At 43.9% G+C, this 71,941-nt stretch overlaps 6 protein-coding genes across 6 annotated transcripts; 2 read left to right on the top strand and 4 right to left on the bottom strand.

The window, feature by feature from the left end:
- Positions 1-22,577: 22,577 nt before the first annotated feature.
- LOC117549079 (trace amine-associated receptor 3-like) lies at positions 22,578-23,654 on the top strand. Its single transcript, XM_034220671.1, has one exon. The coding sequence runs from the start codon at positions 22,578-22,580 to the stop codon at positions 23,652-23,654; it is 1,077 nt and encodes a 358-aa protein (XP_034076562.1).
- Positions 23,655-26,810: 3,156 nt separating this feature from the next.
- On the bottom strand, positions 26,811-27,764 carry LOC117549078 (putative gustatory receptor clone PTE03). The gene has a single exon (XM_034220670.1). The coding sequence runs from the start codon at positions 27,762-27,764 to the stop codon at positions 26,811-26,813; it is 954 nt and encodes a 317-aa protein (XP_034076561.1).
- Positions 27,765-36,592: 8,828 nt separating this feature from the next.
- Positions 36,593-37,528, bottom strand: LOC117549086 (putative gustatory receptor clone PTE03). The gene has a single exon (XM_034220679.1). It carries the CDS (start codon positions 37,526-37,528, stop codon positions 36,593-36,595), a length of 936 nt encoding a protein of 311 aa, XP_034076570.1.
- Positions 37,529-47,692: 10,164 nt separating this feature from the next.
- LOC117549077 (olfactory receptor 5B17-like) lies at positions 47,693-48,643 on the bottom strand. The gene has a single exon (XM_034220669.1). It carries the CDS (start codon positions 48,641-48,643, stop codon positions 47,693-47,695), a length of 951 nt encoding a protein of 316 aa, XP_034076560.1.
- A 6,793-nt stretch (positions 48,644-55,436) lies between these two features.
- LOC117549076 (olfactory receptor 5B17-like) lies at positions 55,437-56,387 on the bottom strand. The gene has a single exon (XM_034220668.1). The coding sequence runs from the start codon at positions 56,385-56,387 to the stop codon at positions 55,437-55,439; it is 951 nt and encodes a 316-aa protein (XP_034076559.1).
- A 12,176-nt stretch (positions 56,388-68,563) lies between these two features.
- LOC117549075 lies at positions 68,564-70,861 on the top strand. The gene is made up of 5 exons (XM_034220667.1): positions 68,564-68,757; positions 69,126-69,430; positions 69,513-69,687; positions 69,787-70,252; positions 70,352-70,861. The coding sequence occupies exons 1-5, from the start codon at positions 68,564-68,566 to the stop codon at positions 70,859-70,861; spliced, it is 1,650 nt and encodes a 549-aa protein (XP_034076558.1).
- Positions 70,862-71,941: the final 1,080 nt, after the last annotated feature.

The following is a 71,941-nucleotide window of genomic DNA, read 5'->3' as shown; positions in this document are numbered from 1 at the left end:
TTTTGGCGTCCGTCAGGAACTGAATTTCAAAATAAAAATAACCGGAAACAGACGTAGCATCATTGCGATACACAGCCACTGAACTGTTTTATGAACCCCACAGCTTCCGGTGTTCCAAGACCCGAACGGACAAAAATACGTGCTGCAGGCACGAAACATACTACCAATAGAAATACATTGCTTTGTGACACGAAAAAAAAGGGGGAAATCGTGTTGGTGAACACGAATCAATAGATTAAATGTTGTGACTATAACACGAAATGCTGTGAGACTGGGTGCATCTAATCAGGGGCGCCGTTTACCGACAGGCAAGTGCTTGGACCAGAAGGGGGCCCCAAATAAGGTAGATTAATCCAATCCAATCCAACTTTATTTATATAGCACTTTAAAACCTCCAGACCAAAGTGCTGTACAGAGAGATACATACAATATAAAATCACACAGCTCAGCTCACAAAACATACAATAAATAAATGCATTTAAAATAAAAGATACAAACACAAAACAAACCAGAATAAACGTAACAATTTCAAAATAAAAATAAAAAAACGTAAAAAAAGATTAAGAAGGTCCACAGCAACGACAACATGAAACACCCTTTAATTTACTGCAACGACATGACAGGAAACCCCCTCAAGGGGGCCCCATGCATAGCGCGCCGAAACTGCTTCTTAATTTCAGTTTCGTTGCTCCGCTCCGGGGGGTGGGGGGGGGGGGGTGGGGGGGGGGGGGGGACTTTACTGGCATTGATCCAGACCATTGATCTTGTATAAAATTCACAAGTGGACCTTCAACAAACAAGTTTGAGTACCCCTGATGTACAGTATGCCAAAACCTATGTATCTTCAGTCAGGGCCAAAATTGTGGACTTAATGGCAATGCCTTACCTAGAACTAGAACTACATTAAAAAACGTGATTCCACAAATAAGAAAAACATCTAGGGTTTGCCCTGCTTACTCTGGAGAACATAAATGGTATGTTTTAGAATAGTACATTGTGTGAACTCAGACTGAGTTACAATTATAATAATAATCTTTATTTGTACAGCACCTTTCATACAACACGTGCAGTCCATAGTGCTTCACATAGACATTTCACAGAAAATCACACAGAACACAGTTAACAGTCAAATGCATAAAAACAAACAATGGCATAGAGTAGATTTCAAAGTTATACGGTTAATGGTCCGTCCTTACTCAACATGTCACAATATTTGTCAGTCGTTTGAATTGGCAGGGGACTGTTTTTGTGTTACTGTGACTAGTGTTGCATGCGCCCACTTCCCAGCCCTGCCACCCCCTGGTCTCTTTGTAAAAGGTGCAGTATGATTCAGACATGAAGACAGACTATCATCTCTCCTTTTTACAGGTGAGTGTCATTGTTTAAAATGTTCTAGTAATGCCGGTTTTTGTTGTTAAACGAATATTCAAGTCCTTGTTTGAAATGCTTACATCTATAAATGAGCTAATCTGTAGTCACTGTGCTGCTCTTCATAGAATCAGATGGAAAGATGAATAATCCTGTTAATGTGTGATATTTAATATGTGGCATTTCCAAGGTTATGATAACTTTATTTTTTAAATTAGACGTTTTTTGTAACTTCTTTCTTTGAATATCTTATAATAGATCCTAATCTGTATAACAACATCATTCTAATATTATATATTCACAAGATGTAGGCATCAAGAATGCATTTGAATCATAACCACACTGTTAAATGGCTGTTAACTCTGTACAACATTTATCAGGGTATTTATAATAACACCTAGCATACGGGCAACATCATCACACTGAATGTATTGTTTTTTATAAGCTTGATTGCAAAATGTAAATGTACAGAAAGAGACGTACTAATCAATATCTACTCTCTTTTTTTGGATGATAGCAGAGGCATTACACAAAAAGAAAACAGACTTATATAACTATGATTCTTGCAGACGTGATGTTTCTCGATTAGGTAAAATGATAAGAAGGACAAAGGGAAAATGGCGTGTGGGGGCTGGGGGCTGTGAAGATGACTGCCAAAGTGTCCTTCGCCTCACTGAGGGGGGATTTGCAGAGTATTTTGCACTTTTTACCCACCAACAGCCTTTATGACAAGAAGATATAGTAAAGTTGTACTAAAAGTAAGATTTACAAACCTGAACCTAGACATGGGTATCATTTCATGTTTATTTGTTTACTAAATTGTATACATAGTACACGCCAAACTAAAATCAAACTGTTCATTAGGCATCATTTTCCTAACACAGTCCCTGTGGTGTTCATTCAAATCTATTACAAGTTAGCTTGGACATCTGCTCCCTGCTCACTTTGCTTGCACTGAGAATTACATGCAATTCTGCTCATTACAGTCATATGCCTTCTGCTGTGTGATAATCTGTAATGAGCAATGCATGAATCCAGACGAGTACAACTTAATTGCCAGAAGAGTGAAACTTATTTGCAGGTATGAGCTGAAATGAAACTTTTATAAATATAACACATGCAGGTTTCATTGTCCTCTCTGAGAAAGTGTGACTGTGGTTCCAATTCAACAGACCTGATAGCTAATGAGGATAATTCCATGCACGTTAAGCTAATCAATAACTTCCCTCTGTCAGAGCATTTCTTGGTTATGTAGACAAAGGCAAAAAGGGGAATACATATCGTTCTCCTCATTATATCAACATCTGGGAAGAAAATAACATCTGTCTTTTCTTTTTTTCTCTTTTTTTAAATGTTGTTTTTATTGATTCAGGCACAATGAGTTTACATGTATACAGTCAATATGTTTCCCTTTCCCCCCCCCCCCCCCCCCTCCCGGTCCTAGCTAGTAAAGTAAATACATAGATACATATATAGTTACAAATAAAGTAACGTAAAAGATAATGTAAAACAAATGAATAGATAAGGAAATAAAGAATAATAACAATAATACATGTACACATATACACATACAAATACATACATACATGTATATAAAGACAGAAAGAAAAATAATACATTCATAGTCCCCCCCTTTCTTCTTAATTTAGCGTCTTAAGTTCAGCTATGTAGGCTAACACAGAGCCCCAGACAGATTCAAATAGTTTTGAGGAGCCCCTCAGGTTATTTGTGACCCACTCTATCGAAATCAGTCGGAAGTCGCAACGGCTCATTTCAAAATAAACGTGGATTTGCGTAAAAAACAATTTTTTCGGGGTTCGGGTGTTTTGTTTGATTTTAAAGAAACAAAGTCTTGGCTTTCAGAATATGAAACTTTTATTTCCAAAATCACACGATAAATACATTTCTGAAGCTTGTGAAGGGAAGAAGACAGCTCTCCCTCACTCTGCTCTTCCGTAGGGCCGCCCCCCCTCCCTCCGGCTGAAATTATGAATGTAAGGCGTATAGTAATCATAGATAACACGGCAGGGTCCGTTACAGTTTGTTTTCATCTGATTTCAAATAAACAAAGTCTTGGCTTTCAGAATATGAAACTTCTTTCGGCAAATTCAGGTGATAAATACAACTTTGAAGCTTCGGCATAATTCCAACGGAGAACGGAGTAACTTGACGTCACAGCAGGCACAACAACAGCTGGTGTTTCTCGTGAGGGGTTTCCCCGGGAAACAAACACAATACACACAAACACAAAATTACACACACGTATACACACACACACGTATACACACATACTCGCGAGCTTCCCCCCAGACCAGTAATCCAAACGAAAATATCTTCCCTCTGTAGTATTTTGATCATTTGCTAATAACCAATCAGATCGATGGATTCCAGAGAAGAGAAAACTTTGAAGGCTTTTTTCTCAACATGACGACTCGTGACAGTCATTATATAATGTGACATATTTTGCTTAATATTTGGAGAACAACAACAATCCTGATATCATCAGGAAGCTAGGAATCTCCTCTTTCCAGCAGTGTATACAACTCAAAATGTGTCTTCGGGTCAATTCGACTGATTCCGATAGAGCAGGTCACATATGTAATCTTCTCCAAGTTCAGGTACATCATTAGATCTTTGAGCCATAGAGATGCTTTAGGTGGTATTGAAGATGTCCATTCTAGGAGTATTCTTCTACGTTCTAAAATAGATGCAAAGGCTATACTGTCCTCAGTTTTCCTCCTCATCATTCGGTGGCCATGTAGTACTCCAAAAATGGCAGTTTCTGCACATGGTCTCAATACCACGTCCAAGGCCTGGTGTTTGAAAATGCTTGTCCAGTATCCTTGTAGGCAAGGACAATACCACTGTCCGGCAGTGGCTCAGTCAGTAGGGGCTTGGCATGTGAGAGGACGTGCGTGACTTTGGTCTCAGGAGGAAAGAAGTGAATTGTTTGTTTTGTGGATCTCTTTTGTTTCGTCAAACTTATAGTTGGGGTTTTTTTTGTTCTGAGTCCCCCCCAAACAGCCTTGCTGGCTGGGGGTTTCCCCCGACCTGTGTGTTTTTTCGATCGGATGGATAAACTGGTAAAGAAAACGGGAATGGAATTATCAACTGCGTCACGGATCACGGACATTGACACATTACAGCAGAGTGCGGAGAAGGACGGGACAACTGTGAATGGAAAAGGAAAGGACAATGACAACGAAAATGCGAATGGACAAAATGGAAAAACAGGAGTAGGAAAACAAAAGTAGGTGAGAGAGGAGTTTGAGTTGATTGTGGAGGAGGAGAAATATAAAAAGGAGCTGCCAGTGGTGGTGGCGGTGGAGAGTGGGAAAGCAGTGGTAACTGTTATGGATCTGCTAAAAGGAGTTAAGAAAGAATGTGGGATTGTGATGGGATGTCGGGTTAAAGGAGATGGGCTATATGAAGTGACAATGGCTGAAGAAAAAGGAAAAATAAACTGTTGGATGGAATAAGAATCAATGGGGCTTTGTTGCGGGGCAGAGACTGCATGGCAAAATAACTCACGGTGTCATTCCTAAATATACCTTCGTATATATTGGACACTACAATTAAAGGCAGATTGGCAATGTGGGGGGTTCTGCCTGTCTCGGCAATAAAGAGAAGAATGTGGCCCGGCACTGATGTGGTTGATGGGACGAGGTTTCTGAGAGTGGAATTCAATAAGGAAGTGCGGTCACTTCCGTACTCCACAAGGTTCGAGACTCTAGAGGGGCCGGAATACTTCAGGGTGATTCACGACAAGCAGGTACCGGTCTGCAGGATGTGCATAAGGCCAGGGCATTTATACAAAGAATGCCCTGAGTTTAGATGCCATAAATGTGCCAAGCAGGGACACTATGCCCGGGACTGTGTGACTCGGGAGGAGGGGGCGAGCGGAGCCAGGGGGAGAGAAAGTGCCCAGGCGGAAAACACAGCGGAGAATGGAATGGAGGAAGAGGAGGGTGGAAGTCAGGAAGAGAGTGAAGAAGAGGATATACATGATAAGGCTGGGAGCAGGATAAACGAGGAAGCTGTGGCTGCTGTCGTGGCGGTGTTTGTGGCGGCTGCTGCAAAGAGAGAAGCTGACGCGGCTGCCATGGATGGTGGAGGAGACGGAGGGAGGAAGAAGGGGAAAGCAGACGAAGGAAAGATGTGTAGTAGCAGAGCCAATACTGCTGCTGTTCTGGCTGCTGCGGATGATGGACAGACTGCGAGGAGTGGTGAAGGTTTGGCTGAGACTGAAGTAGAGGCTGTGGTGGATGTTATTCTGGGGGCAGAAACTGATACCGAGGCTGAAGCGGACGTTGAAGTTGAACCTGATCCTGAGGCTGGAGGAGGAGCTGTCGGTGGGAGGAGAAGGAGAAGGAGGCGGAGGACAGATGGCTGAGGGAATGGAGGTCAGCTCGGTTGTGTCGGACACGGAGGAGGGAGGGGACGACGAGGAGAACGAGTATGAGGACGAGGAGGTGGAGATGAAAGGACCCATAGAGGAGAAGATCTTTGGCGAGGCGAATGCTGGGTTAAAGAGCAGAGGAATGAGGAGAGAATCCAGCAGGCTGAATGCAAAGAGGAAAGCCGATAAGGAGAAAGCGGTGGAGAGAAGACGGGTGAAAGCGACAGGAGGAGTTGCAAAGTGTCCGGACAAAAAATAAATAGAATGAAAACAATAATAACCTTAATAACACTTGTAATGGTGACAATTTCCTCTTTCAATGGAAATGGGCTGAGGTCCAAGGACAGGAGAGAGCAGGCCTTAATGATATGTGACTCAGACATTATTTGCTTGCAAGAGACACATTGGGATGAAAGGTGTGTGGACGATGTAAGGAAAGAATGGATGGGAGAAATGTATGTAAATAATGGGAGTGTGGGTGCTAGAGGGGTGGCAATATTAATTAAAAAAGGGGTGGTAACGAATATAAGGAAAGACAGAGTTAATTGGTAGATGTTGGAATGAATGGTATGTGAGAGAAATGGAATGGAAGGAGATGTGGCTGTTTGGTGTGATTGAGAAGAAGGATGAATGCAATGTGAATCTTTTAAATTATGTTCTGAGCCATGCAAGGCGTGCGGTCCAAATAAGGAGGAACATTGCCCATTTCGAGGGTAAAATGTCAGAGGTGTGGCATATAATGAAGAGGACAGTAAAAAGGGACATTAACCTTGTGCTAATACATGTGGAAAAGGACACATCTTGCGAGGATTTTGTGGATGGCAGCAGGCTAGTTGAGCTGGATGAGGAGGGAGCATTGTGCTTCAACTTTGAACAGAAAACTTAAGGCACACTACCTTTAAGCTAGTGGTATGAAATATTGAATGTGTGTATTATGAGCAATGCTTTATGTAGTTGTGATGAGATGTTAAATGTCTATTTTTGATAATAAAAGATAAAAAAAAAAAAAAAGTAGGGGATTGGACTGTGAGCCGTAGGGTTGCCGGTTCAAGTCCCCGACCAGACCTAAAAATGGAGTGTGGACTATTTGGATATGTCCCAGTTCACTTCCTGCCCTGCCGTGGTGCCCTTGAGCAAGGCACCGGACAACCCCTTCCCCCCTCACCCCCATTGCTCCCCGGGCGCTGTGCAATAGCTGCCCACTGCTCCTAGTGCTAGACTCCTGGTACTAGGATGGGTTAAAAGCAGCGAACAAATGTCCCTGTGTGTGTGCTGTGTGCTCTGCATGTGTGACCATTAAAGAGGGTTTCATCCCTCCCAATATAAACAAAACCATATGAGTTATGATTGCTGGTGACGTGTGACATCTGTTAGAGGTATCCGTGACATTAGGGTATATTTTGGAGGGTTTAGAGTTGGTGTAATAGATACGGTGGATAACTTTTAGTTAAGATTGAGCCTGGAACAGGACCTATTGTTCACCATCGCTAATGCGCCATCCCAGACCTCATCATCTATTGCTTGGACTAGTTCCTCTTCACAATCTTGTTTGATTTTACCAAGCGATGTTTCTGTGAGACGGGAGACGGAATTGTAAATTCTTGAAATCGAACCTTTTTCGGTTGTTAGAGTGTCCAGAATTGAGTCAATTATTGAATCCGAAGGGATATTGGGGAAGGAAGGGTTATTTAGTTTAACCCAGTTACGGACCTAGAAGTAGCGAAATAGATGAGAGCCTGGGAGGCTACATTTGTCAGAGAGTTGGCTAAAGCTACCAAAAACAACAATGTTTTCGGTATTGTTGTCTGATAAGACCTAATCTCTGCCACCTAGAGAAGGCCCCATCAGTGTAAGGGGGGAGAAAGAGATGGCTGTTGAGAATGGGACTACGAATAGAGGATCCATGAAGTCCATGAGCCTTTCTAAATTGGGACCATATTCTTAGGGTGGAAACAACAATCGGGTTATTCGAATATTGAGTTGGCCGGCTGGGTAATGTAGATCTAAGCAAAGCCAAGAGTGAGGTATTAGGACAGGATTTGGCTTCAAGCTCACACCAACTCAATGTTGGTTCCTTAGTCCATACAATTACTTTGTGGATATTGGCTGCCCAATAGTATTGTCTTATGTTTGGAGGCGCTAATCCTCCTGTAGATCTGTGCCTGGCAGACATTGAAAGAGGTACAGGAAGCAAGGGAGCACGTTCATTTTGATACAGTTTACCCTCCCAGTGATAGTTAAATGTAAATTATTCCTCCTTTCCAAATCAAATTTGAGCTTGTCAATTAGTGGCGGGACGTTGTTTTTGTAAAGGTCTGAGAGTTTTCCACTTATATTCACACCTAAGTACTTAAAATTACTCCTAGACATCTTAAAGGTGATGAGTCTATCGGGGATCTGAAGGGCTAGGTCATTTACAGGGAAGCACTCACTCTTGGAAAAGTTTAGCTTGTACCCTGAAAAGGTTCCGAATCGAGTTAACAGATCTATTATCTGAGGAATGGTAGATATAGGGTTAGAAATTAACAATAGTAAATCGTGAGCGTATAACGAGAGTATGTGTTCTGAACGGAGGAGGATTTTACCACGGCTGGGGCCTGCTTTCCACCTGTCCTGGTTCTGCTGTCACAGAGGCCTGCTTTTACCCCGGGGATACCACGCTGCTGCTTTCGCCTGTCCTTTGCTGCTGTGCTGATTTTGCTCCAGGAACATCGCGGATACTGTGTGCTGGTCTGGGAAAATGGCCCATATCGGGATTCTGCTGTGCCTGTTAACTGTTTTGGACTATGAGAAGATCTCTAGTCATTCTGAGGAGTCTACTGGATTCAGGTCTGTTCTGCCATCCGCAGTGGGCATCCCCTGCAAAGGTTCGGATGTGTTGCACAAACAATTACCGGTTGCCTTGTCACAGTCAATCTGCTCGACAAAATATGTTTGTCTTTTTTGTTTTCCTGCGATGATGGTTCTTCAGGACTGCTTCTTAAGCTCTAATCACACTCTCGCAGACTTTTCCGGTGATTCTAAATTAGATGACAATGTATGTGTGTCGCTTAAGAGGAAAAGATGCCTGTTTTTGTTGTTGTTATTACTGTCAGGAAATGTACAACCTAACCCTGGTCCGCCCAGTAGTAGTAGTCAGATCGCTACTCCTGCTGATTTTAAAGCTAGGTCTGGGTTGGGTTTCATCCACTTGAATGTGCGCAGTCTGTTAGGTAAACTAGATTTTGTCCGTATCTGGGCTCAACTGACGCTGACGTCATTGTTTTATCAGAAACATGGCTAAACAAATCTATTTTGGCCTCTGACATTGCCTTAAATGGTTTTAATGTGTATCGTACCGACCGGCCTAATAAAGGTGGTGGCGTTGCCATTTATGTTAAGAATAAGTTCAGTGTAACCACATTAGTTTCCAAATCTATCAGTAAGCAATTTGAATTTTTAGCCTTAAATATAGAAGTGGCAAAGGGTCAACAGGCCATGGTGGTGGGCTGCTACAGACCCCCCTCAGCTGTCAAAGACTCCTTGTCTTCACTAGCAAATCTTTTATCGCAACTAGACTACAAGGAAATAGTGCTACTTGGAGATTTTAACTGGGACTGGTTAACTGCAGTGTCAGAGGATTTTAAAAACCTTTGTATCTCTTTAAATGTTACTCAGATTGTTGACAGTCCTACTCGCCCTAACATTAAGTCCCCAAATAAATCCTCCCTAATTGATCTCATTTGAACTAATGTTCCCTATAAATACTCATCTGTGGGAGTATTTGCGAATGATCTGAATGACCACTGTGTTGTAGCCACAATTAGGGACACTAAGGTCCAAAAGGTTAAACCTCGTATTATCATCAAGAGAGACATAAAACATTTTGTGGAGCAGGGTTTTGTACATGATCTGTTTGGGTTTGATTGGGGAAAAATCGATTTGTGTGCTGATGTTGAGACTGCATGGTCTTATTTTTATCTTGGTTTTATGGAAATTATAGATAGACATGCACCCCTGCGTACATTTAGAGTGAAGGGACGAGACAATCCTTGGTTTTCTGCTGAATTATCTATTCTCCTACATGAGAGAAACAAGGCCTGGGCAAAGGCTAGGCAATCAGGCTCAGAGGTAGAATGGCTGCGTTTAGGCAGCTAAGAAATAGCTTCACTTCAAATGTCAAAAAGTGCTAAATCTAAGTATTATCTGTCAGTTACCACAAAGAACCTAAACAACCCTAGACAATTCTGGAAAGCCATAAAATCGATATCCACCGGTGATATCCGTAATGAGCTACCTCCGTGCCTTACCACAGTATCTGGCACTATATCGGACAGGGCCACCATGTTAAATTGTTTTAATGAGCATTTTGTGTCCTGTGGCTCTCTGTTTCATTCTGTTTCTAATTCTGCTTCTGTGAACACCACAGTCGGTGACTCAGAACAATGTGGTCTGGAAAACCCTTTCAGTTTTACTCCTTTTACTGTTGATGTTGTTCGTGAAGTCTTAACCAAGCTAGATCCTAAAAAGCCGGCTGGTCCGGACAACGTAGAACCTTTCTTTTTAAAGATAGCTGCAGATTTTATTGCTCCACCTCTTACTACTCTTTTTAACCTCTCTCTCAGCACGAACAAAATCCCAAAAGTATGGAAGTCAGCGTATGTCCTGTCACTACTAAAAGGAGGGGAGGCCACCTTATTAAACAATTATAGACCCATCTCTAAATTGTCAGTTCTGGCTAAGGTTCTTGAACGCCTAGTGAGTGAACAGGTAAAGGACTTTTTATGTAACAATGACATCCTGTCTAAACATCAGTCAGGCTTCAGAAAGCAACACAGCACCATCACTGCCACAATGAAAGTGGTAAATGATAAATGAGTATTTTAGATAATAAGCAGAGTTGTGCAGCTCTATTTGTTGACCTATCCAAAGCTTTTGATACTGTCGATCATTGCATTTTGAAGCAAAGGCTGGTCAGTATAGGCATGTCCAGCCATGCAGTAGGGTGGTTTGTAAACTACCTCTCTGAAAGGTCCCAATGTGTTCAGTTTGATGGGCTGTCTTCTGAGTGGTTAAACATCACTAATGGTGTACCACAAGGTTCAGTTTTAGGTCCGCTATTATTCTCTATCTATATTAATAGTTTAGGTGAAAATGTCGAAGGAGCAACCTTACATTTTTATGCGGACAATACCGCTATGTACTGTGCAGGTCCCTCGATTAACGAGGCTGTTGTAAAATGTTTTTAACATTATTCAGGCTCAGCTCTCTGAGCTTAAGCTTCTTTTAAATGTGGATAAAACCAAGGTAATGCTCTTTTCTAAAGCTAAAGCTAAAAATATACCAGAGACTGCTTTGGATATTGTAACTACGCAAGGAATAAAACTTGAAATGGTTACCTGTTACAAATACCTGGGTATCTGGCTTGATGACTGTCTCACTTTTAAACTTCATATCAATAACCTGCTTAAAAAGCTGAGGGTTAGGCTAGGTTTCTTTTACAGAAATAAGTCCTGTTTCTCGCTTGAGGCCAGGAAAAGGCTAGTCACTGTGACCTTTTTACCTGTGCTGGACTATGGTGATTTGTTATATATGAGCACCTGCCAATTACCTGAGTAAGTTAGATGCTGCGTATCACAGTGCACTGAGATTTTTGACAAATTGTAAAGCACTTACGCATCACTGTACCCTGTATACCAAGGCGGTTATGCCATCACTTACTGTACGGAGGCTCAGTCACTGGTACTTTTTCATTTACAAAGCCATGTTGGATAAACTACCATCTTATATCTGCTCCCTGATCTCTCTGCGAATTGAAAGTACTTATTGCCTGAGATCGCATGCTGTGGTTTTATTAAATGTGCCAAGTGCTAGGACTGTCTTAGGGAAGAAAGCTTTTAGATGTGCAGCTCCACTAACATGGAACAGTCTGCAAAAAGAATGGAAAATTACCAAGCTAGTGCCACTACATGTTTTTAAAGCTCGGTTGGATGCTACAAAATCAGATGCTGTTGGTACCTGTACTTGTGGTTAAATATGTAAATTGTAATCCCTGTACATTTTGCTGTAAGATGTCCTTTTGTTGTTCTGTTGTTTATGTTTTTATGTCTTCTTGTGGAACCTACTGCTGCAGGTCTCCCTTGAAAAAGAGATCATTGATCTCAATGGGATTTTACCTGGATAAATAAAGGTTTTGAATTGAATTGAATTGAACCATATCTGGTAATTCCTTGTGTAAAGCTGGCAGATTTAAGCGCAATTGATAGGGGTTCGATCGCCATGACGAATAGTAACAGGCTTAGAGGGCAACCTTGGCGAGTACCTCTACCTAGTGTAAAATATTGAGAATTCATCCCGTTAGTACTCACTGAAGCCTTGGGTGAAGAGTATAACAATGCTATCCAGGACACAAATTTGGATCCGAGGCTGAACCTCTTAAGGACCTCAAATAGAAAGCCCCACTCCACCCTGTCGAACGCTTTCTCCGCATTCAATGAGACCACCACCTCTGGTGTCTCCTTGGACAACACGTTCTCACTCCCAACCCATCACATGTTGATGGACGGTCAGGGCCCCTCCCCGTCACTCTATTACGGACAGGGTACCCCTTGAGAGTCAGTTTTCAATGGGCAGGGTGTCCCATAGACCTTCATAGACCTCATAGCGTTGATAATAGACGCCATGAGAACGCTCCCCGACGGTCGGTTGTTATTGTCAATATTAATATAATAATTATTTATTTTTTAATAGTCACACTCGATTTCGCCGATTTTCTTGTTGCCCCAGCTGGTCGACACCTCTTTTAGCAGAAACAAACGGCTACATTAATGTATTACATGTTTATACTAATAAAGGACTGGCTTACCTAAAGCCAGTTGAGTAGCACTTGAAATGTTTGGCTCTATGAAACCTGATGTACTTATATGATTCTGTTTTCTTCAAGGTTGTGTCTTCCTGGTCGAATGCACTTATTGTAAGTCGCTTTGGATAAAAGCGTCAGCTAAATGCAATGTAATGTAAAAAATCGATGTTAATCCATGTGTGTGGTTGTGGAATGTGGTGATTACATTATTCACCCACGGATCTATGGGTTGGGGTATTGTTCCGCACGGACATTTTAGTTAACCGGACTTCCTGTTGATGTGAAATCAGAAATAAATAAATAAATAAAAATAATACTTTATTCCGAGTTTGCTTGCTTTTCTCTTTGGAGGTCATCACATAACAGCATTGCAATACACGGTTCGACTGCATTAAATATTACATATCTGCCGTGATTCTCTATTTATAGAGCCCTGATGAGAAGACTTCTAGACAAACAGGAGAACTGCCGCCAAAACTGAAAACGTGACGTGGATCATAAATATATCAACAATTAAACAACATCTTACATTTATTTTCACACAATACGTCTCCTTGCAGTATCAACACTAATTCGGCTGACTTTTATATTTGATCCAATCGGTATATTGGTATATTTACACCATAACGGTGCACAGCTGATAGAAAGGGACACCTGGTGGTTAAAGCACGTTATTGAAATGTATTATTTGTATTATTAGATATTAATAGGAGACACAGACAGACAAACTAATAATGCTTTATTTAAACATTAAAGAATACTTTAGGTTAAGGTCTTATTTTGAATAAGAAAAAAGCTTTGGGGGTATACATATTAAGCCTGACAAAGTACTAATATATTGCTTTCCTGCAATGTTAACTACTGTATGTTTAAGCACTTATTTAACTGATATTATACGTATTATACTCTTATAAGATGTATGTAGATAGTATAAGAAATGTGCAGAATACAACAGTTTAATGGTGGAGGTATACACACATATTGATAGATGTCTTGTAATGCACTGTTGAGGAACCTGCGACCCAAGTTCTTCATCTCTGACCTTGTCAGTTATTGAATATTCAATAAATAAAGAACACAGAATTATTAAATATAAAACACAGAATTTGTGTGATTATACTAAATGATTTACAAATAAACACCACTGCATATTTACAACTGTTACACATGCTGATGTAACGCAAATGTTTCCAACTTGGGATCAATATCTTATCTTAAGATGATCGATGGCTACTGCCATATTTGCAAAATGTGCCTCTGAACCTTGACAAGTGCATGTTTCAGGCTCATCAATTAACAACAGGAGGGGTCACAGACATAAGACCAGCTGTTAAATAAAGCTCTTCTGACCTTAGCTGTCATGTGGGTATATATTAATGCAGCCCATTATGGGCACAAGCAATTTTCATCCATTTATTAATTATATGTTTTAAATTTGAGTGTTTCCTATCCCCTAAACCTCCAGGGATGTACACAGTTTAATACTGGCAACTTCTTATTATGGGAAATACGAAAACGTCTTTTAAAACTACAACTCCCAGTAGAGACGTGCCATATATAGAGAACATGTTGCGAAACACAATAGCCAGCATGTGTAGTTCTGGGGACGGGGTGGGGGAGGGGGGGACAGGGTGGACCCGTTCAAATCCAGTTTTGGACAGTCTGCCGTGGTTCCATCCCATTTCAACTGCTGTTCGACGCTCGGCGTAACCCTCGGAGCACACTCAAACATCCAATCACAGAGCTTGAGGACTCTCACGGGATTTGTCAAGCGAAGCGGAGAGAATACTTACTTCCGGGTGTATTATTCTCTAAAGCAAATGAGCTGCTCCGACCCTCGGTCCTGACGGACTCCAACTTGTGTTTATTAATCAAACAAATAAATAAACACAAGGACAATTGTGTGTTATTGTTGAGTAAATAACAGTGTGTGGTTTAGAAAATAATAAAAAATAAAAAAACTATGAAACAATACAGATTTCAGTATTCTGAGCCCCTACTCTCCCCATAACTGACGGCAACAAAAGTCCTACATTATTCAATTAAAATAAATAAGTAAAAACAATAAGTGTGGCTTGATATTGAGTAAGAAAAAGCTTGATAAACACTGTGAGAATGGATCTGCGGAGAGCATTACGCCGCGATCTCAAGTCATTGACTCTACAACATACGTTTAGGGAGCTATATAGAAGCCTATGGGACGCCCTGCCCGTTGAAAACGGACTCTCAAGGGGTACCCTGTCCGTAATTCCGTGACGGGGAGGGGCCCTGACCATCCGTCAATATGTGACGGGTTGGGAGTGAGAACGTGTTGCCTTGGATGCAGGAGAGAGGAGAGCCTGATAGGTTAGGAGGTCGTCACGGTGTTTGGATTTCCACCGTTTCCGCAGCAGAGCGGAAACGGTGGAAATCCAAACACCGTGACGACCTCCTAACCTATCAGGCTCTCCTCTCCTCTTTCTCTGCTTCGATCTCTCAGGCAAAAAGCACTTTCTTTCAAGATAAAATCCAATCTTCCTATTCCAATCCCAAAAAACTATTTTCCATCTTCTCCACCCTCTTGGACCCTCCAAAAGCCCCTCCCCCTCCTCACTTCTGTCAAGCGACTTTGTTACCCACTTTGAAAAAAAAGGTTGATGATATTCGCTCTTTTTTTTTCTGACTCACCTTTACTCACTGCTGGGTCACCAGACCCTCCTTCCACCCACACACTTACCTCCTTTTCCCCTCTCTCTCCAAGTGAGGTTCTTACCCTCATTACCTCTGCCCGCCCTACCACCTGTCCTCTGGACCCCATCCCTTCAAACCTCCTTCAGACTATCGCTCCTGATATTCTACCGTTTCTCACCCATTTCATCAACACTTCTCTAACTTCTGGTCACTTTCCAAACAGTCTCAAGGAGGCAAGAGTAAACCCTCTCCTAAAGAAACCCACTCTCAACCCGTCAGATGTTATAAACTACAGGCCTGTCTCTCTCCTCCCGTTCCTGTCTAAATCACTTGAACGCGCTGTCTTTAAACAACTCTCCTGTTATCTCAATCAGAACAACCTTCTGGATCCGCACCAGTCTGGTTTCAAGGCAGGTCACTCCACAGAAACTGCTCTCATTGCTGTCACGGAGGAACTGCACACTGCCAAAACTGCATCCCTCTCCTCTGTCATCATCCTGTTGGACCTGTCTGCTGCATTCGACACGGTGAATCATCAGATCCTCCTTCGCACGCTCCAAAAACTTGGAGTTTCAGGCTCTGCTCTTTCCCTCCTCACCTCATACCTGAAAGACCGTACCTACAGGGTGACTTGGAGAGGGTCTGAGTCCGACCCTTGTCAATTAACTACAGGGGTCCCTCAGGGCTCTGTTCTTGGTCCCCTCCTCTTCTCCTTGTACACAAACTCGCTCGGATCAGTCATTAGCCCGCATGGTTTTTCTTACCACTGCTACGCTGACGACACCCAATTAATTCTGTCCTTTCCCCGCTCAGAGACCCAGGTCGTCGCACGCATCTCTGCTTGTCTAGCGGACATCTCTCAGTGGATGTCTGATCATCACCTAAAGCTCAATCTTCACAAGACTGAGCTGCTTTTCCTTCCGGGAAAAGATTGTCCCACTCTTGACCTAACAATCAACATCGGCACCTCAGTTGTTTCCCCGACTCAGACTGCAAGGAATCTGGGTGTGACCCTAGATAACAACCTGTCCTTCACTGCAAACATCACTGCTACAACCCGTTGCTGCAGATACACGCTTTACAACATCAGGAAGATACGTCCCCAGCTGACCCAGAAAGCGACTCAGGTTCTGGTCCAGGCTCTCGTCATCTCACGCCTAGACTACTGCAACTCCCTCCTGGCTGGTCTACCTGCATGTACCATCCGACCTCTGCAGCTCACCCAGAATGCAGCGGCTCGTCTGGTCTTCAACCTTCCTACATTTTCCCACACCACTCCGCTCCTCCGCTCCCTTCACTGGCTTCCGGTAACTGCTAGAATCCACTTCAAGACACTGGTATTTGCTTACCATGCTGCGAATGGATCTGGCCCCTCGTACATCCAGGACATGGTTAAACCGTACACCCCAGCGCGTGCACTACGCTCTGCATCAGCCAAACGACTCGCTGCGCCCTCGCTGCGAGGGGGACCCAAGTTCCCATCAGCAAAAACACGTGGGTTTGCTATCCTGGCTCCAAGATGGTGGAATGAGCTCCCCATTGACATCAGGACGGCAGATAGCTTGCACATCTTCCGGCGCAAACTGAAAACTCATCTCTTTCGACTCCACTTCAAGCGATAGAACTATTAACAAAGCACTTATATACTAATAAAGGACTGGCTTATCTAAAGCCAGTTGAGTAGCACTTGCAATGTTTGGCTCTATGAAACCTGATGTACTTATATGATTCTGTTTTCTTCAAGGTTGTGTCTTCCTGGTCGAATGTACTTATTGTAAGTCGCTTTGGATAAAAGCGTCAGCTAAATGCAATGTAATGTAATGTAATGTTGAGAAGGCGACGGATGTTGGAGAAGGAGTATCGGCCTTTCATAAACCCAGTTTGGTCTAATAATATGATGTTTGGCGTGACTGATTCAAGGCGTATGGCTAGTATTTTAACTAGGATCTTACAGTCCATATTCAGAAGGGAGATTGGGCGATAGGAGCTACATTCAGAATTTTCCTGGCCTGGTTTAAATAATATGATTACTTCCGCCTCAGGGAGAGTTTGTGGCAACGCTCCCCATTCCAGAGAGTCCTAGAACATTCTCAAAAGAAGGGGGGTCAATTTATCAATACATTTTTTATAAAACTCAATTGGATAGCCGCCTGGGCCCGGGGCCTTGCCACTCTGGATCAGCCTGATCGAGTCAGCTATTTCACTGGGCTTTAGAGGTTGATCCAACTCACCCTCCTGAGCAGGTGTTATGGACGGAAATTCCAGATCATCCAAGAATTTAGTTCTGTCCGCATTATCGACAGGGGCTTGTGAGGCATATAGTCCAGAGTAAAAGGTTTTAAAGGTGTCATTGATAACAGATGGGATTGTTGTGAGTTCACGAGTAGGGGTCCGTATTTGTTTAATTTGTTGGGAAGCCGACTGGCTCTTAATTTGGTGCACTAGGAGACTACCCGCCTTCTCCCCATGTTCATAGTGAAATCCATGCGATCTTAAAAGCAATTTATCAGTCTCTTGCGTTGAAAGTAAATTGTAGTCCATCTGAAGATGTTGCCTTTCCTTATCTAGTTCAGGGGATGGAAATGTTGAGAGTTTGCTATCTAGTTTTGCTATACTGCCCAAAAGTTCTAACTGTTTTTGCTTTTTCAATTTGTTTTGTGTAGTCCTTACCCCAAGTGAAGGAGTTCAAGTATCTCGGGGTCTTGTTCTCGAGTGAGGGAACAATGGAGCGTGAGATGGGCCGGAGAATCGGAGCAGCGGGAGCGGTACTGCAGTCGCTTTACCGCACCGTTGTGACGAAAAGGGAGCTGAGCCAGAAGGCAAAGCTCTCTGTCTACCGGGCCATTTCCGTTCCTACCCTCACCTATGGTCATGAAGGATGGGTCATGACCGAAAGAACGAGATCGCGGATACAAGCGGCCGAGATGGGTTTTCTCCGCAGGGTGGCTGGTGTCTCCCTTAGGGAAAAGGTGAGAAGTTCGGTCATCCGGGAGGGACTCGGAGTTGAGCCGCTCCTCCTTCGCGTTGAAAGGAGCCAGTTGAGGTGGTTCGGTCACCTCGTTAGGATGCCACCTGGGCGCCTCCCTAGGGAGGTGTTCCAGGCACGTCCAGCTGGGAAGAGACCAAGGGGTAGACCTAGGACCAGGTGGAGGGATTATATCTCTTCGCTGGCCTGGGAGCGCCTTGGGATCCCCCAGTCAGAGCTGGTTGATGAGGGGAAAAGAAAGTTTGGGGCTCTCTGCTGGAACTGCTACCCCCGAGACCCGACCACGGATAAGTGGGAGAAGATGGATGGATGGATGGAATTTGTTTTGTCTTGCAGAGTAAGATCTCCTCGGATCACAGCTTTTAACGTCTCCCACAAAAGAGATGGTGAGATCCCATCAGACATATTGGCTATAAGGAAATCATCAATATAGTCGGGTGGGTAGAAGGGGGTATCATGCACCCCCCTGAAATATACTTTTAATCAGCTTTTCTAGATTGGAAAAATTGTGTAGAAAACGATAAGCTATGTTAAAAAGTTGAAAAATTGTCCCACGTATATTTTTTCCCCAAATTAGTGTTTATTTACCCTAAAAATCGAGTTTCACTCTTTTTACACCTTTCACTATATCTCAGCCATTATTGCAGATAACTGAACAAATAAGGTATCCAGATCCATGTTTTGAGGGTCAAGGAACACAATAAAACTATTATTAAAGTGATCACATGTGTCTGTGGCATGCTATTTTGCCAATTAGTGCCGCCATTACAAGAAAATAGCATTTTAGTCTTGTACCAAGAACGATGTATTTTGCAACGACACAGAAATATACTTATAATCAGTGTTTCCGAAGTGGAAAAAGTATGTAGAAAATGATGAGCTATGTGAAAATGTTGTCTGGATGTCCCACATGTATTTGTTATGCAAATTTGTGTCACCATTACCAAAAACTGAATGTTCACACTTTTCCCTCTATCTCAGCCAATATTGCAGATAAATGAACAAATAATGTGTCTAGACCCATGTTTTGATGGTCAAAGATCACAATAATACTATTCCCAAAGTGATCACATGTATCTGTGGCATACAGCTCTGGCAGTAGTGAAAAAATGTTCCCGCCAAAAACAAACAAGTAGCTAACTTGGCTACATACACAATCAACCTTCAAACAAACAAGGTAAGTAGCTAACTCAACTAGACTCATGTCTAGTTGCATGTGTGGGCTGTCTTTCATTTTGACACACAGAACAATGGGGGCTAACCACCCTTATCCACAATGTAAAGTAATTCACAGCCTCTTCCCTCTTCTCTCTGTGAGGAGCAGCAGGTTCAGCTTTCAGAACAAAGTAACAAAAAACTAAAATGGCATTCATTTTTTAAAATATGTCGTGTAGTAATAGACTACTACAACTAACTAATTTTAGTTCGGGTTTTTTTTGGTGTGAACGCAACTTTTCTGAACTATATCGGAACTATCGTGGGAAAAGTACTCCGGTGTGAAAGCGCCTAAAGACACCCTGTTATACAATCAGAACTTTTGAAAATTATAACAGATGTTCTGAGAGCAGCCATCTTGTTCCACAGTTTAACCTGTTAAGCCCTGGGCCTATTTTTCAGGCCTCAGGCTCGAAAATGACATGCCCAGAATGAATGATTATATCTTCACAACTAAAAGGGGTAAAGGAATAATATTTGTTATCAAAGCAATGATACAATAATTAAATCTATCACTACACGACATATTTAAAAAAATGAATGCCATTTTAGTTTTTTGTTCGGCGTCAGACAGAGTGAGTGTGGGGCGGAGTTTTTCTCCTGAGCAGACAGGGCTCCTATCTCTACAATTGGGCTGACATGTAGAGTAAACAGTCTAGTGTTGTTTGTAGCCAATATAAAGTTAACCGCACAAACCAGAAATGAAAAAACAAAAACAAATGGTTCCTAGAAAGGCTTGTTTCCCCCGGACCATGCCCCTTTAATAATAATAATAATAATGGATTACATTTTTTATTTAGAGCGCTTTTACAGGTGCTCAAAGCGATTTACAAATACATATTACACATATTAGACATGTAAATGTCATTACTGTGGACATTACCCACAGGAGCAAATGCGGGTAGAGTGTCTTGCCCAAGGACACAACGGCCTGATGCAGTGGCAGCCGAGGCGGGTTTCGAACTGGAGTTCACCAACGCCCCTTGATCTGATGATCAACGCTCTAACCACTACGCCAAAACTACCTTAACACCGGAAGTGGCCACAGTAAACATCACACAACAACAGAGGAATAACAACATCCATTCATACCTCACGGTGAATCCATATCAGGATATCTCAATACAAACAGACTCAGGTTAAACATTTCAACTTCACCGTTTCCTGAGATGTCCGTTTGTGAGTGTTTATTTGCCGTGCATTCAGTCCAGAGAAAGTCTGTGCTCCACAGCCTTGCGTTGGTTGTAGAAGTCCTGGGCTTTTTGCGGACAGTCAAAGTAGTAATCGTCATTTCTGAATGAAACATGAAAACGAGCTGGGTGCAACAGGCGGAATTGTATTCCTTTCTGGTAAAGAGAATTCTTGATGGGTTTGAACGCAGCTCGCTTTTTGGCTAGGACGGTGCTGATATCAGGATACACTCTCAACTCGGTGCCGCCGTAATCCAGCTTGTGTTGTCTGGCCCATTTTAAGACTGCCTGCTTCTGGAAACGGAGGAATTGGACAATGAAGGCCAGAGGCTTCCCCGTGTTGTTGGAGTCTCCCGGTCTGGGACCGAGGGAACGGTGGGCTCGTTCTATCTCCGGAGGACTGCTGAGAACACCGGGACCCATCACCTCCATTATCGAGTCAGACACAAACTTTGTCGGGTCCTGACGCCTCTCGCGCCCCTCGGGTATGTTTATTATCCTCAAGTTGGACCGCCTGGACCGGTTTTAGAGGTCGTCCACCCGCTCCTGGAGTGTGATGGTTTGGGACTGTAGGGACTGAACAGCAGCTTCCATCACGGTGAGTTTCCCAAAGTTTTCACCCACCACTACTTCGGTTTTGTCGAGGCGGCTGTTGAACGATGCCACTTGTTGTCCCAGTGAGTTTACCGACCTCTCCAGGGAATCCGTTGATTCTTGTATCAGTCTAGCCATGTCGGATTTGAAACTATCACTTTGTTTGCTGAGAAGAGCCTCCAGGTCCCCCTTGGTAACCGCAGCCATGTTAGCTGCTATCTTAGCCGCTGTGGTCGCAGCTCTGGTTGTTTATGTGGTTGCTGTCGATGGCTGTTTCTGTTTCTTTAGTCATTACTTCATAGTTCCCTTAAATATGAGCGTGGTTTGAATCGGTTACCAAATCGGCTTTGAAAGGTATTTAAAAGGTATAGAAAAGTTTGTCAGGAGCCCTCACGTCTGCTCACTCCCTCATCAAACCAGAAGTCTCCTGTCTTTTTTACCCTGATTCATGCATTCATCACATCACGACTTGAGTACTGCAATAGCATCCTCTACGGCATACCATCCAACCTCCTCAATAAACTCCAACATATCCAGACCTGCTGCACCACCACACCCCTTCCCCCTACCTCACAGACCTGCTGTACCACCACACCCCTTCCCCCTACATCACAGACCTGCTGCACCACCACACCCCTTCCCCCTACCTCACAGACCTGCTGTACCACCACACCCCTTCCCCCTACATCACAGACCTGCTGCACCACCACACCCCTTCCCCCTACCTCACAGACCTGCTGCACCACCACACCCCTTCCCCCTACCTCACAGACCTGCTGCACCACCACACCCCTTCATCTTCAAAACACTCACAAAAACTCACCTCTTCAATCTGGCTTTTGATGTGTGATTGTTTTTGTATTATTTGACTTTAACTTTAACTATATATTTATTTATTTGTTGTTCTTTTCTTTTCACTATATCTGTAAAGCGTCTTTGAGCACCTGTAAAAGCGCTAACAAAATAAATCTATTATTATTATATTATTATTTTTCTTTCTAAACAAAGCACAGAGATGGCATTTTAGATTAGGCAACTCCACTAAAACAAGGTATTTTTAAGCCCACAGACTTCAGTGATTCCTTCATCGAACTAAAATGTAATTAGAGATTAACTAATGAGAAGTAACCATGGAGCAGCAATTGGGTCATAACAAACACAATTCTGGGTGGTTCGTCAAATCTTTCGCTGTTAATGTACCATACAACAGTGTAGGCAAACTGTGATGAAATGCCTCACTAAATCTGCAAAATCAGACTGAAACAGTAATTTCTCACAACTGTATCTATGTGTTTTGACAGGTTTGATTAGACCATGGATAACGGCAGCTTGGAATTGTTCGAAAAGGCTAACACGTCTCTTCAGATTGAACTCCAATCCTGTACTACATTTAGGAACCAGGCTTCTCGAATTTTTCTGTATGCCTTCCTCTCTGTTGGCATTGTGTGCACAGTGGTGGGAAACGTTTTGGTGGTCTTGTCCATTGCCTACTTCAAGAAGTTGCAGTCCCCTACAAACTCCTTCGTCATGTCCCTGGCAGTGGCTGACTGCCTTGTTGGCCTGGTAGTGATGCCTTATAGTATGATTCGGACGGTGGAGGGATGCTGGTACTTTGGTGTCCTTTTTTGTAAGCTTCACTCTAGCCTTGATGTCATGCTCTGCACTGCCTCTATATTTCATCTCAGCTGCATTGCATATGACCGCTACTATGCTGTCTGCAACCCACTAGTTTACTCTTTAAAAATCTCCCACAGTCGGGTAGCTCTCCTTATTTTTGTATGTTGGGCTGTTCCCATGCTCATCTCCTTTTGCCCCATAATGCTAGATCTTCATGTGGCAGGTATGGACATCCTGATCCCTGAAGATGTATGTGTGTTCCTGGTCAATCACATTTATGCTGTCATGGCTTCCTTGGTAGCCTTTTACTTGCCAATGGCTATTATGCTAATCGCTTATTGGAAGATCTTCAAAGCTGCCAAGCGGCAGGCCAGGCATATCAGCGCCATGGAAAGCCAAATGGCTTCTGGAGTCGGAAAGGATTCAAGCAAGAACAAAAGACACAGAACTAATATGAAGAGGGAAAGAAAGGCAGCAAAAACGTTGGGTATAATCATGGGAGTATTCCTAATCTTGTGGATGCCCTTCTTTACAGTCAACATTGTGGACCCTTTTATTGGATACAGCACGGAGGTGGTTGTCTGGGATATATTTTTGTGGCTAGGATATATCAACTCCTCTTTAAATCCCTTCCTATATGGTTTCTTCAACCATTCCTTCCGTAGGGCATTCCTCATGTTCATTGGCTGCAGGGTATGCCTACCTGGATCCTCCCCTGGGATGGATCTGTCACACACTAGGACAGACCCAAATGAACGTGTAGATCAACAATGAATTTAAAGAAAGTGTCTGTATATTTTGTGTTGCCTTTTGTAAATCAAGGGCAATATATTAAGAGTGCTTCTGTCACGATTCCTATGTCATGTCACGGTTTTAGTTTTGTGTCTGATAATGGGTTTTGTTTTGCTGTTCTTTTCTCCCTGTGTTTTCCTCCCTGTCGTTAGTTTCCCTGCTGTGTCTGATTGTCTGATTGTGTTCACCTGTTTCCCTTGTGTTACTGCCTCCCCTGCCCGGCTGTTTCTCGTCTCGTGATTACCCCTCCCTGTATTTAGTCTTGTCTCTTCCTGTGTTCCCCTGCCGGTTCATTGTTTGTCTTTCATGTCTCCCTTCATGTTGGTCACAGTCACCTTTTGTTTGGATGCTACCTCGTGCTACAGTACCTGTTCATGGATTCATGTTTTTCAGCTTTTGTAAATAAAGCTCGCCTTTTGTTTCATTTTGAAACCCGCTTCCCTCCTCAATCTGCATTTGGGTCCTATTTTTCCCCAACCCTGACAGAATGAACCGACCAAATATGGACCCAGCAGATGATCCATTTGAAGTGGAGTTGTATTCATTTACCTACTTGCTGGCTTGCAGCTATGGTAAATGGAGGGGAGCAACCAGTGTGGAGCAAAAGATGGCTGCCCTGGCAGAGGCGTACCAGAGGGCAACAGAGAAACCAGGGTTAGTGAAGTTCTTACCTGGCTGGATTATGGACTTCATCCAGACATGCATTTCCCGACCTGCTAGCCCCAGGCATGCTAGCGCCCTGCCTCAGTTCCCAACATAGCTTCTTTCGAGAACGCTTTTGATGGGTCTCGTCTGGCTTTTGGAGGTCCAAGGAGCCTCCAAAAGACCTCTAAGAAGCGTAAGGTCAAGAAGCCAGCTCATACTCAGGTACCGGTCCCAGCAGCCATGGTTTTGGCTCCAGTGCCGGCCCCAGCAGCCATGGTCCCTGCTCCAGAACCGGACCTTACAGCCATGTTTCTGTGCTCCATTTCCGGCCCACACAGTCATGGTACCGTGCTCCAGTACCATCCCACACAGCCATGGTTCCGTGTTCCGGTTCCGTGCCTAGCAGCCATGGTTCCGGCCCCAGTTCTGGCCCCAGCAGCCATGGTTCCAGCCTCAGTCCTGGCACCAGCAGCCATGTTTCCGGCTCCAGAACCGGCCCACAAAGCCATGGATCCGTGCACCAGTACCGGCCCACAGAGCCATGCTTCCGTGCTCTATTACCTTGCTCACACAGCCAGGGTCCAGGCTTCTGTTCCGTGCCCAACAGCCATGGTTCCGGCTCCAGAACCGGCTCCTGTAGCCATGGGGTCCCGACTCCAGTTTCGGCTCCAGTACTGGTTCTCCGGCCGACGCCAGCTCCCCGTGTCCTGTCGGCGTACCGGCCGACGCCAGCTCCCCGTGTCCTGTCGGCATACTGGCCGACGCCAGCTCCCCGTGTCCTGTCGACGTAACGGCCGACTCCAGCACCTCATCCTTTGTCAGCGTTCCGGCCGACTCCAGCCCCCCGTGTTCTGTCGGCGTACCAACCGTCTCAAGTCCCCTCTCAAGTCTCCTCTCGAGTCCCCTCTCAAGTCTCCTCTCGAGTCTCCTCTCAAGTCCCCTCTCAAGTTCCTTCTCAGGTCCCCTCTCGAGTCTCCTCTCGAGTTACCTCTCAAGTTCCCTCTGGAATCCTCTTTCAAGTCATCTCTCGTGTTCCCTCACAAGTCACCTCTCAAGTCTCCCCTCGAGTTCCCTCTCGAGTCTCCTCTCGAGTTCCCTCTCAAGTTCCCTCTCAAGTCCCCTTTCAATTCACCTCTCGAGTCCCGTCTCAAGTCCCTACCCAATGTCCTGGTCCGTTGGAGGTTCCGCTGATGGTCCTGCCAACTCCGTGTCCTGTCCCATTGGAGGCCCCGCCGACTACACTTCCGCAGGGGGTCCTGCCAACACTAGATCCTGTGCTGTTGGAGGCCCCGCCGACACCTGCTCCGCCGGGTTTCCTGCCAACACCATGTCCTGTCCTGTTTCGGGTCCCATCAACACCAGCCCTTGCTCCATCGTGGGTCCCACTGACACCAGCCCATGTTCTGTCCAGGGTCCCCTCTACGCCTGACCCGCCAGGGGTTCCACCAGCTCCTGCCCGTCCTTGTGCCCGGCCCCCTGAGTTCCCCAGCCGCGGTCTACGCCCTCAAGCCCGGCCCCCTTAGTGCCGCGGTCTTAGCTCTCGAGCCCGGCCCCCTGACGTTCCCGGCCGTGGCCCTCGCCCTCGGGCCTGCCCCCCTGACTCTTCCAGCCGTGGTCTTCGCCCCCGAGCCCGGCCCCCTGACTTTCCCGGCCGCGGTCCTCGCCCTCAGGCCCCGCCCCCTGACTCTACCAGCCGCTGCCTTCGCCCTCATGCCCGGTCCCCTGAGTTCGCCCGCTGTGGCCTTCGCCCCTTTATGAACTCTGCCTTTCCCATGGGCCGTCTGCCCTCCACCCGTCCTCCGGACCCCCTCCACCCACCCTTTTCGAAGTTTGGACTTTGTGTGTTTAGGGATGTCTACAATCCGTCCCTTGAAGGGGGGGGGGGTGTTATATTTAAATGTGTTATATTTTTAAAGTCATCCGGAAGTGTGAACTGCAGGAACAATTTGAAAAGACCTATCCTCTACCTGCCAGTCACCGTCCACTGTCTGGGTCTAGGATATGAAAGGCTCTATCTTGAAGTTGAATCATTCATGTGTGTATAGCGACAATCAAAGCTGTGGTATGTTCTTTTTTCCCCTGCAAAATTTCAATAATAAGAAGAGAAGCTTTGAATGGAATCAGATAAGTGCATCACATTTTTTATAGTTTAATCATTTCTTTCTTGGCCCATGCTAAACTCTTTTGCTGAGTTTCATTAAAAGTGTTTCTGTGATCCTACAGACTGACAAACCAAACTGAAAACACTGTCAGAGTAATAAGAGTCATGAAACGATCCGTAAAAACCAAGTTCATAAGATTTTATTTAAATATTATTCTGGATGTAATCACTATTTACAGCCTTAATGCATTCATACATTGAAAAATAAGATGTATTTTGGAACAATAAAGTACTTTGAAGCGTCATTTATAATAACATGATACACACTATGGGTCAGGGGTATTTCTGTAGATACACTGCTATCCAGTCACTTCAACATAATCAACACCGTGTCATTTAGCATCCATTGAAGCGACTTTACTCCTATGAAACAGAGCCATAACCCTCTGCCGGACCTCTTTGATCTGCAGGCCGTAGATCAGAGAGTTCAGGGCGGGCAGCACCACGTGTAGCATGACCGCCGCCACATTCCTGTGGGCCACCAGCTGAGGGAAGCGGTGCAGAATGATGATGATGAAGCCGGACACCAGCAGGATGGCGTAGACGGCCAGGTGAGTGGCGCAGGTCTGCAGCGCTTTTCTGTTCAGAGTCTTGTTCTTACTGCGCAGACACACCATGGCGATCCTCAGGTAGGTGAGCGTGACGCTGCCGATGGACGAGCCCAGCAGGACCACGGTGTATCCGAGGCCGTAGATGTTGTTGATGAGCACGCTCTCACAGGACAGCTTGAACAAGGAGGCGTTACTGCAGGAGAAGGAGTGGACAATAATCCACCTGCAGCGAGACAGACGCACACTGAGGCCGATGAGGATCCCCACCAAGGGGAGGGGGATCGCCCACGCCCACACGGACAGAACCAGCACCATCCTGTGGGTCATGATGGTGGCGTAGCGCAGAGGGTTGCAGATGGCCACGTAGCGATCGAACGCCATGATCATGAGCACGGTGTGAGAGGCGCTGGCGTGGAGGTGGAGGCAGAAGGCCTGGACAACGCAGTCCATGTACCGGATGACCCGCTGCGAGTCCGGCGTCAGGAGGTCCCGCAGAACATGAGGGATGATGATGGTGGCCCCGAACACATCGTTGATGCTCATGTTGCACAGCAGGAGGTACATGGGCTGGTGGAGGCCGCTGCTCCTTAAGATCAGCACCACCAGGCCGATGTTGGACACCATGATGAAGAAGTATACGATTAGGAGAAGGATGAAGGAAGGAATATAAGACAGGGAGGGGAGATTGAACCCCTCTAGGATCAGGATATCTTTACCAAAAGTGCTGTTTTCCATAGCTTTCTATTATGTAGCAATACAGGCTTTTATATGTTAAAAGTTATATAGAGTTACAGTTGCAGAAAATCAAAGACATGTACCTGAAGATCTTTGAAAAAAGTCTCAATAAAGTGACTACAATGATTCTAAATATGCCCACATCACATAACAATGACTCGCTGTAAATAAGACGCATACATTCTGTTTTTTGCAGAAACAGAAGCACTTAACATATTAAGTCACCATGTGTTCAAAGTCAACATTTACATCAGTTCATTAAATGGTTGATTCACCTAAAATGAAAAAAGACTATTTTAAATGGTATTTCAATATTGGATGAAGTTCCACAATGAAGAGTTGTTCCTGAAGGCCGTTAGTCATTGACAGCAACATAGACACTGATTCTGTTCATTTTAAGCTCAACATAGAACAGGTTTCAGATCAAAACTCCAATAAAAACCTTGAAATGGGGAGAAAATGTGAATTACCTGAAGATGGTTAAATAAAGTCTAAATAAAGTTACCACACTGAATCTAAATGTTTTCACATCACAATAAAAATGACTCGCTGTAAATTGGACGCATACATTTTGTTATGTTGCAGAAATAGAGACACTTAACATATGAAGTCACCATGTGCTCAAAGTCTACATCAGTTCATTAAATGGTTCTTTCACCTAAATTGAAATCGTTTAATTTAAAATGGTATTTCAATATTGGATGAAGTTACACAATGAAGAGTTGTTCCTGAAGGTCGTTAGTTATTGACAGTAACATATTACATTACATTACATTGCATTTAGCTGACGCTTTTATCCAAAGCGACTTACAATAAGTACATTCGACCAGAAAGACACAACCTTGAAGAAAACAGAATCATATAAGTACATCAGGTTTCATAGAGCCAAACATTTCAAGTGCAACTCAACTGGCTTTAGGTAAGCCAGCCCCTTTATTAGTATATAAGTGCTTCGTTAATAGTTCTAACGCTCGAAGTGGAGTCGAAAGAGATGAGTTTTCAGTTTGCGCCGGAAGACATATGCTATTGGCAACAAAAAAACAACTTTACATTCTCATATGTCTACAAAGTCAACATCTACACTGCTCCTATCTATCTCTATCTAGTTCATTAAATGGTTGGTTCCCCCTTTAAAAAAAAGAAAAAACGGTTAAAATGGTATTTAAAGATTTGATGAAGTTATACAATGAAGAGTTGTACCTGAAGGTCGTTTCTACAAAAGACACATGTTTGCAGAGTTAATGACAGTAACATAGACACTGGTTCTGCAAAGACAAAGTGTTAATTTTAAGCTCAACACAGAACAGGGTTCAGATCAGATCAGGAAAAAACTCCACATGTCAAAACAACTTTACATTCCCCTATAATGCATTAAAGCGATGGCAGAAAGAAACACACCAACAAGACATGAGAATTGAAACTGTAGCTGGTTAAAATTGGGGTAAACCAGCATTCGAAGGAAGCTTGAGCACTGATAAATCCTACCAACTGCTACAGTGAATAAAGGATATGTGAATGTACATTCATTAATGAAGCACAATGTCTAACAGCAGCTGCTCAGACACAGTCCTGCCTCCACCTCCGACCAGAAGTGGAGACTTTTATTTGGTGCATCGCGCGTTGATAGGTCAATGGTAACTTGGCAACAATGAAGCTTCATTATGTGTATCTAACGAAGGTTAATTCAAGATATTGGCAGGAAGGGTGGCTAAGACATATATGACTAAATATCTTGGGGTTTGCTCGTGTGTTACCAAGCAGCAACCTCCGGTTCTAATAAATAAAGCCAACACGGCCTTGTGATCTTCAAATGGCCACTTTAGGGCTCTGAAAGTGAGATAATCCCCATTGACCCCCATGTTAAAAGGCCCAACCCTATACAGCAGAAACAAACATGTTTGCAGCCTGGTGGAAGAAAAAAACCTTCTGGCCTATTTATAACAGCTATACCGAGGTTTACATTTGTATATAAGTTGCTTGTTTAATATAAATGTAATGATGCAGGAATGAGTCCTAAAACCTGTAAATTAGTCAGCATGTTGTCACCTTCAGTCCCCTGGTCTGTAGGTCAATGGTTTTTAGTTTTGGTTGTTATCCTGAAATAAGGTCTGTGGTTAACACAAGCTGAAGAGGTTAGAATTCTACGGCCTAAAATACGTCAGTAAATACCAGAGGTGGGGACTCGAGTCACATGACTTGACTCGAGTCCGACTCGAGCTTGAGACAGATGACTTGAAAGGACTTGACTTTTTTTAATTAAATATTTGCGTTTGTTTTTGTATTGAGATATTACGTTTAGTTTTTTCGAAATGTGATTGGGTGATTATAGCGCCGTGTGCGCAAACCTGGCAACTGTGGAGTCTATTTTTATATAACATTACAAGACTGATTCTTATTATTACATTATGTATATGCTTATTGTGCTCATGAGATTGCTATGACTATAGAATAAATAGACACAATCACTAATCCCAGGTTCTGATGGGCTAGATACCAACGAGGGGAATAGTCAGAAGAAAGTTTAGCTTGCAATATTGAAAGTAGCAAGGTCGAGTGCAGAGACTGAGAGAACACAAAGAGGTAGTCAGAACAGCACATCACACCGGCCTTGACTCTGTATGGGAGCCGCGCTCCCCCGCAAAGCTAGGAAGCAACATTATGGTTTCCCGCTATATCTGAAGAAACGTTAGAGAAAACAAATTAGTATGATGGTGCCAGAGTAGGGAGGGACTTCCACAGGCCGGCCGAATGCTGATTGGAGGATCGTGTTGCCAAGAGACTCTATCTGAGTCTGCGCACCGACCAAAGAGAATCAGGTCTAAACCGAGGTATCTCTTCAGCTAGTCTTGACCAATCATAAATGTACGGGCAACGCCCTGTGTAATAAAATGTATTGTCGCACGAGGTTCGAGGCTCTTGACGGATTGGGTGGTTACAGATTACAGCCTTGCTGCCTGTGATTCCCAAAGACGTGATGAGTCCTTGGCCAAGTGATATATATTTTGCTCTCTTTACAAAAACTTAGAAGTTGTCTGTCTTTTCTGGAATTCTGAACCCAACACAACCCAGGAGTGTCAGTTAACATGGCAGCGGCTAGCTTTACTCCAAAAATAGTCAAGTTTTGATTCAAGGATTATGTTGTCGATGACGCTAATAAGAAAAGAACAGCGGTATGAAGGGTCTGCAGCATAACGGTCAGTGACAGGACCACCACAGTCCACAACATCCAACTTCATTCATCACTACAAAAAAACCCACGGAGAAAGGTAGGCTACGTGGATGTGTTGTGTTAGCTAGAAAGCTAACGTTAAGTTTAAGCTACGTTAGACTTGGTTTCAAATTGATTAAGCAAAGAGAAGACAAAACGGTAAATGAACACTAGAACCGCCAAGGGATATATTTGGACTAATCCTGATACTGACAGGCTGTCAGGAGAGGGAGAGAGGGAGAGGAAAAGAGATGCCTCGTTTATTTCCCCTGTGTTATTATCAGCAGTTACTGTACATTTTTGAATAATGTAGTTCATCTACTTTTAGTAGTTTGTTTAAATGTTTTAATGATGTTGTTTTTGTTTGTAGAAGTGCATCATTCCTTGATTTATTGTAAAATGAATCTGAACTTTTTGATCCGTTTGTTACGCAGAGTGAAGCAGGTAGGACCCAAACGCAGATTACACTTGACGATACCTTTATTTCAAGGACTTTAAATAAACTTGGACAAACAAAACACTCTTCGTTGAACTGGGTCACATACAAAAGAAGCACCAACACTGAACACAGGAGGAGACAAGACTAAATACAGGGAGGGGTAATCACAAGACGAGAAACAGCCGGGCAGAGGAGGAGAAACACAAGGGCCACAGGTGAACACAATCAGATAACTAGACACACCAGGGAAACTAACGACAGGAGGAAATACACAGGGAAAAGGACCAGACAATATACCAAGAGGAAAACATGACAGGGAGAACCGCAAAAACACCCAAACCTACAAAACTGCAACCGTGACATGAACTTAGGAGTGTGACACTGTTATGATGATAAACTGAAGCAATTTCAAAATTAACCCAATTAACCTGTTAAGCCCGAAGGTCCCCGCCGGCGGGGACCCTGTTTTTTTTTTTCACGACACTGTGTCTCAGGGCATCTTAATATTTAAAAACCTATTAATGTGTTATACCAGATTAACGAGAAGAATCTCAGCTAACTGACTATACGAACCATTTTTACCGAAACAAAACACAAGTCTCACAAGAAGCGTTAGCATTAGCCCTTAGCTAAAACGGGCAGATGCTACTTCCGGTGCTAACTAGCAAAAACGATCTTTAAAACTTAATATTTTCTGCACAAACTACATATCATCTGAAAGCTGATACTCCACAGATTATTTTTGTTATAACTATCATCACTGTAGGACACAAAGTCACTGAGATATCAGCCAGAACAGAGAAGAAAAAAAACAACAGTTTTCAAAACCATAACAATAATTATGTCTTACCGTTGCCGTTTTGTGATCAAAGCTCGTGTTCAAGGGAATAAAAACGCTTCTTAAGGTTAATCCAATGTCTATTAGTCACTTTAGAATTGTTCCTGATAATCTATCATTACATTCATGGCAGCAGAGTAGGTAAAACATTTCGCAGTCCCGAGGTAATGCTGTCTCACGTGCTGTTTACGCAAACCTCTCTCTACTTGACGTAAGTGTTTAGCGGGACTTACTAACTGTCACTCGATTCTATTGGCTCTAACGGTTCAGAAAAGGTGTCAATCACCCAAATCGACCAATGGGTTCCACAGATATGATCCTGCGTAGTATAAACTACGCCTGCTCCGGCTCCATTACGCATTACGCAGCCAGAAGGGAGAGCTTCACCACCGAGGCGAGCAGGTGCTAGAGATGCTAGCTGACGATAGCTCATACCAGATGACTCTTCGTCGGATGATGAAGATCTCCTCCAGCCAGACCTGGATCCGGACAGTAGTGACTCGGATGTTGAACTTCCACTTCGGGAAAGGTATGTAATCTCTCTGTTTTTATATATTACTTATGTGTTTGGTGGAACTGCGTCACAGTGCTAGCTTAGCCAAGAAGCTACAGGAATGATTAGGCAAAAATGCTAAATAGTGTTACTTGTCTTTTTGGAGTTACATTTTCCAAATGAATGGCCAGTGAATGAATATACATGTGTTTACTTATTTATTTGGTGTAATATTATTCATTTATAGTCCAATATTATCCTATAAGTATAAACCAGTGAATTAATCTAATCTCTTTGTTTTTCCACATTTGTTAGATGAGGAGTGACCCCAGCAGGACAAAGCCACACACCCAGAAGACTTTCAGGGAGCAGCTTGCTGCAGAATTGTTGGAGTTTGCTGAAGGCCCTGCAGAAGGCCCTGCACCTCCACCACCCCCACCTCCTCCTCCATCACTCACATGCATGTCCAAGTATTATGGGGAAGATGCCACCAAGGTCAGGAAGAACTGCAGGAGGGGCCTAGATGCTGGACTCAAAAGGGTGAAGACACCTGTGTACTGCAGGAAGTGCCAGGTCCCTCTGTGCTTCACTGTCAAAAAGAACTGTTTCAGGGAGTGGCACGACCTAAATACTGGAACATTCAGGTAGGTATAAAGTTCAGGTAGGTATAACGTTTTGCGAGTGTTTATTTTTTTTTAAAAATACGTGTTGTTTTTATATACCTAGTGTGATTTTATTGTATAGTGTGTTGGTAAAAAATGTGTTGTTTTTACAAACCTACAGTGTGGTTTTATTGTATAGTACATTGGTAAAATGTTTGTTTTTACATGCCTATAGTGTGTTGGTAAAATGTTTGAAATAAATCTGCCCCAGTTGGAGTCAAATGTTACCTATGTTTCTGTTTTTTTTTATTGTGCAAGTACACCTACACACAATGACCTACAGTGTGGTTTTATTGTATAGTGCGTTGGTACAGTTACATACACACAGCTACACTTACACATACACACCTACACATACCCACACAGCTACACACACCTACACATACCCACACAGCTACACTTACACATACACATCTACACATACACACACACACCAACATTTACACACACCTAGTACACACACTCATACACACAAAAATATATATATTTTTTAATTATTTAAAAAAAAATATTATTATTATTTTTGTTTTGGGTGGAATGAATACCTATAGTGATGATTCAATGTAATACAATGATTTTTATAGTCTGGTACCTGAAAAAGGTCAAATGGCACTGATGGAACTAAATGTGCCCAAATGTGCCCAAAGCTTATTCCGCCTGGACTTTATTTTCATAAACCTCTCTAAAAAGGTCAAATGTCACTTGTTTTGCCTCAATCTTGATACAGGGTACAGGGTATATGTTATACTTTGGATTCCTAAAGCTTTTAGGCTACTAACCCATCATTCAAGGTTGGTCTACACTATAAGTAATGGGTTTTCTTTAGGCGGAGACAGGAATTTACATTTTGTTGCTATGTTCCATCTAAATTTACTCTGACACAGAAACATCTATATTGATTCTGACACTTCTACATCCAACTCACAGATGTAACCTTGCTTTGATAACAACAATTATTCATATAAACCTTTTAGAAGTGAAGTTATAGTCATTTGTTCTGGGAATGTCATTTTCGAGCCTGAAACCTGAAAAACAGGCTCAGGGTTTAACAGGTTAAGTGAGTTTTAAATCGTCCTGCTTAGTTCATAAGGAAATTATAAAGAGCAACAAATTAAATGATTTGAAAATGATATCTCTGTAGGTGCTGACGCTGTTGGCAGTTCTAGTGTTAACATACAGTTAAATTAAATATGTATAATTGTAAATGCCATATATGATTTTCTTACCTGGAATTCTGCCTTTTTGAACAGGCTTTTTGAGTCCTAGCTATATTGTCTGCAGTTCTAGGGTTAATATGAATCTAATATGATTGTCATCGGTCTAAATTAGATTTCAAATGATTAACTGTGTATGTAATGAAGATCATAGTGTGGGTTGAATCCATTTTCATAACCACTGTCTTTTAACTGATTGAAATGCGGAAACTGGGCTTATTCATCAGAATTTCATATGACTTGACTTGACTTGCTTGACCTGAGCAATGACTTGACTTGACTTGCTTGACTCTCCCCACAGTGACTTGGGACTTTCTTGATACTTGTAGGTCAAGACTTGAGACTTGCTCATGACTTGCACATGTAGGACTTACTCCCACCTCTGCTAAATACCCAACTGGTGAATTTCAAGATGGCGGTTGCTAACAAGTGTCTAAATGAGACGACTTAACGTCATCACGCTCAACATTAGCCAACTTTAGCTTGGCGGTGGTGACGCGAAGTCATCTGACCGTGCTGTAGTTCCTTTATGGCCCAACATTAGCCTCCTTTAGCTTAGCGGTGGTGACGCGAAGTCATGTGACCGTGCTGTAGTTTCTCTATAGCCCAACATTAGCCACCTTTAGCTTAGCGGTGGTGACGTGAAGTCATGTAACCGTGCTGTAGTTCCTCTATAGCCCAACATTAGCCACCTTTAGCTTAGCGGTGGTGACGTGAAGTCATGTAACTGTGCTGTAGTTCCTTCATAGCCCAACATTAGCCACTTTTAGCTTAGCGGTGGTGACGTGAAGTCATGTAACCGTGCTGTAGTTCCTCTATAGCCCAACATTAGCCTCCTTTAGCTTAGCGGTGGTGACGCGAAGTCATGTGACCGTGCTCTAGTTCCTTCATAGCCCAACATTAGCCACCTTTAGCTTAGCGGTGGTGACGTGAAGTCATGTAACCGTGCTGTAGTTCCTCTATAGCCCAACATTAGCCACCTTTAGCTTAGCGGTGGTGAAGTGAAGTCATGTTACCGTGCTGTAGTTCCTTTATAGCCCAACATTTGCCACCTTTTGCTTAGCGGTGGTGACGTGAAGTCATGTGACCGTGCTGTAGTTCCTTTATAGCCCAACATTTGCCACCTTTAGCTTAGCGGTGGTGAAGTGAAGTCATGTGGCCGTGCTGATGAGTTGTGGTGTGTGTGTCTCACCTGTGTCACCTGGAGCTCCTGCAGAGAGCCGGCGCTGCAACGCCTTTTTATAATCTGAAACACTGTCCCGCAGCGCTGCACGCTCAACGGCTTTCATTAAAGATCACTGTTTCTGTGCTACAGAGAAAACACCTCCGGAAAATATAAGATAAACATTTTAGTTTAGCTGTTTTGGATGCATAAATACGAGTAGCATGACTTCCTATTAAACAGTCCAACCCTTTCACTTCAAAACTATGATATTTACAGGCCAAACCATTAATTTATGATAAAATAAATGTGAATGGCAGGCCTAGTTCCGACTTTAGGCGGCATCACATTTTTTATAGTTTAATCATTTATTTCTTGGCCCATGCTAAACTCTTTTGCTGAGTTTCATTAAAAGTGTTTCTGTGATCCTACAGACTGACAAACCAAACTGAAAACACTGTCAGAGTAATAAGAGTCATGAAACGATCCGTAAAAACCAAGTTCATAAGATTTTATTTAAATATTATTCTGGATGTAATCACTATTTACAGCCTTAATGCATTCATACATTGAAAAATAAGATGTATTTTGGAACAATGCAGTTCTTTGAAGCGTCATTTATAATAACATGATACACACTATGGGTCAGGGGTATTTCTGTAGATACACTGCTATCCAGTCACTTCAATGGATGCTAAATGACACGGTGTTGATTATGTTGAAGTGACTGGATAGCAGTGTATCTACAGAAATACCCCTGACCCATAGTGTGTATCATGTTATTATAAATGACGCTTCAAAGAACTGCATTGTTAGACTTTACTCTTATGAAACAGAGCCATAACCCTCTGCCGGACCTCTTTGATCTGCAGGCCGTAGATCAGAGCGTTCAGGGCGGGCAGCACCACGTGTAGCATGATCGCCGCCACATTCCTGTGGGCCGCCACCTGAGGGAAGCGGTGCAGAATGATGACGATGAAGCCGGACACCAGCAGGATGGCGTAGACGGCCAGGTGAGTGGCGCAGGTCTGCAGCGCTTTTCTGTTCAGAGTCTTGTTCTTACTGCGCAGACACACCATGGCGATCCTCAGGTAGGTGAGCGTGACGCTGCCGATGGACGAGCCCAGCAGGACCACGGTGTATCCGAGGCCGTAGATGTTGTTGATGAGCACGCTCTCACAGGACAGCTTGAACAAGGAGGCGTTACTGCAGGAAAAGGAGTGGACAATAATCCACCTGCAGCGAGACAGACGCACACTGAGGCCGATGAGGATCCCCACCAAGGGGAGGGGGATCGTCCACGCCCACACGGACAGAACCAGCACCATCCTGTGGGTCATGATGGTGGCGTAGCGCAGAGGGTTGCAGATGGCCACGTAGCGATCGAACGCCATGATCATGAGCACGGTGTGAGAGGCACTGGCGTGGAGGTGGACGCAGAAGGCCTGGACAACGCAGTCCATGTACCGGATGACCCGCTGCGAGTCCGGCGTCAGGAGGTCCCGCAGAACATGAGGGATGATGATGGTGGCCCCGAACACATCGTTGATGCTCATGTTGCACAGCAGGAGGTACATGGGCTGGTGGAGGCCGCTGTTCCTTAAGATCAGCACCACCAGGCCGATGTTGGACACCATGATGAAGAAGTATACGATTAGGAGAAGGATGAAGGAAGGAATATAAGACTGGGAGGGGAGATTGAACCCCTCTAGGATCAGGATATCTTTACCAAAAGTGCTGTTTTCCATAGCTTTCTATTATGTAGCAATACAGGCTTTTATATGTTAAAAGTTATATAGAGTTACAGTTGCAGAAAATCAAAGACATGTACCTGAAGATCTTTGAAAAAAGTCTCAATAAAGTGACTACAATGATTCTAAATATGCCCACATCACATAACAATGACTCGCTGTAAATAAGACGCATACATTCTGTTTTTTGCAGAAACAGAAGTACTTAACATATTAAGTCACCATGTGTTCAAAGTCAACATTTACATCAGTTCATTAAATGGTTGATTCACCTAAAATGAAAAAAGAAAATTTTAAATGGTATTTCAATATTGGATGAAGTTCCACAATGAAGAGTTGTTCCTGAAGGCCGTTAGTCATTGACAGCAACATAGACACTGATTCTGTTCATTTTAAGCTCAACATAGAACAGGTTTCAGATCAGATCAAAACTCCAATAAAAACCTTGAAATGGGGAGAAAATGTGAATTACCTGAAGATGGTTAAATAAAGTCTAAATAAAGTTACCATACTGAATCTAAATGTTTTCACATCACAATAACTATGACTCGCTGTAAATTGGACGCATACATTTTGTTATGTCGCAGAAATAGAGACACTTAACATATTAAGTCACCATGTGCTCAAAGTCTACATCAGTTCATTAAATGGTTGATTCACCTAAATTGAAATCGTTTAATTTAAAATAGTATTTCAATATTGGATGAAGTTACACAATGAAGAGTTGTTCCTGAAGGTCGTTAGTCATTGACAGTAACATATACTATTGGCAACAAAAAAACAACTTTACATTCTCATATGTCTACAAAGTCAACATCTACACTGCTCCTATCTATCTCTCTATCTACAAAAGACACATGTTTGACAGTTTGAGTTATGGACAGTAACATAGACACTGGTTCTGCAAAGACAAAGTGTTAATTTTAAGCTCAACACAGAACAGGGTTCAGATCAGGAAAAAACTCCAACAACAACCTTGAAATGGGGAGAAAATGTGAAAGGAAACAGCAACAGAGGAGGGACCCCTCTTCCAGGACAGACAGATACATCCCTGTTGAATAGTTTTCAATGTCATTTTTCAATGCTATGAGAAACAAAACAACTTTACATTCCCCTATAATGCATTAAAGCGATGGCAGAAAGAAACACACCAACAAGACATGAGAATTGAAACTGTAGCTGGTTAAAATTGTGGTAAACCAGCATTCGAAGGAAGCTTGAGCACTGAGAAATCCTATCAACTGCTACAGTGAATAAAGGATATGTGAATGTACATTCATTAATGAAGCACAATGTCTAACAGCAGCTGCTCAGACACAGTCCTGCCTCCACCTCCGACCAGAAGTGGAGACTTTTATTTGGTGCATCGTGCGTTGATAGGTCAATGGTAACTTGGCAACAATGAAGCTTCATTATGTGTATCTAACGAAGGTAAATTCAAGATATTGGCAGGAAGGGTGGCTAAGACATATATGACTAAATATCTTGGGGTTTGCTCGTGTGTTACCAAGCAGCAACCTCCGGTTCTAATAAATAAAGCCAACACGGCCTTGTGATCTTCAAATGGCCACTTTAGGGCTCTGAAAGTGAGATAATCCCCATTGACCCCCATGTTAAAAGGCCCAACCATATACAGCAGAAACAAACATGTTTGTAGCCTGGTGGAAGAAAAAAACCTTCTGGCCTATTTATAACAGCTATACCGAGGATTACATTTGTATATAAGTTGCTTGTTTAATATAAATGTAATGATGCAGGAATGAGTCCTAAAACCTGTAAATTAGTCAGCATGTTGTCACCTTCAGTCCCCTGGTCTGTAGGTCAATGGTTTTTAGTTTTGGTTGTTATCCTGAAATAAGGTCTGTGGTTAACACAAGCTGAAGAGGTTAGAATTCTACGGCCTAAAATAGGTCAGTAAATACCAGAGGTGGGGACTCGAGTCACATGACTTGACTCGAGTCCGACTCGAGCTTGAGACAGATGACTTGAAAGGAATTGACTTTTTTTAATTAAATATTTGCGTTTGTTTTTGTATTGAGATATTACGTTTAGTTTTTTCGAAATATGATTGGGTGATTATAGCGCCGTGTGCGCAAACCTGGCAACTGTGGAGTCTATTTTTATATAACATTACAAGACTGATTCTTATTATTACATTATATGCTTATTGTGCTCATGAGATTCAATTCAATTCAAAACCTTTATTTATCCAGGTAAAATCCCATTGAGATCAATGATCTCTTTTTCAAGGGAGACCTGCAGAACTATAGAATAAATAGACACAATCACTAATCCCAGGTTCTGATGGGCTAGATACCAACGAGGGGAATAGTCAGAAGAAAGTTTAGCTTGCAATATTGAAAGTAGCAAGGTCGAGTGCAGAGACTGAGAGAACACAAAGAGGTAGTCAGAACAGCACATCACACCGGCCTTGACTCTGTATGGGAGCCGCGCTCCCCCGCAAAGCTAGGAAGCAACATTATGGTTTCCCGCTATATCTGAAGAAACGTTAGAGAAAACAAATTAGTATGATGGTGCCAGAGTAGGGAAGGACTTCCACAGGCCGGCCGAATGCTGATTGGAGGATCGTGTTGCCAAGAGACTCTATCTGAGTCTGCGCACCGACCAAAGAGAACCAAGTCTAAACCGAGGTATCTCTTCAGCTAGTCTTGACCAATCATAAATGTACGGGCAACGCCCTGTGTAATAAAATGTATTGTCGCACGAGGTTCGAGGCTCTTGACGGATTTGGTGGTTACAGATGACAGCCTTGCTGCCTGTGATTCCCAAAGACGTGACGAGTCCTTGGCCAAGTGATATATATCTTTTGCTCTCTTTACAAAAACTTAGAAGTTGTCTGTCTTTTCTGGAATTCTGAACCCAACACAACCCAGGAGTGTCAGTTAACATGGCAGCGGCTAGCTTTACTCCAAAAATAGTCAAGTTTTTATTCAAGGATTATGTTGTCGATGACGCTAATAAGAAAAGAACAGCGGTATGAAGGGTCTGCAGCATAACGGTCAGTGACAGGACCACCACAGTCCACAACATCCAACTTCATTCGTCACTACAAAAAAACCCACGGAGAAAGGTAGGCTACGTGGATGTGTTGTGTTAGCTAGAAAGCTAACGTTAAGTTTAAATTACGTTAGACTTGGTTTCAAATTGATTAAGCAAAGAGAAGACAAAACGGTAAATGAACACTAGAACCGCCAAGGGATATATTTGGACTAATCCTGATACTGACGGGCTGTCAGGAGAGGGAGAGAGGGAGAGGAAAAGAGATGCCTCGTTTATTTCCCCTGTGTTATTATCAGCAGTTACTGTACATTTTTGAATAATGTAGTTAATCTACTTTTAGTAGTTTGTTTAAATGTTTTAATGATGTTGTTTTTGTTTGTAGAAGTGCATCATTCCTTGATTTATTGTAAAATGAATCTGAACTTTTTGATCCGTTTGTTACGCAGAGTGAAGCAGGTAGGACCCAAACGCAGATTACACTTGACGATACCTTTATTTCAAGGACTTTAAATAAACTTGGACAAACAAAACACTCTTCGTTGAACTGGGTCACATACAAAAGAAGCACCAACACTGAACACAGGAGGAGACAAGACTAAATACAGGGAGGGGTAATCACAAGACGAGAAACAGCCGGGCAGGGGAGGAGAAACACAAGGGCCACAGGTGAACACAATCAGATAACTAGACACACCAGGGAAACTAACGACAGGAGGAAAAACACAGGGAAAAGGACCAGACAATACACAAGGGAGACAGGGGGAACCGAACAGCAAAATAAACCCAAACTTACAAAACTGCAACCGTGACTTGAACCTAGGAGTTTGACATAACCCCCCCTCAAGGGACGGATCCCAGACGTCCCAAAAAACAAAGTCCAGCAGGGTGGGTGGAGGGGGTCTGGAGGACGGGTCTCGGGCGGACGGCCCGGGGGCAAGGCAGAGACCAAGGTGGGGAACTCGGGCGGACGGCCCGGGGGCAAGGCAGAGTTCAAAAAGGGGAACTCGGGCGGACGGCCCGGGGGCAAGGCAGAGTTCGAGGAGGGAGTCTCGGGCGGACGGCCTGGGGGCAAGGCAGAGTTCGAGGAGGGGTGAAGACCACAGCGGGCGAACTCAGGGGACCGGGCTCGAGGGCGAAGACCGGACAGCTCCGGAGGCCGGGCAGGAGCCGGTGTCGGCAAGATCCCCCACGGAAGAGGACACAGGGCCGGCAGGACCCCCGGCAGGAGAGCAGTCGGTGGAACCTCCAACGGCACGGGACATAGGGTTGGCAGGACCCCCGGCAGAAGAGTAGTCTGCGGGACCTCCAACGTCACAAGATGAGAAACAGCCGGGCAGTGGAAGAGAAACACAAGGGCCACAGGTGAACACAATCAGATAACTAGACACACCAGGGAAACTAACGACAAGAGGAAAAACACAGGGAAAAGGACCAGACAATAACCCAGGAGGAAAACATGACATGGAAAACAGCAAAAACACCCAAACCTACAAAACTGCAACCGTGACATGAACTTAGGAGTGTGACACTGTTATGATGATAAACTGAAGCAATTTCAAAATTAACCCAATTAAGTGAGTTTTAAATCGTCTTGCTTAGTTTATAAGGAAATTATGAAGAGCAACAAATTAAATGATTTGAAAATGATATCTCTGTAGGTGCTGACGCTGTTGGCAGTTCTAGTGTTAACATACAGTTACATTAAATATGTATAATTGTAAATGCCGTATATGATTTTCTTACCTGGAATTCTGCCTTTTTGAACAGGCTTTTTGAGTCCTAGCTATATTGTCTGCAGTTCTAGGGTTAATATGAATCTAATAAGATCGTCATCGGTCTAAATTAGATTTCAAATGATTAACTGTGTATGTAATGAAGATCATAGTGTGGGTTGAATCCATTTTCATAACCACTGTCTTTTAACTGATTGAAATGCGGAAACTGGGATTATTCATCAGAATTTCATATGACTTGACTTGACTTGCTTGACCTGAGCAATGACTTGACTTGACTTGCTTGACTCTCACCACAGTGACTTGGGACTTGCTTGATACTTGTAGGTCAAGACTTGAGACTTGCTCATGACTTGCACATGTAGGACTTACTCCCACCTCTGCTAAATACCCAACTGGTGAATTTCAAGATGGCGGTTGCTAACAAGTGTCTAAATGAGACGACTTAATGTCATCACGCTCAACATTAGCCAATTTTAGCTTAGCGGTGTTGACGCCTAGTAATGTGACCGTGCTGTAGTTCCTTTATGGCCCAACATTAGCCTCCTTTAGCTTAGCGGTGGTGACGCGAAGTCATGTGACCGTGCTGTAGTTTCTCTATAGCCCAACATTAGCCACCTTTAGCTTAGCGGTGGTGACGTGAAGTCATGTGACCGTGCTGTAGTTCCTCTATAGCCCAACATTAGCCACCTTTAGCTTAGCGGTGGTGACGTGAAGTCATGTGACCGTGCTGTAGTTTCTTCATAGCCCAACATTAGCCACCTTTAGCTTAGCGGTGGTGACGTGAAGTCATGTGACCGTGCTGTAGTTCCTTCATAGCCCAACATTAGCCACCTTTAGCTTAGCGGTGGTGAAGTGAAGTCATGTGACCGTTCTGTAGTTCCTTTATAGCCCAACATTAGCCACCTTTAGCTTAGCGGTGGTGAAGTGAAGTCATGTGACCGTGCTGTAGTTCCTTTATAGCCCAACATTTGCCACCTCCCCCGTCTCCGTCACCGTGCTTACGTAAACCACCTCCTCCCCCTGGACGCGCACCAACACCCCCGTCACCATGCCTACCACAGTCATCCGGACCAAAACGTCCTCCCCCCCCTTCAAGAGTGCTGTCTCCGAAGCCTGATAAGGATGTGCGTGTAAAAAACGCAAACACTGACTGATATATGCTGGGTCCAGGCTCAAGGGCGTATGGCACTCTCAACTCTTTCCCGGACATGCCAGGGCCCTGCCTGCCTGTAGCTTTGCCGATATCTGTGTTGATAGGTAATAGATTAAAAGCGGTGAATCAGCTTAGACACAGGAAGCGCTCAAAAGTTTGTGTGAGTGTATCTAATTTAGCAGTGATTCCATGTCAGCCACAGCTTGTTACAAAAAACCTGACTGATAGTGTATTCAACAAACTTAAACTAGCTTTATTAAATGTCAGGTCTTTGGCAGGTAAAACATTTTTAATCAATGATTTTATCACTGAGCACAATCTCGATTTTATGTTTTTAACGGAAACAGATTGAACAGAATAACAGTGCAGCTGTTCTTATCGAATCAACCCCTCCCAACTTTGGTTTTATGAGTCAGGAAAGAATGCATAAGAGAGGGTGTGGAGTTGCTATTCTGTTCAATGATTCCCTTCAATGCAGGAAGACATCGTATGGAAACTTTGATTCTTTTGAATATGTGGCCCTTCAGCTGAAATGCTCCTCTCGAGCTCTGTTCCTAAATATCTATAGACCACCCAAATACTGTGCAAGCTTTTTTGATGACTTTAGTGAACTGCTGTCTATAGTGTGTATTGACTTTGACCGTCGAGTCATTGTTGGTGATTTTAACATCCATGTTGACAACCCCCAGGACAGAGGGGCTAAAGAACTGTTTTGTGTTCTTGATAGCTATGGACTGACTCAGCATGTGACGGAGCCCACGCACAATAAGGGACACACTCTGGACTTAATTATTTCAAAGGGTCTGAATATCTCTAAGGTTGTGGTGACTGATGTTTTACTCTCTGACCATTCCTGTGTTTTCTTTGAGAGCTCTATTTCTGTTCACAAAAATTTTCAAAAAGAGTTTAGGCCCAAAAGAGTTTATCACAAAGCGATATTTAACTGAAAATACTAGGGAAATGTTTACTCAGAATATTTCTTCCACACTTGCCCCTGCTAACATCTCAGTAAATGAGCTAGTAGATCATTTTAATTCAAAAATTAAAAATGTTATAGATGCCATTGCTCCAACTAAGGTAAAGGAAGTGACTGGGAAGAAAATATCTCCATGGAGAAAGGCCATGACCGTGAGAGCAGAAAAAAGAGAATGTCGAAAAGCTGAACGCAGGTGGCGAAAAACAAATCTCCAGGTTCACTTTGAAATCTATAAAGAGAGACTTGTCCTTTATAATTTGGAATTGAAATTTGCCCGACAGTCTTTCTTCTCTGATATCATTGCCAAAAACAAAAACAACGCACGTGCCTTGTTTGCTACCGTCGACAGACTAACTAACCCCCCAGTGTCAGTAGCCTCTGAATTTCTATCCACCAGGGCGTGCAATGATTTTGCCTTCTTCACTGACAACATTCAGAACATCAGACAAGCAGTCAGTGCCTCTGCATCAGGTACAGCAAATGTGTTGTCTCTGTGTCCACTTAACATCAACTCAAACATCATGACACAATTCCATCAGATGAATGATAAAAACCTGGAGGACATTATTCAACTTCTGAAATCTTCCTCTTACTGCCTTGATATTATTCCAACAGGGTTTTTCAAAAATGTTTTGCCTTGCATGGCCTCAGATCTACTTCATATAGTAAACAAGTCTCTTCAATCAGGTGTTTTTCCACAGGCCCTGAAAACTGCAGTCATTAAACCGTTCTTAAAAAAGCATAATCTAGATGCTTCAGTAATGAACAATTACAGGCCCATATCAAACCTCCCATTTCTAGGTAAAATCATTGAAAAAGTTGTTTTTCAACAGTTGAGTAATTTCTTGCATTTAAATAACTGTTTTGATGTGTTCCAGTCAGGCTTTCGTCCAAACCACAGCACTGAGACTGCTCTTGTAAAGGTCTTTAATGACATCCACTTAAACACAGACAGTGGCAGAACTTCAGTGTTAGTATTATTAGATCTCAGTGCTGCGTTTGACACTGTTGACCACAACATATTACTAGACCGACTAGAACACTGGGTGGGACTTTCGGAAACAGTTCTAAATTGGTTTGAATCCTACTTAAAGGACAGAAACAACTTTGTTTCTATAGGTAAATACACATCTGAGTTGACAAATATGACATGTGGGGTTCCTCAAGGCTCCATCTTGGGGCCTCTTCTCTTTAACTTCTACATGCTACCACTGGCTCAGATAATGAAAAACAACAAAATAAGTTACCATAGCTATGCGGATAACACACACATTTACATAACCATTTCACCAGGAGACTATGCTCCAGTTAAAACACTGAGTAAGTGCATTGAACAAATCAATGACTGGATGTGTCAGAACTTTCTCCAATTAAACAAAGATAAAACTGAGGTAATGGTTTTTGGAGCCAAGTCAGAACGTATAAAAGTTAGCACTGAGCTTCAGTCTGCAATGTTCAAAACAACAGATAGAGCCAGAAATCTAGGTGTAGTCATGGACTCTGACCTGAGTTTCAACAGTCACATTAAAACAGTTACTAAATCAGCCTACTATCACCTAAAGAACATATCTAGGATTAAAAGACTAATGTCACAGCAGGATTTGGAAAAACTTGTCCATGCTTTTATCTTCAGTAGACTGGACTACTGCAATGGTGTCTTCACAGGTCTCACTAAAAAATCTATTAGAAAGCTGCAGCTGATTCAGAACGCCGCTGCTCGAGTCCTCACTAACACTAAGAAAGTGGATCACTCCTGTTCTGAAGTCTTTACACTGGCTTCCTGTGTGTCAAAGAATAGATTTCTAAATACTGCTGCTGGTTTATAAAGCACTGAATGGTTTAGGCCCAAAATACATCTCTGACCTCCTGCTAAATGATGAACCATCCAGATCTCTCAGGTCTTCAGGGACTGGTCAGCTTTCTGTCCCCAGAGTCAGAACTAAACATGGAGAAGCAGCGTTCAGTTATTATGCTCCAAATATCTGGAACAAACTCCCAGAAACCTGCAGGTCCGCTGCAACTCTGACTACTTTTAAATCCAGGCTGAAGACTTGTCTTTTTGTCGCTGCTTTTAATTGAAACTGAGCCGTTGTGTTCATCAGTAAAGTGGAACTTCTGTGTGAACTATTCATATCTTAAACTGCACTGTAACTTTTTATTCATGTACTTTTTATTCATGTATTTTTCTTTTAATGTTATTTTATTATCTTTTACTGTTTTTAAATGCCTTTGTCTGAATGTCTTTCATTTTTGTAAAGCACCTTGAATTGCCTTGTGTTGAAAGGTGCTATATAAATACACTTGCCTTGCCTTGCCTTGCCTTGCCTTGCCTTGCCTTGCCTTGCCTTGCCTTGCCTTGCCTTGCCTTGCCTTGCCTTGCCTTGCCTTGCCTTGCCTTGCCTTGCCTTGCCTTGCCTTGCCTTGCCTTGCCTTGCCTTGCCTTGCCTTGCTTTGCCTTGCCTTTAGCTTAGCGGTGGTGACGTGAAGTCATGTGACCGTGCTGTAGTTCCTTTATAGCCCAACATTTGCCACCTTTAGCTTAGCGGTGGTGAAGTGAAGTCATGTGGCCGTGCTGATGAGTTGTGGTGTTTGTGTCTCACCTGTGTCACCTGGAGCTCCTGCAGAGAGCCGGCGCCGCAACGCATTTTTATAATCTGAAACACTGTCCCGCAGCGCTGCACGCTCAACGGCTTTCATTAAAGATCACTGCTTCTGTGCTACAGAGAAAACATCTCTGGAAAATATAAAATAAACATTTTAGTTTAGCTGTTTTGGATGCATAAATACGAGTAGCATGACTTCCTATTAAACAGTCCAACCCTTTCACTTCAAAACTATGATATTTACAGGCCAAACCATTAATTTATGATAAAATAAATGTGAATGGCAGGCCTAGTTCCGACTTTAGGCGGCATCACGTTTGTTATAGTTTAATCATTTCTTTCTTTGCCCATGCTAAACTCTTTTGCTGAGTTTCATTAAAAGTGTTTCTGTGATCCTACAGACTGACAAACCAAACTGAAAACACTGTCAGAGTAATAAGAGTCATGAAACGATCCGTAAAAACCAAGTTCATAAGATTTTATTTAAATATTATTCTGGATGTAATCACTATTTACAGCCTTAATGCATTCATACATTGAAAAATAAGATGTATTTTGGAACAATGCAGTTCTTTGAAGCGTCATTTATAATAACATGATACACACTATGGGTCAGGGGGTATTTCTGTCGATACACTGCTATCCAGTCACTTCAACATAATCAACACCGTGTCATTTAGCATCCATTGAAGCGACTTTACTCTTATGAAACGGAGCCATAACCCTCTGCCGGACCTCTTTGATCTGCAGGCCGTAGATCAGAGCGTTCAGGGCGGGCAGCACCACGATTAGCATGACCGACGCCACCTTCCTGTGGGCCACCAGCTGAGGGAAGCGGTGCAGAATGACGATGATAAAGCCGGACACCAGCAGGATGGCGTAGACGGCCAGGTGAGTGGCACAGGTCTGCAGCGCTTTTCTGTTCAGAGTCTTGTTCTTACTGCGCAGACACACCATGGCGATCCTCAGGTAGGTGAGCGTGACGCTGCCGATGGACGAGCCCAGCAGGACCACGGTGTATCCGAGGCCGTAGATGTTGTTGATGAGCACGCTCTCACAGGACAGCTTGAACAAGGAGGCGTTATTGCAGGAGAAGTGGAAAATATTCCCCCTGCAGCGAGACAGACGCACACTGAGGCCGATGAGGATCCCCACCAAGGGGAGGGGGATCGCCCACGCCCACACGGACAGAACCAGCACCATCCTGTGGGTCATGATGGTGGCGTAGCGCAGAGGGTTGCAGATGGCCACGTAGCGATCGAACGCCATGATCATGAGCACGGTGTGAGAGGCGCTGGCGTGGAGGTGGACGCAGAAGGCCTGGACAACGCAGTCCGTGTACCGGATGACCCGCTGCGAGTCCGGCGTCAGGAGGTCCCGTAGAACATGAGGGATGATGATGGTGGCCCCGAACACATCGTTGATGCTCATGTTGCACAGCAGGAGGTACATGGGCTGGTGGAGGCCGCTGTTCCTTAAGATCAGCACCACCAGGCCGATGTTGGACACCATGATGAAGAAGTATACGATTAGGAGAAGGATGAAGGAAGGAATATAAGACTGGGAGGGGAGATTGAACCCCTCTAGGATCAGGATATCTTTACCAAAAGTGCTGTTTTCCATAGCTTTCTATTATGTAGCAATACAGGCTTTTATATGTTAAAAGTTATATAGAGTTACAGTTGCAGAAAATCAAAGACATGTACCTGAAGATCTTTGAAAAAAGTCTCAATAAAGTGACTACAATGATTCTAAATATGCCCACATCACATAACAATGACTCGCTGTAAATAAGACGCATACATTCTGTTTTTTGCAGAAACAGAAGCACTTAACATATTAAGTCACCATGTGTTCAAAGTCAACATTTACATCAGTTCATTAAATGGTTGATTCACCTAAAATGAAAAAATACTATTTTAAATGGTATTTCAATATTGGATGAAGTTCCACAATGAAGAGTTGTTCCTGAAGGCCGTTAGTTATTGACAGCAACATCGACACTGATTCTGTTCATTTTAAGCTCAACATAGAACAGGTTTCAGATCAGATCAAAACTCCAATAAAAACCTTGAAATGGGGAGAAAATGTGAATTACCTGAAGATGGTTAAATAAAGTCTAAATAAAGTTACCACACTGAATCTAAATGTTTTCACATCACAATAACAATGACTCGCTGTAAATTGGACGCATATATTTTGTTATGTTGCAGAAATAGAGACACTTAACATATTAAGTCACCATGTGTTCAAAGTCAACATCAGTTCATTAAATGGTTCTTTCACCTAAATTGAAATCGTTTAATTTAAAATGGTATTTCAATATTGGATGAAGTTACACAATGAAGAGTTGTTCCTGAAGGTCGTTAGTTATTGACAGTAACATATGCTATTGGCAACAAAAAAACAACTTTACATTCTCATATGTCTACAAAGTCAACATCTACACTGCTCCTATCTATCTCTATCTAGTTCATTAAATGGTTGGTTCCCCCCTTTAAAAAAAAGAAAAAACGGTTAAAATGGTATTTAAAGATTTGATGAAGTTATACAATGAAGAGTTGTACCTGAAGGTCGTTTCTACAAAAGACACATGTTTGCAGAGTTAATGACAGTAACATAGACACTGGTTCTGCAAAGACAAAGTGTTAATTTTAAGCTCAACACAGAACAGGGTTCAGATCAGATCAGGAAAAAACTCCACATGTCAAAACAACTTTACATTCCCCTATAATGCATTAAAGCGATGGCAGAAAGAAACACACCAACAAGACATGAGAATTGAAACTGTAGCTGGTTAAAATTGGGGTAAACCAGCATTCGAAGGAAGCTTGAGCACTGATAAATCCTACCAACTGCTACAGTGAATAAAGGATATGTGAATGTACATTCATTAATGAAGCACAATGTCTAACAGCAGCTGCTCAGACACAGTCCTGCCTCCACCTCCGACCAGAAGTGGAGACTTTTATTTGGTGCATCACGCGTTGATAGGTCAATGGTAACTTGGCAACAATGAAGCTTCATTATGTGTATCTAACGAAGGTTAATTCAAGATATTGGCAGGAAGGGTGGCTAAGACATATATGACTAAATATCTTGGGGTTTGCTCGTGTGTTACCAAGCAGCAACCTCCGGTTCTAATAAATAAAGCCAACACGGCCTTGTGATCTTCAAATGGCCACTTTAGGGCTCTGAAAGTGAGATAATCCCCATTGACCCCCATGTTAAAAGGCCCAACCCTATACAGCAGAAACAAACATGTTTGCAGCCTGGTGGAAGAAAAAAACCTTCTGGCCTATTTATAACAGCTATACCGAGGTTTACATTTGTATATAAGTTGCTTGTTTAATATAAATGTAATGATGCAGGAATGAGTCCTAAAACCTGTAAATTAGTCAGCATGTTGTCACCTTCAGTCCCCTGGTCTGTAGGTCTATGGTTTTTAGTTTTGGTTGTTATCCTGAAATAAGGTCTGTGGTTAACACAAGCTGAAGAGGTTAGAATTCTACGGCCTAAAATACGTCAGTAAATACCAGAGGTGGGGACTCGAGTCACATGACTTGACTCGAGTCCGACTCGAGCTTGAGACAGATGACTTGAAAGGACTTGACTTTTTTAATTAAATATTTGCGTTTGTTTTTGTATTGAGATATTACGTTTAGTTTTTTCGAAATGTGATTGGGTGATTATAGCGCCGTGTGCGCAAACCTGGCAACTGTGGAGTCTATTTTTATATAACATTACAAGACTGATTCTTATTATTACATTATATGCTTATTGTGCTCATGAGATTGCTATGACGATAGAATAAATAGACACAATCACTAATCCCAGGTTCTGATGGGCTAGATACCAACGAGGGGAATAGTCCGAAGAAAGTTTAGCTTGCAATATTGAAAGTAGCAAGGTCGAGTGCAGAGACTGAGAGAACACAAAGAGGTAGTCAGAACAGCACATCACACCGGCCTTGACTCTGTATGGGAGCCGCGCTCCCCCGCGGAGCTAGAAACAACATTATGGTTTCCCGCTATATCTGAAGAAACGTTAGAGAAAACAAATTAGTATGATGGTGCCAGAGTAGGGAGGGACTTCCACAGGCCGGCCGAATGCTGATTGGAGGATCGTGTTGCCAAGAGACTCTATCTGAGTCTGCCAACCAAAGAGAACCAGGTCTAAACCGAGGTATCTCTTCAGCTAGTCTTGACCAATCATAAATATACGGGCAACGCCCTGTGTGATAAAATGTATTGTCGCACGAGGTTCGAGGCTCTTGACGGATTAGGTGGTTACAGATTACAGCCTTGATGCCTGTGATTCCCAAAGACGTGATGAGTCCTTGGCCAAGTGATATATATTTTGCTCTCTTTACAATAAATAGTTAAACTTAGAAGTTGTCTGTCTTTTCTGGAATTCTGAACCCAACACAACCCAGGAGTGTCAGTTAACATGGCAGCGTTTAGCTTTACTCCAAAAATAGTCAAGTTTTGATTCAAGGATTATGTTGTCGATGACGCTAATAAGAAAAGAACAGCGGTATGAAGGGTCTGCAGCATAACGATCAGTGACAGGACCATCACAGTCCACAACATCCAACTTCATTCGTCACTACAAAAAAAACCCACGGAGAAAGGTAGGCTACGTGGATGTGTTGTGTTAGCTAGAAAGCTAGCGTTAAGTTTAAGCTACGTTAGACTTGGTTTCAAATTGATTAAGCAAAGAGAAGACAAAAACGGTAAATGAACACTAGAACCGCCAAGGGATATATTTGGACTAATCCTGATACTGACGGGCTGTCAGGAGAGGGAGCGAGGGAGAGGAAAATATGGACTGACTCAGCATGTGACGGAGCCCACGCACAATAAGGGGCACACTCTGGACTTAATTATCTCAAAGGGTCTGAATATCTCTAAGGTTGTGGTGACTGATGTTGCACTCTCTGACCATTCCTGTGTTTTCTTTGAGAGCTCTATTTCTGTTCACAAAGATGTTCAGAAAGAGGTAACCACAAAGCGATATTTAACTGAAAACACTAGGGAAATGTTTACTCAGAATTTCTCTTCTACACTTGCCCCTGCTAACATCTCAGTAAATGAGCTAGTAAATCATTTTAATTCAAAAATTAAAAATGTTATAGATGCCATTGCTCCAACTAAGGTAAAGGAAGTGTCTGGCAAGAAAATATCTCCATGGAGAAAGGCCATGACCGTGAGAGCAGAAAAAAGAGAGTGTCGAAAAGCTGAACGCAGGTGGCGAAAAACAAATCTCCAGGTTCACTTTGAAATCTATAAAGAGAGACTTGGCCTTTATAATTTGGAATTGAAATTTGCCCGACAGTCTTTCTTCTCTGATATCATTGCCAAAAACAAAAACAACGCACATGCCTTGTTCGCTACCGTCGACAGACTAACTAACCCCCCAGTGTCAGTAGCCTCTGAATTTCTATCCACCAGGGCGTGCAATGATTTTGCCGTCTTCACTGACAACATTCAGAAAATCAGACAAGCAGTCAGTGCCTCTGCATCAGGAACAGCAAATGTGTTGTCTCTGTGTCCACTTAACATCAACTCAAACATCATGACACAATTCCATCATATTAATGATAAAAACCTAGAGGACATTATACAACTTCTGAAATCCTCCTCTTACTGCCTTGATATTATTCCAACAGGATTTTTCAAAGATGTTTTGCCTTGCATGGCCTCAGATCTACTTCATATAGTAAACACATCTCTTCACTCAGGTATTTTTCCACAGGCCCTGAAAACTGCAGTCATTAAACCGCTCTTAAAAAAGCATAATCTAGATGCTTCAGTAATGAACAATTACAGGCCCATATCAAACCTGCCATTTCTAGGTAAAATCATTGAAAAAGTTGTTTTTCAACAGCTGAGTAATTTCTTGCATTTAAATAACTGTTTGGATGTGTTCCAGTCAGGCTTTCGTCCAAACCACAGCACTGAGACTGCTCTTGTAAAGGTCTTTAATGACATCCACTTAAACACAGACAGTGGCAGAACTTCAGTGTTAGTATTATTAGATCTCAGTGCTGCGTTTGACACTGTTGACCACAGCATATTACTAGACCGACTAGAAAACTGGGTGGGACTTTCGGAAACAGTTCTAAATTGGTTTGAATCCTACTTAAAGGACAGAAACAACTTTGTTTCTATAGGTAAATACACATCTGAGTTGACAAATATGACATGTGGGGTTCCTCAAGGCTCCATCTTGGGGCCTCTTCTCTTTAACTTCTACATGCTACCACTGGCTCAGATAATGAAAAACAACAAAATAAGTTACCATAGCTATGCGGATAACACACACATTTACATAACCATTTCACCAGGAGACTATGCTCCAGTTAAAACACTGAGTAAGTGCATTGAACAAATCAATGACTGGATGTGTCAGAACTTTCTCCAATTAAACAAAGATAAAACTGAGGTAATGGTTTTTGGAGCCAAGTCAGAACGTATAAAAGTTAGCACTGAGCTTCAGTCTGCAATGTTCAAAACAACAGATAGAGCCAGAAATCTAGGTGTAGTCATGGACTCTGACCTGAGTTTCAACAGTCACATTAAAACAGTTACTAAATCAGCCTACTATCACCTAAAGAACATATCTAGGATTAAAAGACTAATGTCACAGCAGGATTTGGAAAAACTTGTCCATGCTTTTATCTTCAGTAGACTGGACTACTGCAATGGTGTCTTCACAGGTCTCACTAAAAAATCTATTAGAAAGCTGCAGCTGATTCAGAACGCCGCTGCTCGAGTCCTCACTAACACTAAGAAAGTGGATCACTCCTGTTCTGAAGTCTTTACACTGGCTTCCTGTGTGTCAAAGAATAGATTTCTAAATACTGCTGCTGGTTTATAAAGCACTGAATGGTTTAGGCCCAAAATACATCTCTGACCTCCTGCTAAATGATGAACCATCCAGATCTCTCAGGTCTTCAGGGACTGGTCAGCTTTCTGTCCCCAGAGTCAGAACTAAACATGGAGAAGCAGCGTTCAGTTATTATGCTCCAAATATCTGGAACAAACTCCCAGAAACCTGCAGGTCCGCTGCAACTCTGACTACTTTCAAATCCAGGCTGAAGACTTGTCTTTTTGTCGCTGCTTTTAATTGAAACTGAGCCGTTGTGTTCATCAGTAAAGTGGAACTTCTGTGTGAACTATTCATATCTTAAACTGCACTGTAACTTTTTATTCATGTACTTTTTATTCATGTATTTTTCTTTTAATGTTTATTTTATTATCTTTTACTGTTTTTAAATGCCTTTGTCTGAATGTCTTTCATTTTTGTAAAGCACCTTGAATTGCCTTGTGTTGAAAGGTGCTATATAAATACACTTGCCTTGCCTTGCCTTGCCTTGCCTTGCCTTGCCTTGCCTTGCCTTGCCTTGCCTTGCCTTGCCTTGCCTTGCCTTGCCTTGCCTTGCCTTGCCTTGCCTTGCCTTGCCTTGCCTTGCCTTGCCTTGCCTTGCCTTGCCTTGCCTTGCCTTGCCTTGCCTTGCCTTGCCTTGCCTTGCCTTGCCTTGCCTTGCCTTGCCTTGCCTTGCCTTGCCTTGCCTTGCCTTGCCTTGCCTTGCCTTGCCTTTAGCTTAGCGGTGGTGACGTGAAGTCATGTGACCGTGCTGTAGTTCCTTTATAGCCCAACATTTGCAACCTTTAGCTTAGCGGTGGTGAAGTGAAGTCATGTGGCCGTGCTGATGAGTTGTGGTGTTTGTGTCTCACCTGTGTCACCTGGAGCTCCTGCAGAGAGCCGGCGCCGCAACGCATTTTTATAATCTGAAACACTGTCCCGCAGCGCTGCACGCTCAACGGCTTTCATTAAAGATCACTGCTTCTGTGCTACAGAGAAAACATCTCTGGAAAATATAAAATAAACATTTTAGTTTAGCTGTTTTGGATGCATAAATACGAGTAGCATGACTTCCTATTAAACAGTCCAACCCTTTCACTTCAAAACTATGATATTTACAGGCCAAACCATTAATTTATGATAAAATAAATGTGAATGGCAGGCCTAGTTCCGACTTTAGGCGGCATCACGTTTGTTATAGTTTAATCATTTCTTTCTTTGCCCATGCTAAACTCTTTTGCTGAGTTTCATTAAAAGTGTTTCTGTGATCCTACAGACTGACAAACCAAACTGAAAACACTGTCAGAGTAATAAGAGTCATGAAACGATCCGTAAAAACCAAGTTCATAAGATTTTATTTAAATATTATTCTGGATGTAATCACTATTTACAGCCTTAATGCATTCATACATTGAAAAATAAGATGTATTTTGGAACAATGCAGTTCTTTGAAGCGTCATTTATAATAACATGATACACACTATGGGTCAGGGGTATTTCTGTCGATACACTGCTATCCAGTCACTTCAACATAATCAACACCGTGTCATTTAGCATCCATTGAAGCGACTTTACTCTTATGAAACGGAGCCATAACCCTCTGCCGGACCTCTTTGATCTGCAGGCCGTAGATCAGAGCGTTCAGGGCGGGCAGCACCACGATTAGCATGACCGACGCCACCTTCCTGTGGGCCACCAGCTGAGGGAAGCGGTGCAGAATGACGATGATAAAGCCGGACACCAGCAGGATGGCGTAGACGGCCAGGTGAGTGGCACAGGTCTGCAGCGCTTTTCTGTTCAGAGTCTTGTTCTTACTGCGCAGACACACCATGGCGATCCTCAGGTAGGTGAGCGTGACGCTGCCGATGGACGAGCCCAGCAGGACCACGGTGTATCCGAGGCCGTAGATGTTGTTGATGAGCACGCTCTCACAGGACAGCTTGAACAAGGAGGCGTTATTGCAGGAGAAGTGGAAAATATTCCCCCTGCAGCGAGACAGACGCACACTGAGGCCGATGAGGATCCCCACCAAGGGGAGGGGGATCGCCCACGCCCACACGGACAGAACCAGCACCATCCTGTGGGTCATGATGGTGGCGTAGCGCAGAGGGTTGCAGATGGCCACGTAGCGATCGAACGCCATGATCATGAGCACGGTGTGAGAGGCGCTGGCGTGGAGGTGGACGCAGAAGGCCTGGACAACGCAGTCCGTGTACCGGATGACCCGCTGCGAGTCCGGCGTCAGGAGGTCCCGTAGAACATGAGGGATGATGATGGTGGCCCCGAACACATCGTTGATGCTCATGTTGCACAGCAGGAGGTACATGGGCTGGTGGAGGCCGCTGTTCCTTAAGATCAGCACCACCAGGCCGATGTTGGACACCATGATGAAGAAGTATACGATTAGGAGAAGGATGAAGGAAGGAATATAAGACTGGGAGGGGAGATTGAACCCCTCTAGGATCAGGATATCTTTACCAAAAGTGCTGTTTTCCATAGCTTTCTATTATGTAGCAATACAGGCTTTTATATGTTAAAAGTTATATAGAGTTACAGTTGCAGAAAATCAAAGACATGTACCTGAAGATCTTTGAAAAAAGTCTCAATAAAGTGACTACAATGATTCTAAATATGCCCACATCACATAACAATGACTCGCTGTAAATAAGACGCACACATTCTGTTTTTTGCAGAAACAGAAGCACTTAACATATTAAGTCACCATGTGTTCAAAGTCAACATTTACATCAGTTCATTAAATGGTTGATTCACCTAAAATGAAAAAATACTATTTTAAATGGTATTTCAATATTGGATGAAGTTCCACAATGAAGAGTTGTTCCTGAAGGCCGTTAGTTATTGAAAGCAACATCGACACTGATTCTGTTCATTTTAAGCTCAACATAGAACAGGTTTCAGATCAGATCAAAACTCCAATAAAAAACCTTGAAATGGGGAGAAAATGTGAATTACCTGAAGATGGTTAAATAAAGTCTAAATAAAGTTACCACACTGAATCTAAATGTTTTCACATCACAATAACAATGACTCGCTGTAAATTGGACGCATATATTTTGTTATGTTGCAGAAATAGAGACACTTAACATATTAAGTCACCATGTGTTCAAAGTCAACATCAGTTCATTAAATGGTTCTTTCACCTAAATTGAAATCGTTTAATTTAAAATGGTATTTCAATATTGGATGAAGTTACACAATGAAGAGTTGTTCCTGAAGGTCGTTAGTTATTGACAGTAACATATGCTATTGGCAACAAAAAAACAACTTTACATTCTCATATGTCTACAAAGTCAACATCTACACTGCTCCTATCTATCTCTATCTAGTTCATTAAATGGTTGGTTCCCCCTTTAAAAAAAAGAAAAAACGGTTAAAATGGTATTTAAAGATTTGATGAAGTTATACAATGAAGAGTTGTACCTGAAGGTCGTTTCTACAAAAGACACATGTTTGCAGAGTTAATGACAGTAACATAGACACTGGTTCTGCAAAGACAAAGTGTTAATTTTAAGCTCAACACAGAACAGGGTTCAGATCAGATCAGGAAAAAACTCCACATGTCAAAACAACTTTACATTCCCCTATAATGCATTAAAGCGATGGCAGAAAGAAACACACCAACAAGACATGAGAATTGAAACTGTAGCTGGTTAAAATTGGGGTAAACCAGCATTCGAAGGAAGCTTGAGCACTGAGAAATCCTACCAACTGCTACAGTGAATAAAGGATATGTGAATGTACATTCATTAATGAAGCACAATGTCTAACAGCAGCTGCTCAGACACAGTCCTGCCTCCACCTCCGACCAGAAGTGGAGACTTTTATTTGGTGCATCGCGCGTTGATAGGTCAATGGTAACTTGGCAACAATGAAGCTTCATTATGTGTATCTAACGAAGGTTAATTTAAGATATTGGCAGGAAGGGTGGCTAAGACATATATGACTAAATATCTTGGGGTTTGCTCGTGTGTTACCAAGCAGCAACCTCCGGTTCTAATAAATAAAGCCAACACGGCCTTGTGATCTTCAAATGGCCACTTTAGGGCTCTGAAAGTGAGATAATCCCCATTGACCCCCATGTTAAAAGGCCCAACCCTATACAGCAGAAACAAACATGTTTGCAGCCTGTTGGAAGAAAAAAACCTTCTGGCCTATTTATAACAGCTATACCGAGGTTTACATTTGTATATAAGTTGCTTGTTTAATATAAATGTAATGATGCAGGAATGAGTCCTAAAACCTGTAAATTAGTCAGCATGTTGTCACCTTCAGTCCCCTGGTCTGTAGGTCAATGGTTTTTAGTTTTGGTTGTTATCCTGAAATAAGGTCTGTGGTTAACACAAGCTGAAGAGGTTAGAATTCTACGGCCTAAAATACGTCAGTAAATACCAGAGGTGGGGACTCGAGTCACATGACTTGACTCGAGTCCGACTCGAGCTTGAGACAGATGACTTGAAAGGACTTGACTTTTTTTAATTAAATATTTGCGTTTGTTTTTGTATTGAGATATTACGTTTAGTTTTTTCGAAATGTGATTGGGTGATTATAGCGCCGTGTGCGCAAACCTGGCAACTGTGGAGTCTATTTTTATATAACATTACAAGACTGATTCTTATTATTACATTATATGCTTATTGTGCTCATGAGATTGCTATGACGATAGAATAAATAGACACAATCACTAATCCCAGGTTCTGATGGGCTAGATACCAACGAGGGGAATAGTCCGAAGAAAGTTTAGCTTGCAATATTGAAAGTAGCAAGGTCGAGTGCAGAGACTGAGAGAACACAAAGAGGTAGTCAGAACAGCACATCACACCGGCCTTGACTCTGTATGGGAGCCGCGCTCCCCCGCGGAGCTAGGAAGCAACATTATGGTTTCCCGCTATATCTGAAGAAACGTTAGAGAAAACAAATTAGTATGATGGTGCCAGAGTAGGGAGGGACTTCCACAGGCCGGCCGAATGCTGATTGGAGGATCGTGTTGCCAAGAGACTCTATCTGAGTCTGCCAACCAAAGAGAACCAGGTCTAAACCGAGGTATCTCTTCAGCTAGTCTTGACCAATCATAAATATACGGGCAACGCCCTGTGTGATAAAATGTATTGTCGCACGAGGTTCGAGGCTCTTGACGGATTTGGTGGTTACAGATTACAGCCTTGATGCCTGTGATTCCCAAAGACGTGATGAGTCCTTGGCCAAGTGATATATATTTTGCTCTCTTTACAATAAATAGTTAAACTTAGAAGTTGTCTGTCTTTTCTGGAATTCTGAACCCAACACAACCCAGGAGTGTCAGTTAACATGGCAGCGTTTAGCTTTACTCCAAAAATAGTCAAGTTTTGATTCAAGGATTATGTTGTCGATGACGCTAATAAGAAAAGAACAGCGGTATGAAGGGTCTGCAGCATAACGATCAGTGACAGGACCATCACAGTCCACAACATCCAACTTCATTCGTCACTACAAAAAAACCCACGGAGAAAGGTAGGCTACGTGGATGTGTTGTGTTAGCTAGAAAGCTAGCGTTAAGTTTAAGCTACGTTAGACTTGGTTTCAAATTGATTAAGCAAAGAGAAGACAAAACGGTAAATGAATACTAGAACCGCCAAGGGATATATTTGGACTAATCCTGATACTGACGGGCTGTCAGGAGAGGGAGCGAGGGAGAGGAAAATATGGACTGACTCAGCATGTGACGGAGCCCACGCACAATAAGGGGCACACTCTGGACTTAATTATCTCAAAGGGTCTGAATATCTCTAAGGTTGTGGTGACTGATGTTGCACTCTCTGACCATTCCTGTGTTTTCTTTGAGAGCTCTATTTCTGTTCACAAAGATGTTCAGAAAGAGGTAACCACAAAGCGATATTTAACTGAAAACACTAGGGAAATGTTTACTCAGAATTTCTCTTCTACACTTGCCCCTGCTAACATCTCAGTAAATGAGCTAGTAAATCATTTTAATTCAAAAATTAAAAATGTTATAGATGCCATTGCTCCAACTAAGGTAAAGGAAGTGTCTGGCAAGAAAATATCTCCATGGAGAAAGGCCATGACCGTGAGAGCAGAAAAAAGAGAGTGTCGAAAAGCTGAACGCAGGTGGCGAAAAACAAATCTCCAGGTTCACTTTGAAATCTATAAAGAGAGACTTGGCCTTTATAATTTGGAATTGAAATTTGCCCGACAGTCTTTCTTCTCTGATATCATTGCCAAAAACAAAAACAACGCACATGCCTTGTTCGCTACCGTCGACAGACTAACTAACCCCCCAGTGTCAGTAGCCTCTGAATTTCTATCCACCAGGGCGTGCAATGATTTTGCCGTCTTCACTGACAACATTCAGAAAATCAGACAAGCAGTCAGTGCCTCTGCATCAGGAACAGCAAATGTGTTGTCTCTGTGTCCACTTAACATCAACTCAAACATCATGACACAATTCCATCATATTAATGATAAAAACCTAGAGGACATTATACAACTTCTGAAATCCTCCTCTTACTGCCTTGATATTATTCCAACAGGATTTTTCAAAGATGTTTTTCCTTGCATGGCCTCAGATCTACTTCATATAGTAAACACATCTCTTCACTCAGGTATTTTTCCACAGGCCCTGAAAACTGCAGTCATTAAACCGCTCTTAAAAAAGCATAATCTAGATGCTTCAGTAATGAACAATTACAGGCCCATATCAAACCTGCCATTTCTAGGTAAAATCATTGAAAAAGTTGTTTTTCAACAGCTGAGTAATTTCTTGCATTTAAATAACTGTTTGGATGTGTTCCAGTCAGGCTTTCGTCCAAACCACAGCACTGAGACTGCTCTTGTAAAGGTCTTTAATGACATCCACTTAAACACAGACAGTGGCAGAACTTCAGTGTTAGTATTATTAGATCTCAGTGCTGCGTTTGACACTGTTGACCACAGCATATTACTAGACCGACTGGAAAACTGGGTGGGACTTTCGGAAACAGTTCTAAATTGGTTTGAATCCTACTTAAAGGACAGAAACAACTTTGTTTCTATAGGTAAATACACATCTGAGTTGACAAATATGACATGTGGGGTTCCTCAAGGCTCCATCTTGGGGCCTCTTCTCTTTAACGTCTACATGCTACCACTGGCTCAGATAATGAAGAACAACAAAATAAGTTACCATAGCTATGCGGATAACACACACATTTACATAACCATTTCACCAGGAGACTATGCTCCAGTTAAAACACTGAGTAAGTGCATTGAACAAATCAATGACTGGATGTGTCAGAACTTTCTCCAATTAAACAAAGATAAAACTGAGGTAATGGTTTTTGGAGCCAAGGCAGAACGTATAAAAGTTAGCGCTGAGCTTCAGTCTGCAATGTTCAAAACAACAGATAAAGCCAGAACTCTAGGTGTAGTCATGGACTCTGACCTGAGTTTCAACAGTCACATTAAAACAGTTACTAAATCAGCCTACTATCACCTAAAGAATATATCTAGGATTAAAAGACTAATGTCACAGCAGGATTTGGAAAAACTTGTTCATGCTTTTATCTTCAGTAGACTGGACTACTGTAATGGTGTCTTCACAGGTCTCACTAAAAAATATATTAGGAAGCTGCAGCTGATTCAGAACGCCGCTGCTCGAGTCCTCACTAACACTAAGAAAGTGGATCACTCCTGTTCTGAAGTCTTTACACTGGCTTCCTGTGTGTCAAAGAATAGATTTCTAAAATACTGCTGCTGGTTTATAAAGCACTGAATGGTTTAGGCCCAAAATACATTTCTGACCTCCTGCTAAATGATGAACCATCCAGATCTCTCAGGTCTTCAGGGACTGGTCAGCTTTCTGTCCCCAGAGTCAGAACTAAACATGGAGAAGCAGCGTTCAGTTATTATGCTCCAAATATCTGGAACAAACTCCCAGAAACCTGCAGGTCCGCTGCAACTCTGACTACTTTCAAATCCAGCAAGAAGACTTTTCTTTTTGTCGCTGCTTTTAATTGAAACTGAGCCATTGTGTTCATCAGTAAAGTGGAACTTCTGTGTGAACTATTCATGTCTTAAACTGCACTGTAACTTTTTATTCATGTACTTTTTATTCATGTATTCTTTTGTTTTAATGTTTCTTTTATTATCTTTTACTGTTTTTAAATGCCTTTGTCTGAATGTCTTTCATTTTTGTAAAGCACCTTGAATTGCCTTGTGTTGAAAGGTGCTATATAAATAAACTTGCCTGGCCTGGCCTTGCCTTGCCTTGCCTTGCCTGCCTTGCCTTGCCTTGCCTTGCCTTGCCTTGCCTTGCCTTGCCTTGCCTTGCCTTGCCTTGCCTTGCCTTGCCTTGCCTTGCCTTGCCTTGCCTTGCCTTGCCTTGCCTTGCCATTGCCTTGCCTTGCCTTGCCTTGCCTTGCCTTGCCTTGCCTTGCCTTGCCTTGCCTTGCCTTGCCTTGCCTTGCCTTGCCTTGCCTTGCCTTGCCTTGCCTTGCCTTGCCTTGCCTTGCCTTGCCTTGCCTTGCCTTGCCTTGCCTTGCCTTGCCTTGCCTTGCCTTGCCTTGCCTTGCCTTGCCTTGCCTTGCCTTGCCTTTAGCTTAGCGGTGGTGACGTGATGTCATGTGACCGTACTGTAGTTCCTTTATAGCCCAACATTTGCCACCTTTAGCTTAGCGGTGGTGACGTGAAGTCATGTGGCCGTGCTGATGAGTCGTGGTGTGTTTGTCTCACCTGTGTCACCTGGACCTCCTGCAGAGAGCCGGCGTCGCAACGCCTTTTTATAATCTGAAACACTGTCCCGCAGCGCTGCACGCTCAACGGCTTTCATTAAAGATCACTGTTTCTGTGCTACAGAGAAAACACCTCTGGAAAATATAAAATAAACATTTTAGTTTAGCTGTTTTGGATGCATAAATACGAGTAGTATGACTTCCTATTAAACAGTCCAACCCTTTCACTTCAAAACTATGATATTTACAGGTCAAACCATTAATTTATGATAAAATAAATGTGAATGGCAGGCCTAGTTATATCTCTCACAGGCTCCGCCCTCTACTGGACTCTATGGGTACTATCTTACCCTGCGAGCATTCTCCCACTGAGACTTCTATAGACTTAGCCGGCCTTGGGCGGGCCTACCTGAATGCGCGCGCATCACACCATATAAAAGGAGGCCTCGCCTCCTGACTATCATCCTTTTCTATTCAGCTGCGGAAGTGTTTTCACGGAGCTCAAAAAGACGAAGAAAAATAAAAGTAATGGAGTCAGTTCTTGACCACAGGACCTGCCCGAAATGTCCAAACCTGATCGCGGGGGCGGATCCACACCCCTTCTGCTTTTTGTGTATGGGGCCTGACCACGCCGTGAGCGGTATGGGCCCGACGCCGGCGCTTAGCCTGCCAGATGCTTCCTCAGCTCACGCGTGAGCATCGTGGGCAGCATTTCCTGTCGGCAGAGGCCCCGCAGGAGGAGGTGGAGGATTCGGATCTCGACGTCGTCGAGATGGGCGAGTCAGGAGAGGAGGAAGTGCCGTTCCGATTCTCCCTTCCGTGGGGCCAGACAACCCCGGTTCCGGAGGAGGAGGACGAGGACGCCTCTGTGTCGGGAGGTCCGACTCTCAGGTCTGCGCGTTTGGATTTCCCAGTGGTGATGACCCTGGCGGCGGAGCGCGTAGGCCTACCGCTCCCCCCACCGCTGCCACCGAGGCCTGTAAGCTGCCTGAGACAGGGGTTTTACGGCCCGGTGCATCCAGAGCAGCCGACCTTCGTTTCGCCCCAGCTGCCTGATATATGGCGGTGTGTGGAGGCGACATGGCAGCAGCCATTTAAAACGAAGGCCCCAGTAGCCGCTATGGCAGGCATCATCAAGGTTGAGGGCCGCTCGGACACAACGTGTTCGGGTGTGCCCCCCCTTGATGAGAGCCTGGCGGCCCATCTGCTTCCGCGGGCGGCTGGTTGGGCGGAGGGTAAGCGACCCCTGCCCCCGCTGCCCCGGGACCGAGACACTCTGGACAAGATGTTCAAGTTCGGTACGCAGATGGCGGCTGCAGCAAATAATCTCGGCGTGTTGGGCGTCTCCCTGATCACCCCTCAGGCAGTCGCCCCCGCCCTCCTGTCTCAAGATGGGAGCGATTATCCGGACCGCGCTATAGGTCAGATGAACAATCTGATTCATGGCGTGGCCGCTGCAGCAGGGCGGGTGATTTCCTTGGCCACAGTGGCGTCTCGTCACGTGTGGTTGGGACTCACTGCCCTATCTAAGAAAGACCGAGAAGATCTCCTCGGAGCCCCCGTGTCCACGGAGGGGCTCTTTGGGTCAATCTCCTCGGTCACTCAGCGCTTCAGCCGGCTGGAGGAGGAAAGGGTCCAGCTTAGCCGGATGCTACCGCTGGCCCCGCCTCCGGCCCCGCTACGCGCTCCTCCACGCGTGGGGGAGGTAGCATCTCGGCGGGGAGAGGAAATCTCTTAGCCCGGGACCAAGGGTGAATCCCGCCCCCTCCCTATTTGATGCACAGATTCCTTTGAAAAAATTTAAAAATAAAGAAAAAGTTCATCTGTATCCAAGTCTAAGTGTCCTTTGTTTCCACAATGCTACACTTACACATGATGTCTGTACAGATTCCCCACTCGCCGCCCCAGCCATAGCTCCTGTAAGGGAGGAGGCTAGTGGGAGTGCGCAGATGAGAGTGATAAAACGTAAACAAAGCTATCGTAGTGCTATACGTGTACAGAGGCATTATGGCCGGCGTATTGATGTTTCGGAACACACTAAGCCTGGGGCTAGAACACCAATTAATGCAGGTTACCAGAGTTGCATTATGGCAGCGCCCGCACTCACAGAAGAGCGCGTGGCGGTGCGTTCAGGGGCCTTAGTAGAACGCACTACTCCTATGAGGACTCCGATTAATGATGTTCACCGTAAGGGTGAGAACGGCATTATGAGGGAGCGCGCGCTCACACATGAGCGTGCGGCGGTGCGTTCAGGGTCCTCAGGTCCTCCAGCATTTCAGGCCCCTAATTCAGGGGAGACATGTAATGGTCAGGAGCGACAACAGCACCACAGTGGCTTATATCAACAAGCAGGGCGGAGTTCGATCTGCCGCCTTGTTGACCACAGCGGAGAGGCTGTGGTTATGGGCTTCAGAGGTGGTGTTATCTCTGAGAGCCCTCCATATCCCGGGACTGGAGAACAGAGGAGCCGACCTCATGTCGAGGAGCGGCCCCCTGCCAGGCGAGTAGGTGCTTCACCCGAAGGTGGTGAAGCAGATCTGGGCCCAGTTCGGGAGAGCGGAAGTGGATCTGTTCGCCAGCCGGCGAAACAGCCACTGTGCCCTGTGGTTCTCCGTGGCTCGGAGCAACGACCCACCCTTGGGGGTGGACGCGTTTGCACACGAGCCATGGCCAAGGAAGCTGCTCTACGCCTTTCTACCGCTGCGTCTCATTCTCCCTCTCCTGAGGAGAGTGAGGCGAGAACGTCTGTCAGTCATCCTAGTGGCTCCGGACCGCGTTGGGGCGCCGTGGTACTCAGAGATGACACAGATGAAGGTGGGCCAGCCCTGGGCGGTTCCCCAGTTATGGGGGGCGATGTCTCAAGAGGCAGGTGCAATCGGGGCGTTACCCACTCTCGGCCGTCCTCTCCAGGCTTGGCTCCTGAGAGGGACAGGCTGAGATAGGGTGGATTGTCTGACAGTGTTATTCAGTCTATCCAGGCAGCTAGAGCTGGATCCACCACAGCCTGTTACAGGACAAAGTGGCTAGGATTCCAGAGATTGTGTGAGGAGCGGGGAATAGAGCCCCTATCTTGTGAGTTAGGCTCTATTTGATCCTTCTTACAGTTATTGGTGGACAGAGGGCTTGCGCATTCAACAGTGAAGGTGTATGCAGCAGCCATCTCGTCCTGCCATGAGGGATTTTGCGGCAGGTCAGCCTTTAGTCAACCACTGATGTCGCTGTTTTTAAGAGACACTATTTTGGGGTACAATTTATCAATTTTCACCCCTTTTTTCTGGTTCTTCCAAAAGTTAACTTAGACTTTTTCTGACTCTGGAGGAATGTAACGGGAGTTGTCAGGGGACTCTACCCGCCTTAAGAGACACTATTTTTGGATACATGTTATCCATTTTCACCCTTTTATATGGTTCTCCCAAAAGTTAACTTAGACTTTTTCTGACCCATGTACATCACCCTGGATCTCTGCCTGTGAGTGTGGGACCAGTGACTGTGTAAGCAGCAGCCTGTCCTCTGGGTGGGAGAGAGCGAGGTGCTGTAAGGAGCTCTCTGGGTCACATCCTGCTGCTGCTGCTGCTGCTGCTGCTGCTGCTGCTCTCTCTCCCTCCCTGTATTCACAGCACTTTTACCCAGCTTTCACACACTCATTCCTGGGTAAGAAAGCCATGTGCATGCCCCTGGTTCTCTGCCTTGGATCTCTGCCTGTGTGCCTGTGGGACCCTGCTTACAGCAGTGACTTTGCTCTGAAGCAGCCTGTCCTCTGGATGGTGGGAGAGCGAGGTGCTGTAAGGAGCTCTCTGGGTCGCATCCTGCTGCTGCTGCTGCTGCTGCTCCTTCTCTCTCCCGGTATTCACAGCACTTTTACCCATCTTTAACATACTCATTACCGGGTAAGAAAGCCATGTGCATGCCCCTGGTTCTCTGCCTGTGTGAGTGTGGGACCCTGCTTACAGCAGTGACTCTGCTGTACATTTCATGAGTCAAATGTGGATGAAATGGACAGATTCCTGTACATTTCATGTACATTTCATGAGTCAAATGTGGACCCTAACCCTGGAGGTATCAGACTATTTAAAACATGTATACCCAGGATTCAATCACTTTTCCTGGCTTGCAAAGTGCTGTGAAGCAGCCTGTTCTCTGGGTGCAGTCTGGGTGTGCATGGAGGGGTTTAGTCCGAGTGAGGAGTGCTCAAGTGTGGGAGGATGTGTAAGGCAGAGGAGGGTAAAAAAAAAAGTTAAAGTGTGAACCTCCAGCAGGGCAGGTGGTGCTGTGAATAAGGCCGAATATTGATGCTGGTGTGCGGACAGTAAAGCACCACAAAATCCACCACCTTTAAGTGTTACCAGGGCCATGAGAACATCCTCCACAGGAGGGTGGGTGGTGCTGCTGTGAATAAGGCTGAATATTGATGCTGGTGTGCGGACGATAAAGCACCACAAAATCCACCTCCTTTAAGTGTTACCAGGGCCATGAGAACATCCTCCACAGGAGGGTGGGTGGTGCTGCTGTGAATGAGGCCGAATATTGATGCTGGTGTGCGGACAGTAAAGCACCACAAAATCCACCACCTTTAAGTGTCACCAGGGGCATGAGGTTCTGGAGGGTGTGAACATCTGGGTTTAGTCCGTTGGGGAGTGCTTAAGTCCGGGGGTCCGGGGTCTCACGGTGTGCGAGGTTATGGAAGTATGCATGATTTTCAAAATTCTCGAAAAAACGGCCAACGGAGGAGGGGCTACAAAAAGCTCAAGTGTTCGGCGCTTCCTCCGGAAGCCCCGGAGACATTTGCACTCCCCCGTTGCATTTTACAACGGAGAGGGGAATCAAGACCTCCCTCCCTCCGTCCAAAAAATTCATTCATCTTTTCCAAGCTACCATCTGCACGAAATCAGAAACCCGGTTTTTGAGAGCACTTAGAAAAAAACGGGCTATTTCACATGATGGGGAAATCATGGAGGAATGCATCCGCTACATGAGCACTTTGGATCGGATACAATTGTTGCCTGGAGGACCCCCAATCATGGTTATTACCAAACTTTAAGTTTTTGAACTGGTTTCTGGAGGAATTCAAGGGGAGTTGTCACAGAATTATGAGAGACTATTTTGGGATACAATTTCTCCATTTTTACCCCGTTCCTCTTGTTCTCCCAAAAGATAACTTAGAGACTTTTTCTGCCTCTGGAGGAATGTAAGAAGAGTTGTCAGGGGACTCTATCCGCCTTAAGAGACACTATTTTCGGATACATTTTATCCATTTTCACCCCTTTTCTCTGGTTCTCCCAAAATATAACAGAGTATTTCCTGACTCTGGCGGAATGTAAGGGCAGTTGTCAGGAGACTGTACCTGCATTAAGATGCAGTATTTTGGGATACATTTGGCCGGTTTTCATGGTTCTCCAAAAAAGATAACAGAGTATTTCCAGACTCTGGAGGAAAGTAAGGGAAGTTTGATGGGACTCTACCCGCATTATGATGCAGTATTTTGGGATACATTTGGCCGGTTTTCATGGTTTTCCAAAAAAGATAACAGAGTATTTCCAGACTCTGGAGGAAAGTAAGGGGAGTTGTGACGGGACTCTACCCGCATTATGATTTTCGGATACTTTTTTTTCACTCTCATGTATCTTTCCATGGATGAATTATTGTATTTATTTTAACTTTTTGGTCAATTTCACCCAGTTTTGGCCCCCGCCTTGCCTGGAGGATAGGACCGAGAGATGACAGGGATCTCTGCCCGCCTAACGAGTGCCTAAATGGGACACCTTTCGCACGATGATGCAAATGGAAACACAATGTTTTGAAAATAAACTGGAGAGATTTGACATGGGGTCTTTCTAGTTCGCTGAGTGCAACTTTATTGAGTCTTTTCACGTTTCCTTCTTTGTCGCCCCCGGTTCTATACATTCTACTGGTGACATTTTCCGGTACCAAAATGCTCATGCATACAGATAGGATGGCGATCGGTTGTCCGATCTGTAAGAGTTCCTACCGCACCCTGAGCAAGCACCTGCAGAGGAAACATAGTGTGCGTAATGTAGTTGAAAGAAAAATTCTGCTGTTGTTGGCCAAAGGACGGACAAACATTAGGCTCCATCCCTGCACCATTGCAGGATGCGAGTACATCGGGACAAGGCTGAACCGCCACTTGTACAGAGGCCATGTTGAGCTGTCCCGGGAGGAAATATATGTGGTTTTAAATAAACTAAAAATGACAGTGGCAACGAAGGAGCTTCATGAACTCCGATTGACAAACCCCACAGTAACAATGATTACCTCTTGGGATGTGGACACTGTGGGTGATGAGGTCCTGTCACAACATCCACCCTTGTCCCCAGTGATTGAATGTGACAACCCGGACTGTAAAGAATGGAGGATGGAGGCAAACACAATGAGGGCTCAGAGGGACAGATATGCTGCTGAGGTGAAATCCCTTCGCTGCAAGCTGCAGCAGAGGATAAAACATAAGCGACAGAGGAGGGACCAGAGGGCCGAGGACATGCATGGGTTCGATGAAGAGGATGGGGAGGAACAAGAGCGGGTGTTTCTAAGGAAACGACCCCGAACAGAATCAACACCAAAGAGGCAGTCCAAGTCCAAAGGTCCCTCCTGCAGCAAGTCCCCCATTCCCTCCTGCAGCAAGTCCCCCATTCCCTCCTGCAGCAATACCCCATTGCCTCTCACACACCTGTATCCAGCTCCTCAGAACCTGCATCCATAGATACCGAGGCCTCGTCAACCTCCCCTCCCATACATTCCCCCTGGTTCAGCGGCAGGGGCCGGGGGAATATAATGCGGGACATAACATTCCCACGCATCATGGGTAAGTGTGTTGAATATGTCACAAATGCAATTTCTGTAACGCACAATGTGTTGTCATTAAAGTACTGTGTTATGTTTCACAGAGGAGTATCTGCAAGGCTACCGGGAGCATTATGAGGGCATCGACCCTACAGTGAGGCTCCAAGAAAATGCAGTCTCCAAAATAAGCAGAGTGAAATCGTTCCTAAGCTTCATGGCACACGGTTTCAATCTCCTGTCTGACTGGCTCTTTCTGAGGGATTTGAAGAGGATACGTGGGTGAGTAACATCAAAAACTGTCCATGATGTTAGCATCATTGTGTGTGTTCTCCACATTGACACAATACGATGTACTGATGCGTTTTCCTTTGCCAACAGCTGGTCCCGGAGTCTGATAAAGTCCAGCCTACAGGTCACGACCGCGGACTTCTACATAAAAAATATATCACACTTTCTGAAATACATGTCAGCCACACCATGCAAGGGGAGCAGGCTCAACCAAAACGACATGACTGTAATCAAACGGGAACTTGTTGCCATCCTGAAGTCCCTGAGGAAGAAGATGATTATCCACCAGATGCAGGTGAAGCGGGACAAGATGGAAGGTCTGCCGAGCTATAAAGACATCATGGCATGTTTGACTGCGGCCAAAAGTCGCATCCCTCAGCTCCTGGACGTGATGGCCAGCAATCCGACAACCGCAACCCGGCTCTTGCTCTATGGGTACATGACCCTCCATTGGAGCTGCATTTATGGCCACCGTCCGGGGGTCTACTCCAACATGACCAACACCGAGGTCCGAAAGGCGGAGACAACTGGCACTGCCTTTGGCTACCTCATCCACGTGAGTGATATTAAAAAAATGTCTTTATTCTGGCAGTGATAAACATGTTGTGCATGATTGATACTTGTATTGACGCTCTCTACCTCTGTCAACCACAAGACGGCCAACGCGTTCGGTGAAGCACAGCTGTACCTCACCATAGAAGAATTCGGATGGATGAAGAGGTGGCTGGAAATCAAGGGGACGCTGACCTGCACCCAGAACCGCTACTTCCTATACACAGCGGGGAAGAACCCGTCGAGGAACCTTGCCTACTTCCTGAGGTTGGCATGGGCTGATGTGGGACTACAAGGTCCCATTAACTTCACCAACCTCCGCACAGTCCACGCAGATAATGCGAAGAGGTTTCAGGACATAAGCAACCGCCAAAGAGTGAGTGATTTCATGTGTCACAACACTGCAACTGCAGACACATTTTATGCCAAGAATCCTTCTTTGAAGGATGCTGCGGACATACGGCTGCTCTTCACAGAGTCACTGCCAGCGGCAGCAGCAGCAGCAGGGGGGAGTGAAGAAAATGTGGGGGACATTGACAGTGACAGCTCTGGAGAGGAGCATAGCCCCACTCCCTCCCAAGACTTCCCCGATGCCGAGACGTCAGGCGAATAATTCTACTTAAACTTCAACGCTTGGAGAGCGGCGAAGAGGGAACAGTCAATGGCCGAACACAGTCCCTCAGACATGGGTGAAGAGAGGGTGCCAGACTCTGCACCAACTTCACCCGATACGGACAATGTTGCCAGGGACCAACTTGTAAATATGCAATGTTTTGTTGTACTCAGTCCCCTTGTGCTGGATGAGTGAATAATGTTATCATGTTATAAAGTGTCAATGTATATATTTCTGTAAATAAAGTTTGTTAAAATTACTTACTTTGTCCTCTTTTTTAAAAAACCACTATGGGTGTTTCCCCTTTAAGATCCCCAGGGGCACGAGGTTCTGGTGGTGTGCATAAAGGGGTTTAGTCCGAGTGAGGAGTGCTCAAGTGTTGGAGGATGTGTAAGGCAGAGGAGGATAAAACAAAGTTAAAGTGTGAACCTCCAGCAGGGCAGGTGGTGCTGTGAAGAAGGCCGAATATGGATACTGATGGGCGGACAATAAAGCACCACAAAATCCACCACCTTTAAGTGTTACCAGGGGCATGAGAACATCCTCCACAGGAGGGTGGGTGGTGCTGTGAATAAGGCTGAATATTGATGCTGGTGTGCGGACAGTAAAGCACCACAAAATGTACCACCTTTAAGTGTTACCAGGGCCATGAGAACATCCTCCACAGGAGGGTGGGTGGTGCTATGAATAAGGCCAAATATGGATGCCGATGGGCGGACGGTAAAGCACCGCAAAATCCACCCCCCTTTAAGGTTACCAGGGGCACGAGGTTCTTGAGGGTGTGATCATCTGGGTTTAGTCCGTGGGGGAGTGCTTAAGTCCGGGGACCCAAGGTGCGCGAGGTTATGGAAGTGTGCATGTCAGGGAGAGATGCTGGAGCTGCTTAGTCCGTGGTTTGGGGCTCTGTGAGCGGCTACAAATAGGTGGTTTTCCCGGTGTATTTCATGGAAGTCTGACATAGCCTGTGTCCTGTGAAATAGCCTGTTTGCCCGCATGTCAAATCTTGCTATTAATTGATAACTTTTAATAGGAATCTTTGTTTGACATATGTTGTTCAGAATGTGCTATTTATACAGAAAT

Source organism: Gymnodraco acuticeps, unplaced genomic scaffold, assembly GCF_902827175.1.
Source record: "Gymnodraco acuticeps unplaced genomic scaffold, fGymAcu1.1, whole genome shotgun sequence".
In the NCBI taxonomy this organism is placed as follows: Eukaryota; Metazoa; Chordata; class Actinopteri; order Perciformes; family Bathydraconidae; genus Gymnodraco; species Gymnodraco acuticeps.
The sequence above is the reverse complement of the archived record's forward strand: the minus strand, read 5'-3'. Positions and strand labels throughout refer to the sequence as shown.

Excerpts from the sequence above, each read along its gene's own strand:
- LOC117549086 (XM_034220679.1), bottom strand. The coding sequence starts at position 37,528 with ATGGAAAACAGCACTTTTGGTAAAGATATCCTGATCCTAGAGGGGTTC.
- LOC117549079 (XM_034220671.1), top strand. The coding sequence starts at position 22,578 with ATGGATAACGGCAGCTTGGAATTGTTCGAAAAGGCTAACACGTCTCTT.
- LOC117549076 (XM_034220668.1), bottom strand. The coding sequence starts at position 56,387 with ATGGAAAACAGCACTTTTGGTAAAGATATCCTGATCCTAGAGGGGTTC.
- LOC117549077 (XM_034220669.1), bottom strand. The coding sequence starts at position 48,643 with ATGGAAAACAGCACTTTTGGTAAAGATATCCTGATCCTAGAGGGGTTC.
- LOC117549078 (XM_034220670.1), bottom strand. The coding sequence starts at position 27,764 with ATGGAAAACAGCACTTTTGGTAAAGATATCCTGATCCTAGAGGGGTTC.
- LOC117549075 (XM_034220667.1), top strand. The coding sequence starts at position 68,564 with ATGGCGATCGGTTGTCCGATCTGTAAGAGTTCCTACCGCACCCTGAGC. Across the intron at positions 68,758-69,125 it reads ACAAGGCTGAACCGCCACTT|AGGATGGGGAGGAACAAGAG; the intron begins GTACAGAGGCCA and ends GGTTCGATGAAG. Across the intron at positions 70,253-70,351 it reads CCTTTGGCTACCTCATCCAC|ACGGCCAACGCGTTCGGTGA; the intron begins GTGAGTGATATT and ends GTCAACCACAAG.